This window comes from Microtus pennsylvanicus, chromosome 7 (assembly GCF_037038515.1).
Source record: "Microtus pennsylvanicus isolate mMicPen1 chromosome 7, mMicPen1.hap1, whole genome shotgun sequence".
NCBI lineage: Eukaryota > Metazoa > Chordata > Mammalia > Rodentia > Cricetidae > Microtus > Microtus pennsylvanicus.
Genome location: NC_134585.1, coordinates 15,058,738 through 15,130,274, shown reverse-complemented (window position 1 = coordinate 15,130,274; position 71,537 = coordinate 15,058,738). Strand labels below are relative to the sequence as shown.

Sequence of the window (71,537 nt, the reverse complement as noted above, 5' to 3'; positions counted from 1 at the left end):
AGAGTGGAGTCTGAAAATGAGGTAAGCTGAAGTCTTACACAACAGCCAAGACTTATAAACTCAGACAGTTTATATTCCGAGGATTAGGGTCGTATAAGTTAAGTCACAAGGGACACCTGTGCTTGGAAGTACTTTCGTGTAACAAAAGTGAGCAGCAGCGTGTCTTCCGCAGCACACTACTGACTACACCTGGGAGGGGCCCCAAAGCACATTCCAAGAACAAATCCGTGTTCTGGAGAAACAGCTTACAAAAGTTGTGTCCTGTTTACTTGGAGTCTTCGTGCAAGCCCTCAGAAATCTCCTCACACAGCTTCCTTCACGGTGAGAAATATTCCCCACAGGCTAGAGTGTTCAAAGAACTGGTCCCCAGTCGACAGTAGGACTTGAGAAGGTTCAGGAGGTGTATCTTTGCTGGTTGGAAGGATATCACTGGAGAGGGCTTCAGGAGTTTAAAGACTTGAGACATTTCTAGTTTGCTCTCTGCTTTATGGTTCCAGTTAAGGATGGGAGCTCTCAGCTCCCTACTCTGGCCACCATGCCTCCCTGACCTATCTAGCCGACACAATGGATGCTTATTTCTCTGGAATCATGAGCCAAAATAAACTTCTTCTGTAAGTGACGTTTGGATGTGGTGTCTTATCACAGCAACCGAAAAGGAGCTAATTTGCCCTCACTGACGTGCGTAACAACCTGCATTTCGGTTGATTCTGACACAGTCAAATTGACAACCTAGATTCGTCATCACAGCAGCCAAGAATGATGACAAAGGTTTGTATTGTTTTTTGGGACACCCGTGACTGAAAGCACAAGGGGGAAGCATCATTTTACCTACATCACCAACGATTAAAAACCCAGAGACAGAAATTGGGGTTCAACACGAAAACCATAAAAGCAAAGCAACCAAGCCACTAGAGAAGTCTTAGCTCTACCAAGGCTGGGCTACCATAAACTAAGCAGACTAAGCCTTTCTCTCTCCCCCCATTTTATATTCCCTCTAGTGCTGGGACCAAAGACTCCCTAGGCCTGGGACTAAAGACGTGAGCCACCACCACCTGGATTTGTTTCTGAATTGATCCTGTGTAGGCCAGGGTAGCCTTGAACTCACAGAGATCCATCTGCCTCTGTCTCCCAAATTCTGGGATTAAAGGTGTGCGTCACCATTACCTGGCCTCTAGTGGCTTTAGCTTTGCATCTGGTCTGTAGGCAAGATTTAACGTACCCTTATACTTACCCCTGGCACAGGGCTTTTTGTTAGTCAGCCTATTGGCTTTCTGCAGTAGCATTATCCCACTCCAACTAAACTCATAGATCTACACCTGAATCTATGAAGCTTCTAAAAATAGGTTTCCATACAGCTGTTTCCAACATCTCCAGTGTTAGATATCCCTTTCTCTATCCCTCTACTGTCCTACCCACCAATCGCTTTCCCCACCCCCTACTCCTATTCCTATCCCTCTCCCCATACCCCTTCTCTTCCCTCCCCTCCCATCTCTCTCCCTACCCCTTCCTCTGTCCTACCCACCAATCGCTTTCCCTACCTGCTGCCCCTACTCCCACCTCTCCCTTCCTCCCTCCCTCCCCTGCCCTCCCCTCCCATCCTTCTCCCCACCCCCTGCCCCTACTCCCATCTCTCCCTCCCCTGCCCTCCCCTCCCATCCTTTTCCCCATCCCTTACCCCTACCCCATCCCTCCCTCTCTTCTCTGCCTTCCCCTCCCATCCCTCTCCCTGCCCTCTCCCCAGCCCCTCCTCTGCCCTCCTCTCCTCACTTAAACCTCTATCCTCATTTTCTGTCTTCTCCCCTTCATATTACCAGTGTTCTGCTATCCTCTCTTCCTTAACATAAAGTCATTTTTCATGTGAAAATTGAAATACAAGTCACAGAGAAGCCTCCAATTTTATTCTCGAGCAGACTGTTTCCAAAGCCTCCAAAGATGCCCCTCTGGAACATATGCTGCTTCCTTGAGCTTAGGAATACTTCTGGGTGACCAGCACTGAGAAGCACTCAGTAACAAAGACGGTAGATGCTCTAACATTTGAGTGCCCTCTTGAAGTATACTTAAGGGCAATAAGGCAGAGAGCTGTTGCGGGAAGGGAGGACAATCCCTAGCCCCAGGGGATATGTGCTGGGGATAAAACACTTTAGTCGCTGCTGGGGGCCAGGTTTGAGGTAAAAGGTCAGTGTGGTGTGTTGGTGTGATGGCTCATACCCCAGTTATTGTTCTGGGCCATTGTTTGCGTGGCTGTTTGATGATCTTACCAGGAGCTCCTCTACCTGCTGAACAGACTGTGGGCAAGGTGCCACGTGGGCCAGCCCAAGGCCAGCTGCAAGTTCAGACTTATTTATAAACTGCAAGACAGTCCCCAAACATGCTCTACTGTGTGACCTGGGACTGAGGTTAGGGGAGATTAACATACAAGCTTCCGAAGCCCTTTGTTGCCAACTGGGTCTCCAGTGTAAGTCACTTGGGCCTCCAGCCAGGAGGTGGCTATCGCCGGAGCCTCTAAGTGTCATGCCTCAGACTCCTGTAAAGGGGAGCTCTTCCGACAAACAGGTTCACTTTTGCACCTGTGTTTATGAAATTATTTTTCTATATAGAGAGTATTTGCTCAATATATACTGTCCCCTTTCCAACCCACACTGCTAAGCCATCTTCCCAGAGAGCAGTCTTATTCTGGGCATTGAATATGAATGCTGTGATTTCATATATAGTCTTTCTTTCTGGGTGCCTTCTTTCACTTAACACAGTTTTTCAACGTTCATCATGGAACGGTATGTATGCATCAGTATGCTTTCATGGCAGAATAGTATTAACTGTGTGGATATGATATGTTCTGTTTATTTATTAGTCTGAGAATATTTGGATTGTTCCATTTTTTGGCTACTACAAATAATGCTTCTATGAACATTTGTGTACAAGTCTTTGTATGTTTCACTTCTCTTGGCTAAATCCTCCAGAGTGCAATTAGTGCATTTTATGCAAACCCAATCCCTAACCTTTGTTTTTAATGCAATCCAGACTAAATAATTGATCTTCCTTCATTTCAAAAACGGCTATAATTAGTGTGGTACTTAATAATAATTTACATCCCCTCTTCTAAAATTAGTGCCCTATTCTGAGCTTTGAAGATGACAGAGTTGATGATGATCATTATAATATTACATCCAGGGATATTTTTTCTTTGAAGGAATGTGTTGAGAGCATATCCACAAAGCAATGCCTCCAATCACTTTTCATAAGTATATGATATATAGAATTTTATATTAAAATATCCCAAACTTATAATTATTGTGGAGAAACTTCATCACATTTTTCTTCCCAAAATTCCTGTATATCTCCCATAAATTTTATGTGGAAATGATAAAGACACACATGTTCACTAAAATTTACCCTTTTAAAATGTTTTATTGATTTGAGATTTCATACATGCATGCAATGTATTTTTTATATTTACCACTTCCTGTTCTACAAGCCCTCCCCCCCAGAACTCCCTCCCACTTCATGTCTTGTTTAAATAATTCTCTGACTCTACCTTTGACCAGTGGAAGAGCTGTTGGACTTTCATAAGGTGGCTGTACCATGTTTATAGTTTTTTAAATATTCAGTCTTTATGGGAAAGGAGACATTTTTGGCTCTTAGGAGTTTGTGATGATGAATCTTGGCTGCCAACTTGACTGCATCAACAGAAACCCAAGATGCTGGGCCCTCACTCCTGAGAAAAACATATCTTAATCAGATTATTTGAAAGTGGTAAAGACCCATCCTAAATCTGGGTCTTGCCGGCTGGTGGGGGCCCAGATAAAAGAACTTCAAAGAAGAAAACTGCCCTCTGTCTGCTTGCTCTCATTCTCGCTGCTGAGTTCATCTCTCCTGTGGTTGTAGCATCACTGGCATTAAAACCAAGCTCTTTGGGATTTCAGCATAGACAGAAGACCAGCAGCTCCAGGAGTCCTCCAGGCCTCCTCCTCCTCCTCCTCCTCCTTCCTCCTCCTCCTCCTCCTCCTCCTTCCTCCTCCTCCTCCTCCTCCTCCTCCTCCTCCTCCTCCTCCTCCTCCTCCTCCTCCTCCTCCTCCTCCTCCTCTTCTTCTTCTTCTTCTTCTTCTTCTTCTTCTTCTTTGGTTTTTCAAGACAGGATTTCTCTGTGGCTTTGGAGCCTGTCCTGGAACTAGCTCTTGTAGACCAGGCTGGCCTCGAACTCACAGAGATCTGCCTGTCTCTGCCTCCCAAGTGCTGGGATTAAAGGCCTGCACCACCGCCCGGCTCCTCCAGGCCTTCTGCACTGGAGTGGGACTGAGGAGACACACAGCCTTGTGGGACGAGCAACTCCGGGGTTCTCAGTTCCTCCAATGTGAGAAGGAGATGGTTGGGCTACCTGGACTGCATCCTGTAAGTCAGTCACATAGGATACCCAAACCCCATATATTATAGTTGCATAATATGATAGATCAGTTCTCTTCCTTTGGAGAACCTTGGCTAATACATAGAAAGATCATGAAAAAAAGGATGAAGATTAAAGCTTTTTCAACTTTCATCCTATTAATTTATTTTGAATTTTTAAAAAACTTTCATTGGTTTTCTTTCAATTGTTGTTTTATAACTTTCAGAATTCATAGCTGCTTGTCAGAGTTCTTTCCTATGTTTTGACGTCCTGAAATCTCCTGCACATTGCCTTGGAGTATCTTGGGCTGGGGATCCACTAAGGCACCCTAAGAGATTTTTTTCATTAGTGATGATTAGATTCTATCTCCTAATTTGGAGCAAATGTAAACTGTATTATCTGTTAGCTTCACTTTACAAAAGCAAAGGAAAATTATAAAAATTCATACATTTACATGTATTTGTATGAAATATAAAATAAGTCTTATTACTCTATAATTTATAATATCTGCATTTGTTGAGTACTGTATTGTATATGAGTTTCATAGATTACATATTGAAAGGGCTTATTTGATTAGTTGAAGGTTAGGAAAATGTTCCAGTGGCTCATTTTTCATAAACAGAACTGTTGAGTATTGAGGTTTAGGCTTTTGGTGTTCATTAGCTATGACGTTCTTCTCACCAATTACACTGTTGGGGCTGCGTTGTTTCAAGCTGATCGCAGCTGCCAGCGTTGTTAGCTGTTTCTTTTTCTACCCCATAGCAATGTCCATTTTTTGATTTATTAACAGCATAGTATAACACTACTGGCTGGATTATCTAGTGAAGAACAGTCTTGACCTGCCAAAGAAAAGTTGAACCACAGGGCTATCCAAGAAGCACAGCTAAGTCGGAGCCCAGTTCTCTAGATCATTCGGACAGTGGACAGAAGATATATGGAGTTGTAGGTGGCTTTGGAGAGATGTGAATGAGGGCGATGCCTGAGGAGTGGTGTGGGTCAACCTAAGTCACTAATTTTTGTTGTTGTTGCTGCTGCTGTGTTTTCAAGATAGGGTTTCACTGTGTAGCGCTGGTTGGCCTCCAACTCACAGAGGCTTGCCGGAGTCTGCCTTCTGAGTGCTGGGATTAAAGGTGCATGCCACCACACCTGGTTTTTAAGACTCTATGGGTCTTTGGGCTTTGCTGATTATCCTAGCTGGTTGCCATGGCAGCTTGATAATACAGGCAGTCTTGGCTTTGGCATCCACACTTCCGCCCTCTATGCCCTCTGCCTCTTCACTCAACCTCTTGGGACTTCTGTCTCTTCACCTGAAATCATTGGCTGGTTAAATTCTGCGTGGATTGGGAGTGGTGTGTGTGCTGATGGAGTATCAATCTCCAAGTTCACCTGTACTTCTAAACGCCTGATTCAGTTCAGCACTCTCAAATAAATCAATCCAGAGACCCACTTAAAGTCAGGTGTGATGCCACACGCCTGCACTCTCTGTACTCGGGAAGCTGGAGCAGGTGGATCAAGATTGAAGGACAAGCTTGGGCTACAAAAGGAGGCCCTGGGAGAAAAAGAAGACAAAATCAAGGGGAAAAATATTCTAAGAATTAAAACACTCAGAAGCAGCCTCCTCGTTCTTCCAAGGATGTCTGGAGGACCAAGCTCAATGGGAAGAAATTGTTGTAATTTGTTTAAAGCTGTTGCGAAGAGAAGTGGCGCCTTGCGACAGGGTTCATATAGAAGGTTCACGGCAAGAGGAGAGAGAAGGGGCAAAGAAGGGGACAAGGAGGCACAGAGAGGGGTTCAGAGACTGTTCCCTGGGGCCAAGAGTGGCAGAAGAGAAAGAGAGAGAAAGAAGGAGGGAGAGAGAAAGAACGAGCTGGAAGGGGGGCAAGGCCCCATTTTTATAAGGAAACATAGCAAATGTGCACAGGAGGTGCTCTTAGTGGCTACAGCTGAGGATGAATCCTGCCAGGACCCCAAGGGCAGGCCAGTGCAGATGCCTAAATACTAACAGAAATGACTTCAATCAGCATTGCATGTGAGGTTTATGGTTCATTTGGCCTCACATTGGTGAGTACCAAAGTTTGAGTGAGAGATTCAAGCATTTTCGTGTGGTGACAACCCTCATCAGAATTGGAAACACAATAGATTTTAATATAAGAACACAATGATGGAGTTATCTGGAGTAAAATGATGTTGGCGGGCTTCTGTCTGAGCTGGCTATGTTTCTGAGTTTGAGTGATGGCTCTTTGCTTATTATTGCCCAAGAATGTCTCTCGATTTCTTCTTAAGGCTGCTTTAGCATGATCATCAACTCTTGATTTCTCTTGAAACATCCATCTGCCTTTTCAGGTACCATTCTTAACCTCCTGGGATTGAGTAACTTTTACTTTCTGGCACCTCTCCTGGCTCATCTGTGTTGGAAACCACAGATCAGGAAACTGAATCTTAGAAGATAATCTGTACTGTTTCCAGCTGCAAAAGAAATCTTGGAGATATTTCTTGATTCAGTGATGCTGAAGCTCCATAGGATTTTTATTTGTTTGTTTGAGACAGGTTTCTCTGTGTAGTTTTGGAGCCTGTCCTGGAACTAGCTCTGTAGACCAGGCTGGCCTTGAACTCACAGAGATCTACCTGCCTCTGCCTCCCGGAGTGCTGGGATTAAAGGCGTGCGCTACCACTGCCTGGCTTGGTAGGATGTTTTGTGAGCTGTTGGAACAGTGGGATGTTATGGTTTGAACCACTTCTGGACTGGTTTGCAGTTATGAGATATACTTCCACATGTTCCCAAAAGCCCAATTTGGTGAATCAATGATTTTCTTGGATTTTCTCACCCTCAAGAGTGCTGGTGAGGGGTTACTTACAGAAGCATGCATGACTCAAAGGCAGCTCAATCATGAAAACCCACACAAGCAGGGTGACGGCTCACGGCTGGAACCCTGCAGCTCCGCAGAACTTACTAGCCACTCGGCAGGTTGGAAAGTCTTCTCAGTAGGCCTTTCTACTATGTCACCTTGGGGAGGGGGTCTTGGGTGTAGTGAGATTTCATTTGTAGTTTAACAAATAAAGCTTGCCTGAAGATCAGAGAGTAAAACAGCCCCACTGATCAGCCTGGCAGTGGTGACCACACCTTAATCCCAGTAGTCATATTAGCTTGCCATAGAAACCAGGCAATAGTGGTGCCACCTTTAATCCCAGAACCAGAGAGGAATATAAAATGAGAGGAGACAGTTCTCAGTCTCAGTCTCATTCTGAGGATTCGTTGAGGCAGGATCGACGTTTCAGACTGAGGTAGAGGTAAGAGCCAATGTCTGGCTGCTTTGCTTTTCTGGTTGTTAAGTTGAACCCCAATATCTGTCTCTGGGTTTTTATTAATTGTGCTACACTTGAGAATATGACACCAGAGACTTCTGAGTTGTTTACTTTCTGAGTCTTAAAGCCCCCCTTCAGGATGAAATAATTTCAACCCAATATCTGCCTGTCTCTGTCCCTGGGAGGTGGGCTCCTGTGGGAACCAATCCCTTGACTCCCTCGGTGCCAGGCTTCTGCTTGGGTTTGTCCATTGCTGGGCACTTTCAAGAGACTGGAGAGCAGAGCCACATCCACCTGGACACTTTAGCTGTGAAACGGCATTGCTTTCGGATTTCAACTCTTTGTATCGGTCCTCTATATTAATCAGAGTTCCCTAGGGGAACAGAACTTACAGAATGAAGATATATGGGATCTATTAGAATGCCTTACAGTTAACAGTGGCTGCCTACCTACCAACAGAAGGTCCAAGAATCCAGTAGTTGTTCAGTCTGTGAGTCCGAATGTCTTAGCTGGTTTTCATTAGACACCGAAATCCCAAAATAGTAGGCTACAATGCCAGCAAAGGAATGGACTTGTTTGCAAGAGCAGCCACAAGCAAGGAAAGATAAAAAAACTTCCTCTTTCCATGTTCTTTATATAGATTGACACCAGAAGGGATGGTCCAGGTTAGATGGTGGGCCATCCACCCTCAGCAATGCAGATCAGAAGTGGGTCTTCCCACTTCAAATGCTTTAAGAAGAAAATCCATCACAGGTGTGCCCAGGCATTTGGGTTTTAGGTAATTCCAAATGGAGTCCAGTTGACAACTAAGAATAGCCATTGCATCCTCCTCGTAGGTGCTCTTCTCCTAGGCAACTGGATCTGACCTTTGGCATTTTAGACCCTTAAGCAGCTTTGTAGCTCTTGCTTGCCCTTCAACCTTCTCCGACCTGTATCAACAGGTTTTTTTTTTCTTTTAATCATTTGACTGTCTGCTATAAAATTTGTTTTCTGCCTGAATCCTGACACTATGACCAGTATTTGGTTGATAATGTAAACTATTGTTATAATATCACATCACTTGTAAGTATTAACATGAATATTGAAACAGTTCAAGAAGGAAATGCATATTAGTAATAATAACTACTATAATATGACAGCTATGGATATTGAGTTGAAGTCAGAATCATCTGCATCTTTCAAATAAGGCAGAGGCCACTTTATATCTACAAAAGGATATTTTGCCTACAACTTGGAATAACTTTCAAGCACTGTCCTTACTAGTCGTATGTCAACTTGGCAAAAGCTAGAGTCATTTTGGAGGAAGGAACCTCATTTAGAAAATGCCCCCACTAGGCTGACCTGTGAGCAAGGCTGTACTGCATTTTCTTGGTTGATGATTGATGTGGGAGGGCCCAGTGCACTGTGGGCAGTGCCACCCCTCAGCAAGCCACAAGAAACACTCCCCCATGGCTTCTGCATCAGCTCCTGCATCCAGGTCCCTGCCCTGCTTCCATTCCTGCCCTGGCTGTCTTAGAGGGTGAATGTGATATGACTTAGCTGTTATATGGCTATGTTGTGAAATAAACCCTTTCCCCCACCCGCACGTTGCTTTTGGCCATGGTGTTTCATCGAAGCAATAGTAACCCTGACTAAAAGATGGCCTGCGGCAGAGGAGTGAAAGACTTTGTATAGCACAGGGTTAGGGAGTTAGCTCAGTGGTAGAGCACTTACCTAGACTTAGAAAAAAAAATATCAGAAGAATTTCTACAATGTGGTGGGTCTTCGCGATAAAGATGAGAAAAGACTTTGATGTTTGTCATTGGGGATAGAGATGTTGTTCACCTTTGGGTCTGGGTCTCTATCATTTCAGTTTCTCATCACAGTTACAATGCAGTTTAACTTTACATCTCCCCTCTGAGTTATATTTTTTCTCTTTAACTTTTCATCTCATAAGGTAGTGGCCACCATCTGAATTGTTCCACAAGAAGTTACAATGGTTACTTTTTTTTTTTTTTTAGTAATTCCCAGCAAATCTTTACTTCCTGAAACTCCAGAGTCAAGTCTTTGAACTGGCCACAAGTGTGGGGCTGCCTGGACCCTGTCTGTGTAGAGAGTACAGGCCACGTTCTCTCTCTCTCTCTCTCTCATAAAACTTGACACTTTGAGCTGAGAAAGTACTTGGAAATCTCTCAATGTGTTATATAAGGCATGGAAGCCTGGTTCTGAGGGGGAGGCATATTTGAAGAACTTGGCACCACACTGTTGAGGAGAAAGATCCACTTCACTGGTCTAATGTTTATTTTTAAATAATATCCATCTACTCCGCTTGTATTTTCCCAAGAAGAAATTGGATCCTGTGGTACATTCGAGCCTAGCAGCTCGCCTCTGGGAGATGAGCGCTTTGCTCCGAGTCTGTTATCTAACAAAACTGTACTGTAGGGTTATGTCAGCTGAATGTATGCAGTCCATATGGGAAAGAGCCTTGACCCATCCTAGACACTTGAAGGAATTTTATCTTGCCTTCTTCAGTACACTTACCAGAATCTACTGTGTGCCAAGGAGTGGCTCCTGGAATGTTACATTAACTTCCCTGGGGAGACGCGGACAAGCATTGGCTTACCCCAGATAAGGCACCAAAGGAATGGTTCGACTCAGGTCTAGTTTGGTGACCCAGTGAGCATTTGGGCTTACTTACATGGGGCATGGCTAAGTGGTTACTTACAGAATATGCATAACCCCAGCACGATGGCATCACTGAGAAATCTGGCTCCAGTGTGATGACTTCCCACTGTAGAGATGGACATCCCTTCAGCTAACCTCTCCTCGGGACACACTAGCATTTCCCAACACCCACAGGCAGCTGGGACAGAACCACATGCAGCCTGGACAGAGTGACTGGGATTACAGAGGAGGAACTAATGGCCTCCTCTCATCCCTCTTTTATGAGGGGACATCAACAGGTCCAGTCTTGAGGGCCTCTTGCCCATGAGCACAGCTTCTCTAAGTGGCAATGGCTACGCTTACAGGGCAGCATCTTACTCCATGAGGTAAGCCATGAGTGTGTATAACATGTGAGCATGGAGGTCACATGATATATATCGCTGCATGGTCTATTTGTTTGTTGGCTCCTGTCTTTGCCACTTTGATGCCCTCTAACTCAGAGAAGTTCATTCTACTCTCTGCTGCCTTATTTTCTGTATCGGTTTCTGTGTTCATGTCTCTGTAACCAGAATACAAACAAAAACAATTGCTCAAAGTTGCAGAGAGATTTTAGCCCATCGCTGAAGGCAGGCAGGCAGGGTGGGGTGGCTCCATCAGTGGCGGGAGGAACATCAGGTAGGGGTTTGTCCATACGGCAGCAGACAAGAAGAGATGGCCGACTGGAACTAGGGACTAGTGGAACCTCAAGGTCTCCTCCGTGGGGTTGGAGAAATGGCTCAGAGGTCAAGGGCATGTGTGGCTCTTGCAAAGGCCCCTGGTTCAGGTCCCAGCACCCATCCTCAAACCATCTGTAACTCCAGCTCCAGAAGACTTGATGTCTTTCTCTGGCCTACATGGCACCAGCACGTTCATACAGGCATGCATGTATATGTGTGCACACACATAAAAATAAAATTTATTTTTTGAAAGAAGACCCATCCCTACTATAGGTGGAGTTTTCTGTCTAGACCACCAGTCAGCTCTGTACCACCAACCACTTCTCATATAACCACACAGAGACTTATTAGTAATTATAAATGCTTGGCCTATAGTTTAGGCTTATTACTAACTAGCTCTTACAACTTAAATTAACCCATATGTCTTATCTACTCTCTGCCACATGGTGGTACCTTCTTTCATTCAGCAAGGCATGTTTATCTCCTGCTTCTTCTGCATCTCTATGGTGACTCCCCAGACTCCACCCTTTTCCTTCCCAGTGTTCTCCTAGTCTGGCTCTCCTGCCCAATCTCTTTCTGCCCACCTATAGGCCAGTCAGTCAGCCCCTTATTAACCAATGAGAGCTGTGTGCTTTGGACTAAAGCCACTGAGGAGTGGGTCCTTTTGATTGGGTTTGAAATGATTCACTACGAGGAGACCTTTGCCAGCAGGGCAAGTGGTGGACCAGGGTGATTCCCATGCTGGCCCAATGTGTCCTCCATTCCTGTCCATTTGGTTTCTGCTTCTTCACTGAGATGAGAACCAAGAAGGAGCAAATGTCAGGTTAATGTTCCCACCCTATTCTCCCCAAAGTGGGGCACAAAGCCCTTCCTAAACGTTTGATGGGGATAGGAACCCTAGGCAAAGAACAAACCCTTCAGTTTGGGGCATCACCTTATGCTGGAATGCCTTTCAACACTCTGCTTCCAATTTCTTTTCTTGCCAAGGCAGGCCCTTTTACATCCAGCTTCTTTACTGGCCTGCCATTTTCTCTCCCTCTGACTGGTTAAAATGGCATTGACCTCTGGGCCCAGAGCCCCAGCTTTGTCTGCAGGCCCTGGCACTTCCTGTCCCTGGGAGGGAAAACACAGAGGTATGAAGACATGGTTTTAGTTTCCTTTCCACCAGTCTCTCTGTGCTTCCAGAGGCAGTGTTGTGGGGGAGGGGCTCCTTGGGCTTCTGTGGGTCAAGTTCTATTTGTAGATACAAGGCAGGGATGACCTGGATCACTGGGTTCTCTTGCTGGCCTCAGTGTTCCACCAGAGTGTGACTGAACAGAGAACCTCAAGCGACAGGGACAGCTTTCACATTGAATCCTGGTGGCATGCCCTTTACCCCCAGAGCTGGCCTCCAAGCACTAAAGCGGCCTTCTAGCCACCTCAGCCATTCAGCAAGCCAGGCCTTGCAACTGTTTGAGTCTAGCCCATTAGGGTCCAGCTTCACGCTAAAGCAGAAACCTTACCTTTGGGTAAGGAAACTCTTTCAGCCTGCATGGAAAAGTATGGACTAACCTGGGTAGACACAGAGGGCCCACCTGCTTATTCCTGTAAGCAACATTTGATGCCGGAGGGAACAGACTGGCCCTCAGCTGTTCACATACCTGAGGATGCAAACATCCCTTTTCCTAGGTAGGGTTTCCCAAGTGCAGTTTCACAGACAGTGATTGGTCAACAGTTGAGATCATAGATCTGTACTCTGATGGCTAGGGTCTGTGTGAACCAAGGAAAGCAATCCAAAACACCTATTATTGAAGCAGGGAGGGGAAATTTTCATAGGTTATCAGGCAGCTGGAAATACCATTGAGTGAATGTAAGGCATCCCAAAGGAGACCGCAGTACAGGGTAAACACTGAGCCTCTCTCTTCTTCTTCCCAAGTACGTTTTTATGATGTTGACAGTATGGTCTCCATTCTTTTTCCTTTCACTTTTTTTTTTGGTACTACCCCCTCCTATTGTCATCACTGTGTTGTGGCTTTTTAATCGGTAGTGTTTATTTTTGACAAGCTTTTCATAGCCCAGGCTGGCCGAACACTCACTGAACTCCTGGAGATTGGCCTTTTGAATTGGGTATGGGTGTGAGTCACCATGCTGGACTGTTGTTGCTATGAGATATTTCCCCTATTTTTCTTCTATTTAGAGATACGTGTGTGTGTGTGTGTGTGTGTGTGTGTGTGTGTTAAGAACAATCCACCTTGGTTTTGAAATCAGGGTCTCTGTGTGAGGCGGGGGCTTTCTGATTAGGTTTTAGGCTCAGTCTCTCCAGTGCTGTGGTTACAATAGCTTATTTGTAGGCTTATTTATAATAGGGTGCTGGGGATGGCAAGCTCTCTCCAGGCTCAGGCATGTTTTTGATGGGACTTCCCCATAACCTGAATAGAGAGGGGCGAAGGGCTACAGCCAACCATCTTCTCATGGTGGTAGGTGTGGTCAGGTCCCCTACCTTTTCTGAATTCTCAACTCTTGCACACTCCACGAAGCAGGCAAGATTCTGAGAATCTCACACTGATATTATAGATAAGGAGATAAGCTGGAAAAGTCTAGGCAACTTAGCTGAAACTTACTTAATGGTTGGTAGTCCTTGTATAAGTTAGAACTCAGGCTTTGCCAGGTGTAAAGGGAATGAATTCTCTAGCTGTTAGATAGACTTGTTCTCTTAAGAATCCCAACAGACAAACTGTGCACGCATGGGGCAGAGGGCGAGCACACGCCACGAGCATATCCCTGGAGCGAGTAGTGTCCGCACATTTCTTAGCCATTGGAGGCCCGGGATTGTCTGCAGTGGGCGTCTGTGACAGGGCGGAGTGCGGTGCCTGGTAGCTCCGGTGCCGGTTGTCCTGTACCACAAGTAAGAGTTAGCCTGGTACAAATGCAGGACACCTGACCATCCTCATACAGTTTCTCCGTCTTCGTCCTGCCGGGCGCCCTCCTTTCCCGAGGAGCTGTCACAAAGGAAAGCCCTTGGCGTCCTTACTTTCCACTGCCACAGAGTACCGACTTTACAAAGTTTTAGGGCGCGTTCCTCTGGGATCACTGCCCACCAGTATAACTCCGGCCAGGAGGCTCTCAAGTGGCCCCGGGAAGTCAGGGAGAGCAAGCGACCCTTATGTTCATGTTCAGACCCGGGCTACTCGCAAATGCACACGGTGCTCGGCGGGGGTACATGGGGATCCTTGGGTGGGGGTGCCCAGGGGACTCGGGTCCGGTCCTCCCGCCTCCTAGCGTGGCCTGAAGCCACCGGAGTAGACGCAGCGCCCCTACAGCCAGCTTTTCCGCCTCCATCTCCTCCTCCTCCACCTCCTCTTCCTTCCCCCAGCGGGCGTGCAGTCTCAACCGGTTTAGACTGGCCAGGGTGCCTCGGCAAAGGAGAGCGGCGAGTGGGACCACCCCGGGAGTGACTTCCCGGGGTGGGGGCTGGAAGGTGGAGCCGGCGGGGAGGGTTGCAATCCATGTGTCCCTGGGGCTGAGGGCGGCGGCGGTGGATCGCGCGCGGCGGGACCGGTCGCCCAGCGCACGGCCGGGATCAGCAACCGCGGCCCCAGCCGAGCCCGGGACTCAGGTAAAGGCCCTAGAAGCCGGGGAGGTCCCGGTCGGAGCAAATCTGTTACTCAGCAAACTGCAGCGAGAGAAGGTGGCACTGTCACCCGCGGGTGCACAGCTGGCGGCCGGCTTCTGGTCCGGCTGTCTGCCCCGGACTGAGAGTGCCCTGAGAACGCCGCAGCGTGCTCTGTACCCCTCCCCCTTTAAAAAGATCAAAAGAAAGAAAGAAAGAAAAAAGAGTGCTTGCCTTTGCATAACACTTCCAGGAATCTGAGAACTGCATTTTGCGTGGAGTAGTGGAGTAGGGGGAGCAAGGGGATGAGATCTGGGAGATATGCGGGAACCTTCTGCCATGAGTCTGCCGGGATACCTTCTGCAGGTGCTGGTGGCAGTTCAGAAAGAGGCATACGACCCAGGTGGGTCCTCACTCCTCACTTGCCAAAAGGCAGCTCCAGTAGAGGTGGGCTCAGGTGCTGGGGGGAATCCAGTTGGGGCTCAGAGTGCGTCTAACTGTAAGGACAGCAGCGCGTGGTGCGGGTGGGTCCTGCCGGGCGCCAGACAGTGTAGCCCCCGGGCTGCCCTCCAGCGTGCAGGAGCCTAGCTGCCAGGCAGCTCCTCAGCCACCTGGAAGCTCAGAGGAACAAAACTTGGAAGGATTTTGGTGCTCATGCCTCGGCTCTGGTTCGCCTAGGTAACCTGCTTTGGTTTTAGCTGTGAACCGAGGCACTGGAGAGGGCAGCAAGCCGTTGAACTTGACCATCAAAGTCCGGATAAAACCTTTCTTGGGGATGGCAGGTGTATGCAACACAAACAATTCGGAATGTTTAGGCAGCGTTTATATTACATACATTATTTACATGTTATTATTTATGTTGATATCCTAATAACCTCACTGGACCCGTCTCATGGGCTTACAGTTCAGTCGTAATATTTAGATATCTTGAATTGCCTAGATTGTCATGTTCACCTAGACCAGAGCAGAAACAGCTTAGATGTTCTCAGGTAACAGATGCTAAAGAGGGTGAAGAGGAAAGAAAGGTGTTCATGCTGGGTCCAGCCTCAGTTGGACCCTGTGTTAGTGCCAGGAGTGGCGCTGGTACCCAGAGTTTCCCTCAACAAGCAAATAGAAATTAGACAAGAAAATCGTTTCACCTGCACGCTGGCAAAAACATGTAAAGCAGCACCACTGATACATGGCCAAAAAACAGACTTCTTGGGTAAGTGGAGAGGAGCGCAGCCCTCCCGTCTCCAAGGAAGTGTCTACGGGAAGGGCAAGGGTGTGATAAGGTGATGTGGAATGGCAAGCAACCTTCACATCTCTAAGGAAGGGTCTATGGGAATGGCAAGTGTGTAATAAAGTGGTAAAGCAGACATTAGGAACTCTTGACTGGCTTCTTAATGTTTTCGTTGCTGCTCTACAATACTAGCTATGACGGTGGGCAGTGGCTAGTGTCTGAATGTCAGAAAAGGTGTCTTTGGCTTCAGATAGACCTGGACACTGTCTAAACCAGGGGTTCTCAATGGTCCTAATGCTGTGACCCTTTAACACAGTTCCTCATGTTGTAGTGACCCCCTCCTAACCTTCTAAAATAATTTCGTTGCTACTTTGTAACTGTTGTTTTGCTACTGTTATGAATCATAATGGAAATATCTGATATACAGGATGTCTGATGTGTGACCCCTGTGAAAGGGTCATTCAGCACCCCCAGGGGTTTTGATCCACAGGTTGAGAACTACTGGAATAGACCAAGAGGCTGATGTTTAAACAGATGAGATCGGATTTCTCATTTGTATTTCATCCCCTCTTTTGAACCCTCAATTTTTTGTGGTCTTTTTCTACATTGAAATGTCCCCCAATGTTTACTGAGAGACTATAGTTGTGTGGAGAATCTGTGGGGGCCGCAGTGAGAGGAATCAATGTTTTGCTTGAGGGATTGCAGCTTTCTGGAAAAGACTCCCCTAGCAATAAGTATCTCAGTTTTAATTAAAAATTGTAAAGGAAGAAAAGCAGGTATTCTAGGCCAGCTAGTGCCTATGTTTAGTTTTTCAGTAGACACTAAGTGATTTTTGTGAACGGAAGAGTTAAGCTATAATTTATTATTGAGTCTAAAATTTAAAATAGAAGGCATGCCCTCTGTTGAGTCTGGTAGCATAGACAGCATTCTTCCATGTATGTGTCGTGTGAGATGGCCCAGAAAGAGGAGTTCAAGGGCAGACGTACCAACAGTGTACTAATATTGAATAGTAAAAAAAGTGGTTCATCTGGGGTTGTGAGTGGAAAAGTTCTGTGGTGGGGGCAGGCTCTTCATTGAGACTGGAGTGAGAAGAGGATCTTCCTGGTGGGAAGGAGTCCCCACTGAACCAGAGCCTAGCACACATAGGGGCTGGTCGGCTGCATGCATAGGAACCACAGCCTCTGGAAGCAGCTGGACCCTGGAATTTATACTAGATGATGCTGGGAGGTGGATGGGGCCAAACACCATACCCGAGGCCAAGACATTGAAGTGTGGCTGAATATTGCCCTTAGCACTGGCTCCAACAATCTGGGTCCTCGCCTAAGTTTGTGTCTTTCAGTTTGGTTTTGTGAGTTACCGCTACCCTAAGCCAATGACTCAAATCTCAGTGTCTGCTTCCCATCCACGTGACTGGCGGGGAGAGCGAAGAAACAGCTAGTGTGGTTGACTCCGACAACGATGCACCTTCAGCTGTGCTTTTCCCTGGACCTGTGTTTTTATGACGTCATGGTGGAGTTGTGCTCAGCAGGAACCTATCTTTAACTTCTGGGCCGGTGGGGTAAGAGCAGTTTCTCTCGGCTTCCCTTGTTTGTAATGCTAGTAACCATGAACGCTCCTGAAGCCTGCCGTCAAGAGAGCCACGCCGTTTTTGCACTGTTTTGATTTTAGACTGAGAATTTTGATAGGTCGATCTTGGGACTGGAGAGATGGCTCGGGAGTTAGCATGTGCTCCCCTTGCACAGGACCCACGTTCAGTTTCCGGCCCCCACATCAGGTGGCGCACAACTGCCTGTAACTCCACCTCCAAAGGGACAGATAGAACTCTCTGACCTCCATGGGCACCCCCAGTCATGCATGCAGACACACACATATACACAATGGAAAACAATATCAAAAAGAAGAAACTAGTCAATCAAACATATGAACCCGATTTGCCACCTTCAGAGCCTCTCTCTTGAGTTATTGCATTGCATCGTTGGCATAGTCATAAATGTTGACTTTTATTAATACTGTTAAGTGCTGGGCCTTAACATTCCCACCCCCGTCGTTCTGACTGATGTCATTCTATACATTCACTTACATATTTCAGTGTCCTTGTTCCCTTTAAACCTGTCACACGGAAGTAGGCATGGTGACTGACACCTCTCATACCAGTATTTGGGAGATGAGGCAGGAGGATTGCACATTGGAGGCCAGCCTGGCTGTGCAGGGAAAACCTCACCTAAGCAAACCAGCAAACTCTGTTATATGACGTGCTTTAAAAGATATTCTTAAGCTTGAGCAGAAGCAGGATAAGAAAAACTGTTAGCAGACTTGGTGACCTCAGATATGAAGGTGAGAGCAGCCTGAGTCTCCCAGGAACCCTGGGTCTCCACCGCTGTCATTGTTCCCATGAGTCTCCCAGTTTCTCTCTCTTAGGTCTCCTGTGCTATTTGGCCATTTATGGTGGGGGGAAAACTATAGGACAGTAGATTGCTTTAGATTCATTCAGATAATTCACAATTACAATAGCTAGAGGATAACTAGCTAGTGCACAATGTCGAGCTCTCAAAAGGACTGTGTTCCAAGGAGAAGGCAAACATCATGCCTGCGAACCCTATCAGCAGATACCGAGGCCTGCGTGACTTAGCTTTTCTCATCACAGTGACGGCCTTTTGGTGGACTGGGGAAAGGAGGAGGATTTGTTCTGGTGCACAGGTTAGGGTCACCATCAAACGGAGCTTCCAGAGATCAGATTGGATTCTAAGTAATGACGAGTAAGTTGTAGAAAACTATGAAACAGAAGGTCATGTCAGCGACTTTAGTGTCTTCGTCACGGATGACTTCACCAGGATACTCCTGGGCCAAGCTTTTGGCTGGGAGGCATGAAATAGCTGTAGCCAAATGCTGGAAGCACAAAGCACATGGTGTGGGCAGGATGTATAGAGGTGACGTTGACAACCTGCATCTATGGAAAAGCTGGGCGTGGTGGCGGGGTGTGTGTGTGTGTGTGTGTGTGTTTATAGGCTTGATTCTGTTAAACCTTTTGACTCCAAATAGTTAACAGATCCTGTTTAATATCTTCTCTGAGGCTGGATAGGACTTAGAAGAGATGGCTTCTCATTGGCTTGGTGAGGAAGCCGATGGCCAGAGATACAGGCACCGAGTAAATAAAGGAGGCCGGGGCTGTGCCAGGGGTATCAGGGCAGGCAAGGTGAGACACTAAGTACACTTAGCCCTCATCCAGACTCCGGGACTTATCAGAGAGTGGAAGAATCTGGAGAGATGTTCAGCCAACAAAGACCAAAGTTCGTCAGGTTCAACTAATTATTACATAAAAAACAAGGGCCCAACTGTAGTGATATTTCATTTGTCTTTTAATAAATAAAGCTCGCCTAAAGATCAGAGACTAAAACAGCCACACTGGTCAGCCTTACAGACCAGGCAGTGGTGACCCACACCTTTAATCCCAGTAGCCACACTAGTTTGCCATAGAAACCGGCCAGGAGTGGTGCAAGCCTTCAATCCCAGCCCTAGAGAGGAATATAAGATGGGAGGCCAGCTCTCACATACAGACTCATTCTGAGGGTTCCAGGAGGCAGGATCGCCATTTTCAGACTGAGGTAAAGATAAGAGCTAGTGGCTGGCTGTTTTACTTTTCTGACCTTCAGGTTGAACCCTAATAACTGTCTCTGAGTTTTTATTAATTGTACTACACCCAACATTGGCAGAATTTCTGTTTTCTTTGGTGGGGGGACACTGAAATTCAGATTTTTAAGGGTAATCTTCCAGTACCGAAGCATTGGCAATTCATTCAAATTTGCCAAACCACAACAAAAGCGACCTCACTGAACAGGTCAAACAAAACAATCTCGGGACCAGATTTGGCCTTAACATCGACAATGTGTGATTCAGTGACCTTCGCCTGAATCCATTGACTCACTGCTGGCCTCTTCCTGCCTTGCTAGAATGGGTGACTCTGCTCCTTTGGTGGTGACCCGCGGCCAGCGTTAGGCTGCTATCCTGGTTTTTCCTCTCTTGTTGCTGCTGTAAAACACTGCCCAAAAGCAACTTAGAGAATGAAATGGTTTCCTTAGCTTCCATTTCCCGGTTGCAGTCCATCGCTGAGGGAAGTGAGGACAGAACTCAAGCAGGAACTTGATGATGCAGAAACCATGGAGGAACGCAGCTTTGCTGGCCTGCTGGCAGGAGCTTTCTTATACAGCCCAGAAGCACCTTTGCACAATCACCAATCAAGCAAATGCCCCCACAGACATGCCCACAGGCCAGTTTGATCTGCCTCATTTCTCTCTGAGATTCCTTGCTTGGGTGAGTCAAGACTGTGTCAAGTTGGCAAGTCATGGTGACAGATCAGTAGGTTCAACTGAGGACATCTACCAAGCCTTGAAGGTCAGAGGGCATTCTTCGCTCATGACCCCGCGGTTGATCATGTCACAGAGTTCAGTAGCTAATGGTGGCTGTTAGAGGATTCATTCCAGCGATGCTTAGTGTGGCTGAGTCCCCGGATCCAGAGGTTTTTCTCTGAACATTTTCCTTGGCTGTTCTTCCGTACTCCATCCCAGTGTGGCGTAGTAAACTGTCTTCCTCTTGGACAAGGTGTGTATTCAGAGGCCGGCTCATGGCGCTCAGAACTCTCCATTGTCTTCAGCCTGTGTGATTTGCCCAGACACTCTCTTCCTCCTGCTTTTCAGATAGGATTATACTGTGTAGCTCTAGCTGGCCTGGGACTCAAAGGGACCTGCCTACCCCTTCCTCCCAAGTTCTAGGATTAAAAGTGTGCCTTCATGATGCCCAGCCCCCTTCTTAAACAGAACAATCTGCTAATCTCCTTGAATTTTGATCAAACGAGTTAAGTTCAGGATTTTGCTCTTGTAAGTTGGATCATAAAAGCAGTTTAGATTGTTTTATAGTGCATTTACCCAGCTCCAAAAAGCGAAAGGAAAACAAAGTTATAGGTTTAACGATTCCAAGGGAAATTGTACAATGAACGTCTTTAACTGAACTGGATTTTTTAATATTTAGTTTTTGTATGTTTGTATACGTGTGTGTATGTATGTACTTTTGAGGCAGAGTCTCACTACATAGCCGCGGCTAGCCTGTCTATTTGTAGACTAGGCTGGCTTCAAACTCACAGAGCTCCACAGATCTCTGCCTCCCAAGTGCTGGGATTAAAGGCTTGTGCCTCCACACCCAGCTACATTGGGTTTTCAGAGATGGATTTTGGGATTTTCCAGGCTTGTGTGTTGTACTCCTTGCTTCATGTCAATGAACTGTTATAAACAAGCGGGCCTGGCTGTAGCTTGACTGTCAGAGCTGTCGTTGACAAAGAGAAGAACACGTTTGAATAAACAAAATGAGAACGGTGCATTCGGAGAGGCCGTGGAGCTTATGTGCCTGAGCTGGCCCCGAGAGGGTTCCCAGGAGGCTTGACATGACAGTTCAGAGCCGCGGTATGTTCTTGGTCTAGTCCCATACACTGACAAGTCATCTTGTACACTAATGACTATAGCAGGCATCTCCAAATGTTTGACTTTAAAAAAAAAAAGAAAGAAACTAGCTACAGCCTTTTAGAATTTATTGGAATCTTTTTGTTTTGTTTTTGTTTTTGAAACAGGGTTTCTCTGTAGCTTTGGAGCCTGTCTAGAACCTCTCTGTAGACCAGGCTGGCCTTGGACTCACAGAGATCTGCCTGCCTCTGCCTCCTGAGTGCTGGCATTAAAGACATGTGCCACCACTGCCTGGTTTGAATATTATTATTATTATTATTATTATTTTGGGGTTTTTTTTGAGACAGGGTTTCTCTGTAACTTTGGAGCCTGTCCTGGAACTAGCTCTTGTAGACCAGGCTGTCCTTGAACTCACAGAGATCCGCTTGCCTCTGCCTCCCGAGTGCTGGGATTAAAAACGTGCGCCACTACTGCCTGGCTGAACCTTATTTTTAATTGACATAGTATTTGTACGTATTGTGGAGTACGGAGTCATGGTTCGGGACACATGTGCAGAGTGCAGCAGTCGTATCAGGGTAATTAGCAATTCCTAGTGCTTCAAATATTTATCATTTTATGTCTGTTCCAGTTATTGTAGAATATGTAGTGAAATGGTCCTAATTGAAGTTACCTTACAATGCTAAGGAACATTAGGATGAATCCTGCTTTAACTGGATTTTGGTAGCTATTTTCAAGCCCTGTCTCCCTTCCTGTCACTTCTGCCATCTCCTGGTGTCCTCTGTCCTACAGGATACTCTGAGGCGACAAACTACCTTAGCTGCCACCTGTGAATGAGTACTTCAGTATTTGTCTCTGAGGGCCTGACTTCCCTTTGCAAAATGTCCATTTTCATCTACAGTGCTGCAGTTCACAGGGTTTTACTCTGTTTTTGTCGGAGAATGGATGTTTACATATGGCTCAGGTAATGATAGTCTAGATAGGTAGATAGATAGATAGATAGATAGATGATAGATAGATAGATGATAGATAGATAGATTAGATAGATAGGTAGATAGATAGATGATAGATAGATAGATAGATGATAGATAGATTAGATAGATAGGTAGATAGATAGATAGATGATAGATAGGTAGATAGATAGATAGATAGATAAATAGTCACGAGTCGTATTATCTGATATTATAATAGTAAAGATGTAGGTTCAAACCTTCCTTCTTCCTTCCCTCCTTCCCTCCTCCTCTTTTCCTTCCTTCTCCCAACAGTCTTACTATATAGCCCCGTCTGGCCTGGAAATTGCTGTGCAGAACCAAGCTGGTCTTGAACTCCCAGAGATCTACTTACCTGCACCACCATCTGTGATTCTTAGGTGAAGTTACAGTTGGTGTGTCAGAGACTGTGCCTTCTTCTGCAGCTTCCTAAAGCCAGTCGCTTTGGCTGTGGTCACTATTTCTACAAGAATTTATTTTTTCATTTTTCCTTGAAAGTCTGGAGGGGCTGTTTGATCAAGATTTTCAGGGTGTGGATAAGGGGCAGACCTAAAGCAACAGCCTGGCCTGGCTTTTGTGGGTGGGTGATGGGAATGGGGTGTTCTGTGACCTAAATTCTTAACGTCCTCCCTTTATCTAGAAGAAACATGGTTTATCATACTTGGATTCTAGCATGCCCGGCAAGGTTGAGGCAAGAGGGGCATGCTTTCTAGGCTAGCCTGTGCTAAACAGGAAAACTTGTCTCTGAAAACCCCCAATAACATCAAAATTTGGATCTCTAAAATAATGGATTTAGAAGTGTTAGGCATGGGGCCTTTGGGAAGAGACCAGATCCTGAGATGTGGGGAACCACAGAGTTCCACCCCCACCCTTCCCATACTGTGTGGGGACTCAATAAGAAGGCAGTTTTCTCTTGAGCAGAAAGTGACCCTCACACATAGAAGAGCGGGCTTTGAACGTGGCCTCCTGGTCCTCAGGAACTGTATGATAAACTTCTATTGTTCATAAACTACACAGTTTATAGGACTTCGTTACAGCTTCCTGGATGACTAAGCCAGGGTGGAGGGACTGACCCTAGCCCTACTCCCTCTGTTTGCCCAAAGCCTCCTCCTGTCCTCTTCCTTCCCTTCCAGTGGCCTTCCTTATTGAGGGAGCTGTGGGACAGTTGACCAGAGTGTGTTCTTCCATTCCTCGGGACAGTGACTCTTGCTTCCAGCTGCACAGTATTAGAATCCCCCAGGAAGCGGAAGCGGCAGGCTTGCCAGTAGAGAAGTCTGTAGTGAGGGCTGGCATTGGTGTGTGTAGAGAGCTTGCCAGATGAATTTCTCAGGGTCATAACCGACACGCTCTTGACTCACTAAGGCACTGAGACCTGGAACTAGAAACTCAAAAAGGAGCCACGTCCTAATACTGGTTGAAGATTCCTTACCGAAAATGCGCTAAAAATCAGAAGTGTTGGAGATTTGCTTTTAGAGTTTTGGATTGTTTTTCTTTTGGGGGAATATTTCTGGGGATTTAACCCACAATCTCACCTATGTTGGCCCGACAAGCTACCATGTGTGGTAGCTCCTGCCCTGGAATATTTATATACACAAAATGAGATCTGTTGGAGATGAGACCCAAATTTAATGATATAATTAATATATGTTTTATGTAGACCTTATGCCTGTAGCTCAGAGGATAGAGTGTTTGCCTGGCTGTGATCAATTCCCTCATAAAAATACACTAGGAGTTGTGGCCCCCATCTATGATCACAACACTGGGGGCACGGAACAAGAGGACCAGAAGTACAAGTCGTCAGATGGGTGGTGGTGGTACACGCCGTTAATCCCAGCACTCCAGAAGCAGAGGCAGGCGAATCTCTGGGAGTTCAAGGCCAGCCTGGTCTACACAGAGTTCCGTGTATAGAGAAACTCTCTCTCTCTCTCTCTCTCTCTCTCTCTCTCTCTCTCTCTCTCTCTCACACACACACACACACACACACACACACACACACACCAAGTGCAAGTCATCCTCAAACAGGGATTGGGGGGGGGCAGCCTGGACTATTATCTGAGGCCTTGTTTTAAAACAAACAAAAATTGTTTTATCAAAGTATCGTTTGCAATAGCAAAAGCAAGCAATCAGAAGAGACTGTCAATGAGCTTAGGCAAATGGAGCCAGCTGGAGTGGACATTCATTTGAGGAAAAACATTTTACATACCAGTGTATTAAGTTATATTTCACACACCACACCAGTCACCTATGTAAAATTTGCCTTTTGGTGATATTTAGCATGTCGTGATTAGAGTAGTCATCTCCACCGTCAACTCTCGAACGTTTTCACACCAGAGACATCTCAAAGCCAATCATAGTCCCCGCAAATTCCTCTCCAAAGCCTCAGTGTCCTTGGTTGGGAAGCCAGGTCTCCCGTGAGTGGTCCCGTTGCTCTTTATGTCTAAGCCACCCTCTCATGAATCCCACTTTTAAAGCCAGCCCCGCGCATACAAGAAGCCTTCTGCCTCAGCTCCTGCTTTGGCTGCCTTCACTTCCCCTCAGTCCTTGACCATGAAAACTTCCTGGCCAAGTCCCCATAGCTAGCTTAATAGGCACTTCCCTTTTCCAAGATTTGCCGTCCTAATCACTTCCTGTGAGAAAGGACGCTACTTGCCCTCTGTGTTGAAATATCACCCGGGCCCAGCCCATGGCAAGGTGGGACAAAAGTTGTTTCTGAAGAAAGGAATTGCTTAGGTTTTTGAGGGACACAGTGTTCAGCTTTACTTTCCAGAAAAGTCTAGTTTTTTCCCATGATCTGTCTCTGCCTGTCAGCCCTGTGCTTTCCTAGAGACTGATAATTTTTTTTTAATGCAGTCGGTTCTCAATTGTCTTTTCAGAGCCTGTCCGTCCTATTAGGTGTTTGATTGCTCCTGCTTTACAGCATCTAATTTGGGGAATTAAAACCGTGTTTTCCTTAAAGGGGATTCTGAACAGGAATTGTGTTTGCCACAGAAGTAAACGAGCCTTAGTTGGATCCCAGCACCCATATAATATCCCAGGCTTCATAGCACATGCCTGTAATACCATGACTGGGGTGGGGGTGGGGGCAACAAGTGACCCTGTGGGACTTACCAGCCAGCTTAGCCTTAGTGATAAGTTCGAGGCCAGTGGAAGACCGTGTTCAGAAAATCAGTTAGGGGCTAGCAACAAGGCACAGCAGGTGAAGGTGCTTGCCAAGCCTGGCGATATGAGTTCAAGCGCCGGAACACACGTTGAGAGGAAGAAACTTATTTCCCCAGGTCGTCTTCTACTAGTTACATGAGTACTGTGGCATGCGTGTGGGCGCACACGGAGACACAAATAGAAAAAAAGTAATAAAATAAAAACAGAAGCCATAGACATAAAAGAGATTGAACAGCTAGGATTTCTTTTTCAGTTTTGAGCCATTGCAATTTTGTTTTTCTAGTCCGCACAGAAATGAGTGCAGGAGTAAGCAGTAGCCATATGGTGAGCTACTGTACACTGGTTAAAAAATAATAAATAAAAAAGGAGACTAGAATTTTGTGAAACCTTAAAGGATGCTCAATGCGTGAAACAAATGTCCAAATGCTGATTTTTATCAGAAGAACAAAATAAAAAAACGCTTGCTTGGTTTTGCTTACTCGTCTGTGAGGTAGCCCTGGGAGGATACTCAGATTGCGGAAGGCTGGGATGTGCCATCAGCTCCCCTCCAGACTCCAGAAGCTAAAGCACCCTTGCTCCAGCCGCTGGAATCATAGTTGGCAAAAGGTCTTCAGCTGACAGCCCTTGGGGACAAGAATTCCTCACCCGAGCTCACCACAACTTCCTATGGTGATCACGGGTGGGCAGGGTTGATGGTGTGAAGGCCAGTCCCAGGACTGGATTGAAAACATTTCCCAAGTGCCCAGGCCTCTTGCTTCTTAAAAATCCCATTGTATCGATTCATTGTGGGGTGTGGGCATGCTCAGAGCACAGTGTGTGTTAGAGGGCAAACCATAATTTAAGCTGTCTTCTTTCCTCTTCCATCTTATGGGTTTCAGGGAGATTGTTTTTAGGGAGATGGCTCAGCAGGTTAGGGCCCCTGCCTCCAAGCCTGGTGAGCTGATTCAATCTTTTTCCCGTTAACCCCTCTCTTCCTCCCTCTGCTTTGTTCCCCTGCATAGGTTCTGACCCAAGAACATCCTAATTAAGTCTCTTTCTTTCTAATGCTCCACTTCCTGGAGAGTCTCAGAAATAAAAGTGAGGAGGCTAAAATCGGTGGTTTTTTGGGAAAAGAAGGGAGCCCGGTGAAGGAGGTCAAGGATAGGAAAGATAGTTCACAATCTGCCTTTTTATAATTAAAAGGCATGTACCAGTGAGTGCATGAAATTTTATAAGTTATAGATGAAAATGTAAACTTGATATGGCAGCCATATTTTAAAATCATCCACGTATATGTTTAGGTAGTCTTTTTTTAATTAAGGAAAAGATACTTAATTTTTATCTATATTAAGAATTTATTTTACTTTTAATTATTTGTGTGTGTGTATGCGTGCACGTGTGTGTGTGTGTGTGTGTGTGAGTGCAGTACCTACAGAGTCCAGAAGAGGGTGTTAGAGCTCCTAAAGCCGTAAAAGTTATCAGTAGTTGTGAGCCACTCAACATGGGTTCTAGGAAACAAACTCCGGTTTTCTACAAGAACAGCCAGTGTTCTTAACTATTGGCCCATCTCATCCTCCATCCCAGGAAGAGGTATTTTAATCCCAAACCCTGTGCTGGTCACATTCTAAATGTTCTTTTTCTTTTTCTTTTTTTTTTTTAGTACCTACAGAGAAGCACCGCATTGACTCGCCATGGAGTTTCCGAAGTCACCTGATGGCGGGTGGGGCTGGGTGATTGTGGCCGTCTCCTTCTTCACTCAGTTCCTCTGTTACGGATCCCCGTTGGCCGTCGGGGTCTTGTACATAGAGTGGTTGGATGCCTTCGGTGAAGGAAAAGGAAAAACAGCCTGGGTGGGATCCCTGGCGAGTGGCGTCGGCTTGCTTGCAAGTAAGTGGATCTGTTTGTGTGTTTTCTTACACTTTAATCTTTTAGTTGCATTTGTCACATCATCAACATTGCACAGGGCACGGAGGGCTTTTCCACATTCGAAGCCTAATGTGTATTTCCCTGCTCGTCACCGTCGAGATGTAGCGGCTGTTCCTTGACTGTAATGAGTCTGTGTGAAAGTATGGAATTCCACAGGCCTACAATTCATCTTATGATCAGCTTCCTCGCCAAAGTGACAGGTGGCATGTCAGAGGATGGAAACGAAAAGGCGAAGCGCTAGAGAGATGGTTCTGTGGTTAAGAAGGCACACTGCTTTTGCTCCAGGAGTTCAGACACTGCCTTCTGTCCTCTGTGGCATCCTCACACACAGGTGAACACACACACAGAGATGGAGGGAAAGAGAGATAGAGAGACACGCATATACAGATAATGAACTGAAATAAAATCTTAAGAAACAAAAAGTTGTGCTGCAAACATAGGTTTCCTGCCTCTAAAGAGGCTCGCAAGGCATAGGGGCTGGAGAGACAGCTCAGATATAAAGTGCACATTGGGACATTGGGCACGAGGATGTCAGTTTGATCCCGAGTACTCCACAGGAAAGCTGGCTGCTTTAGCGCATACTTATAATCCCAGAGCTGGCGAGGTAGAGACAAGTGGATCCCTGGGGTTCACTGACCAGCCAGCCTACTTAGCTTGGATTAACTCTGGGTTCATTAGAGACTCTGTCTTGAAAAATAGGGGAGACTTAACATCTAAGAACATGAGCAATAGTGTTGTCTTCCGGCTTCCACATGCACACACACACACACACACACACACACACACACACACACACACACACGGCTCACCATAACAAGGAGCACACATTGTCCCAGGGATCTAATAATTCAGAGGATGTATGCAGTGGGCTGGCATGGTCACGGTATGCAGGCGATCTCCGTGTCTTCCAAGCTCTGACTTGTCTGGGATTCCTCACTAGGTTCTGTTCACGTGCCCATCAATTACAAAGACCTTCTCAGAAAAGTATCACACAGCAAGGGCAGTCGTATCTCCCGTAGTGATGTTCTTTAGGCTTTTCACAGGGCTTATGTGTAGATCTATTTTGGTAAACAGTAGTTTGCAGTGTAATGGTGATTTCCGTGCTTAAAGCAAACAGCAAAGATTTTTTAAAATTTATCTTTTTGAATATCATTTATCATTTCGGTGCCTGGAGTCACAATTTGAATTCTGCAGTAATTCTTAATGACTGTCTCTCTACCTTATCTGGCATTATTTAAATACCAATGGACTGATGATACAGGCAGAGGTGGGTAAGTACCCCTGGAGCCCCTTCCTGTGTGCTGAGACAGGCAGAGACGGGATGGTGCCCATGGAGTCTTCCTGTGTGCTACAAACTTACCATGATTCCAGGAACAAAACCTAGTCTCCAAACTGGGAAGAAACTGGGAACATTGGGTGTGGTGGCTCATAAGGGTGTTTAAGTTTTGAAATGGATTTATGAAAGTCTGCTTAAAACAAGCCTGCATTAGTCATCCTTTTAAGATATGTCTGTCTCTTGGCTATTAAGGGGGTTGCTGTGGGAAAAAAAAACCCCAATGGCATCCAGTTTTTAATACCGAAACAAGATGCATAGTCTTGGGGACAACCCCGCAGTCTCCTCTGGCCCTCTCAGATAAAATAACTAAACACGATTAAACAAATGGAGAAAATTGTGATGTTCCAGAATCAAGAGAAACAGGAATTTGTCCAGGATTTGTTTGAAAATGTTTTTAAAAAAGTAAAGATTGCAAGGCTGGAGAGATAGCTCAGTGGTTGAGAGCACACTGTTCTTATAGAGGACCCGGTCTGTTTAATAACCATATGAGGTGGCTCACCACTGCCTGGAATATTAGTTCCAGCGGAATCCAATGTCCTCTGGGCTCCTTTGACACCTGCACACACATAGGGCACACACATACACATAGGCACGCATTCATACATGTGCAGTTGTAAAATTAAAAGAAAGACTGCTTACAAAATTGTCAAAACACAAGAGGCTAAGCCGGGCGGTGGTGGCGCACGCCTGTAATCCCAGCACTTGGGAGGCAGAGACAGGCGGATCTCTGTGAGTTCAAGGCCAGCCTGGTCTACCAAGGGAGTTCCAGGATGGGCTCCAAAGCTACAGAGAAACCCTGTCTCGAAAAACCAAAAAAAAAAAAAAAAAAAAACACAAGAGGCTAGTACATTCATAGAGAGATTTGAACACATGGCCTTCTAGAAAACAACCTGGTGTGGATAGATCTTACAGAGTTTTCTTATATTTCGTCGTTTCTATTAGCAAATTCTTCAACCAGAACTGTAATTATCGGGGCTTGCAGAAAAGAATCAAAGGATAATTCCAACTATATTTCCCTTAGCATGTGGTAAGAGGGCCAGGCTTGTTCTGGAGTTGGTTCAGGAGGAAGAAGAGAGGGATGTGGAGTGTGTACATTGATGTAAAAGCTGAAGTTGACGGCAGCTGGGATGTGGAACGTGGACACTGGTGTAGAAGCTGAAGTTGGTCTCCCTTAAAAACTGACCTGTAAAACCAGGTGGTGGTGATGCATGCCCTTAATCCCAGCACTCGGGAGGCAGAGGCAGGCGGATCTCTGTGAGTTCGAGGCCAGCCTGGTCTACAAGAGCTAGTTCCAGGACAGGCTCCAAAGCTACAAAGAAACCTTGTCTCGAAAAACAAAATAAGACATAAAAACAAAAACCAAAGAACCAAAACTAACCTGTAGCTCCACAACATCTCCGTGTCCCTGGGTCAACATCTCCGTGTCCCAGGGTCAACATTTCCGTGTCCCTGGATCAATATCTCCAAGTTCCTAGGTCAACATCTCCAAGTTTCTAGGTCGACCACATTTGTCTCAATGTCCATAAATCTTCAATTTAATAGGACTGTCTACAGAATTTATAAGCCCAAGAGAGATATGAAAACAGAGACTTCTTGCTTAAGTATTCCTAAGAATTTCATGGCAGTGACAGCTGATCATAGCCCTAGAAGCTGGGCCTCATCTAGTCTAAAAAGCCAGCTTGGCAATTCATCTTAATGTTTGCCCTTTGGAGCCATTAGGTTGCTTTGACACAGAATCAAGCCAGTCTTGTACCCACTCTTGAGCCACTCAAGAGCCCCAGTACTGCCTCTTGCCCTAACTTAGAGTCCAGTCCTTCAGGTCTAGGCTTCTGTGATGCTGAACCTGCCCTTCCAAGTCTCTTAAGATGTTTAGGAATGCCAAGAATTCTGGCTGTGTTTTGAATGCAGCAGTTGATAATCTGTGCGCCTGCTCACATCTTCCTAGAACAACACAGACAAGGAAGAGCACTCTATGCTGGTCTTTTGGAAGAGTTAAGTTCCCAATCTAATAAGTATTAGCTGCCTGATCTGATTTCTGATTTTTCTCTTAAATGATTGTATTTCTCAGGCATGAGCCCATTTAAAAATACACAGAGACCGTTGCAAACTTCATTTTGTACAGGCAAATTTTTGGCTGCCAACTCTGTCATCTGTGTGGCACAAATTATCTTTCATGGGGCATCCAGGAAATGCCAAGTGTATCGGGAAATCACTTGGGCAGCGTGAACTCATTTTCTTACACAGCTCTCTAACCTCCTGATGCTCTCAAGAACATCAATAGTAAATTATCTCATTGATCTCGAAGCGTATGTCAATGGGCTGCTAATATATATATATATGTGGGACTATTAAAGTAAAAGTGAATATATTCTAAATGAGGCAGAGCCAAATTGCTGGCTTTTTAGAAAAATGAACTTTTCACTTCCTTCAAGCAAAAAAAAAATTCTAAAATGTATGGAATTTGAAACATAAACAAAATCAGGAAGAGAACCAGTACTCCAAAGGATCTAAGGTGAAGTCAGAGTCGATCTCAAGTCCTGGCTCAATCACCTTTTAGTCCGGTGATTTTGGGCAGGCCATTCACCTTCTTTGGGCCTGACGCCAGCTACAAGATGAGGAGGTATTTGGACTTTTCAACATAAAGCTTTTGAGGATGAACATAGAAAAGAGAAACTCTGAGAGCTCAAGGAAGAACTTGTTTAAAATAAGTGGTAGAAGAGCAAACACATCTGGAAGTGTGTGTGTGTGTGTGTGTGTGTGTGTGTGTGTATGGGTTGAGACTTCTTAAATACCAAGGTGACTAGCAAGAGTGGTTCCATCTCTTGAGTTTCTTGACTAAGGATAAAGTTAACCTACATAAGACGCCAGAAAATCGTGTTTATTTGGAGGCTGATTGAGATCGGAACCCAAGCGAGCAGGCTTAAAGAGCCTTGACAATGTGCTCTGGAGTTTCCCAGATTGCAGCCCTAGTCGTAGCCAAGCGCTTGAAAGTTGCCTGACCTGTGAGTCACGACTTCTGATTGGCGCTGAGGGCAGTTGGGCTGTTTTGAGTGAAAGACGAAGTCCGGGTCCTTTGTGGGGAGGAGATTCTTGTTCTGAAGGTCAGCGGAACTTAACAGTGCTTCGAAGGTCCAGTGTGCCCAAGGTGGGTGTGTCTGGGCCTTGGTCAGAAGTTCAGCTGTGGACAGTGTTCTCTGTAGTGTGATTGACTGCTTCAACTATGATTTCAGTGTCCTGCCTCAGGGCTGGTGTGTGTGTGTGTGTGTGTGTGTGTGTGTTGGTACATGATCTTCTGGATGCATATAGAGACTGCAGATCAACTTTAAATTCTTCCCCAGGTGTTAGCCAGCTTCAATTCTCAGATTCTTCGAGGTGGTTGGTCAATGAGTTTTTGGGAACTTCCTGTCCTTCCTCTCCCAGCACTTGGATTACAGCATAAAGCACCAAACCCTTCTTTCTAGAAGGTTCTGGAGAGGAGCTCAGGTTTTCATGCATAGCAAACACTTTATCAACCGAGTGACCTCTTCAGTCCTCATTTTCATATGTGTGTATGTGTGTGTGTGTGTATATATATATATATATATATATACACACACATATATATACATATATATGTATATGCACACTATGTCTATCTATTTATATGTTTGTTTGTTTTTTTTCCAAAACAGTTTCTCTGCTTTGGCTGTCCTAGAACTTGTGCAGTAGGCTAGGCTGGCCTCGAACTCACAGAGCCCCACTTTGCCTTTGCCCCCCAACTGAGTAAAAACATGTACCACCACTACCTGACCCTCTTTTTGTTTTCTTGACTAGTGTGGAGATTGTCTGAGGTGGGTGGGCTGCCAGAGGATGGATCATCATGAGTAGCCAGGTAGGGAAGCCAGCAGGCCTTGCCGAATCCTTGGGTGCTAAGACCTGGGGTCTGTGCTGTTCTCAACACATTGTGGTGAGATGAATTTGGCTGAAGAGGAGGGCTTATGCCGGGAGACGAGATGGTTGGTTTTCTGGTTACATTCATCCTCTGGTTACTCAAGTCCTAAAGCTGGCATTGCTGGGAAGGTTTTTTTGTTTTTGTTTTAAGACTCAATTGGCTTTCAGAGAGAGAGTTTATCCTAGATAATCAGGGTGGACTCCAGAAGAGAATGGAGCTTTCCCAGAAAACAACAGTTCTGCCTGAGGCCTGCAGCTTCAGCCTATACCCGAGAATCCCAGCTGGCCTCTCCTGGTGGCTTGCCCTTACAGATCTCACTTAGACTTGCCTAGTATCGCCTGGCCCTTAGCCCACAGATCTCTCACAATAAATCTAGTAGTATCTGTTTCCTGTTGGTGTTGTTTCTGTGGGTGATCTGGATGAGCACAGAAGGAGTGTCAGGTCACTGAAGCAGAGGACAGCAATGGCTTTGCCATATTCTGAGAGGTGCTAAAGCACCCCCCCCAAACACACACACACACACACACACACACACACACACACACACACACACACACAGTCCCCATGTCATTCTCCAAGTTCAAGGAGAAGAATGGAGTCAACCTCATTGCTGAAACAACGGAAGGACGCTTTTCATCCTTTAGTGTGAGGGTCAAGGCAGAGTTGGCAGCCCCCTTCTCCCAGTTTTGGTTCTTAATTCCTCCAGCCTGTGAAGCACCTGCCAGCGTGAGTCAGAAGACTAAGCCAGCGCAGGCAGGCACACCGTCTCAGAGTGCTGTGAGGGCTGTCGGGGCTGCCTATGAGGACTAGCCCTGAGCTGCCAAGGACCCCCTTAACTCCTTCAAGGACTGACTTCCACCCTCTGTGGGAGTCTGTGGCAGAGGCTAGTCTCCATGTACCAGGCATTTCTGGGCCAGTGGCTAAGTGAGTTTTGGTTACTTTTTTTGGGCACCAATTTGTACAAATATCAGCAGGCCAACAGAGTCAGTCAATGTATATGTGATCCAAGATTATCTTTCTGAGGGTGCATCTGAAATTCACGATGTCAGTGGGGTGAAGAGTCTGCCACCCTGGGCTCCTTGTGGTGGAGGAAGACTTAAGGCACTCATGTGCCCCGGATCATTCTGTCAGAAAACCCTTGTTGTACACCAGGTCCACAGCTGTTTGCCGCTGTATTTTATCTCTCGTTGTATGCTGGCTAACTTATGGTTTTGACACAGCAGTCCTGGTTGGCCTTTGATTTTCTGGGTCCTCGGAAACTTTTTAGGGGAGATAAATACAAGGAGAGAAATGTAATGACTGTCTCCCCCCACAAAAAGCATAATTTCTTTCTTAGAACTACATATTCTGTCTTTTTGTTTGTTTGTTTTTAGTTTGCTTTGGTTGTTTGTTTGAGATAGAGTCTCACTTTGCAGTCTTGGCTGGTCTGGAACTTGTTAATGGAGAGACCAGGCTGGTCTAAGAACTCATAGAGATCCGCCTGCCTCTGCCTCTTGAGTGCTGGGATTAAAGGTGTGCACCACCATGCCCGGCTTCATTCCCTGTCTTAATGAGACTTCCTTCCAGGTTTTAAAGAGAAGCCTCCCCTCCCCTTTAAGGCCCTGTCACATTAGACCTCCACTTATTGCAGTGGCTCTCTACCTTCCTAACGCTACGACATTTTAATACAGTGCCTCATACCGTGGTGACTCCCAGCCATAAAATTATTTTATTCGTTGCTTAATAGCTGTAATTTTGCTACTGTTATAAAGCATAATGTAAACACCTGTACTTTCTGATGGTCTTAGGCGACCTCTGTGAAAGGGTCCTTCAACCCCCAAAGGGGGTCGTGACTCGCAGGTTGAGAATCTCTGATTTATTTATTCTATTATCTCTGTCTGATATTCCCTCACATTTAATCATGGTCTGGAGGCCTCTCATGCAAACAAACCTCATTCCCAAAGGCAATGATCTCTGTGTTAGCTTCCCCTTTCTTCCTTTCTCATTACAACGCTACTTCTGAAGCTATGAGACTCTTTCCTTTGTGTTTGCTTTTGCATCCCGTTTGTGACTGGGAACATGCTTCACTGCCTTCTCAAGGCTCAGGTTCTCTTCCAAAATCCCCCAAACACCCTGTAACCTGCCCTTTTTTCAGGCGATGGAAATATTCTAAAGAGATTCTCCTGTCCCTTTCTTTGAGGATCAGACTTTGGAAACAATGGACTCTCAGAAATTAGAGTTTCCTCAGGAACCTCCTCCTGAGAACAGACAGGGCTGAACCTGGGGGAATCCAGAGGAGGAATAGTCTCCAGAGAAGCATTTACATCCTGTGACGTGACCTTTCTGGAGAGACTTGGAGCTGAGGCCGGGGTGGGCAGAGATCACTGCTGCTGGACTGCATGTAACTCTGGCTTTCTATTTAACCCGCCACCCTCACGTCAGGACCCCAGTCCCCGGCGGGGTTGGGAAGGTCACTGGATCTCTTTGTCTCTCTTTCCACTCTGGTCACATTAATAAATCCCCCCTTTCTGCCTTTCCCTATTAATTTGGCTCATTTAATTGGCTTATTGAGGACAGGTGACCAGAACAGGCTCTGCGGCTCTGCCTCTCTCTCATGGTCCTCTTACTGGCTTGTATTTTGAAGTGGTATCCTCACGACTATTACCATTTCCTTACTAGAAGAATCTTTACTCCCCACTGGAGCAGCACTGATCATTGGTTACTCTGTTTGACATATCTCAAACTGAACTACCAGCAAGCCTCTCTTTTCATCTTCATCATTTTCCATGGTTCATAATTTGGCAAACCGCTTTTATTACAAAGGTCTTTTCTATGAAGTGGAAGACTCAAAGCCACATAAGAAATCTCCCTGGAGAACCCTGATTGCTCTTCGGGCTGATGAGGGAGGGGGACTTGGTCGGGGGAGGGAAATGGGAGGCGGTGGCGGAGGCAGAAATCTTAACTAAATAAATAAAGATAAATAAAGAAACACACACACACACACACACAGAGAGAGAGAGAGAGAGAGAGAGAGAGAGAGAGAGAGAGAGAGAGAGAGAGAGAGAGAGAGAGAAATCTCCCTGGAGAACAGTTCTTTGATTTGTTTGATTGAAATCTGGGACTGGCCTGGTGCTGAGGAACAATACTTGGTTATTGTAGTTGAGATCTTGTTTGTTAAGATAGAGACTCGTAGGTGTGTCCTGTTCCGTAGAGGTGGACTTGACCAAGTCTGGTTACACTTCACTGGTTTGGGTACATTCTGTGAAGATCATTACCCATCGTTCCCACCTTTGTATCCCACCCGCTGTTTCCTTGTGGCCTTCGCACACATGAATTAGACCATGGTCCCATTTGGAGAACACAGAGTGAGCCAGCCAAGGGCACTGTTGTGCCTGCTACGGGTTTTGTCAGCTTGACGCAAGTTAGGGGTATCTAGGAAGAGGAAAACTCCGATTGAGAAAAGGCTTGCATCAGATTGGCCTTTGGGCAAGGCCGTGAACATCTTCTTGATTAATGATTGATGTGATAGGCTCCAGGCCACCTCTGTGCATGGGGCTGCCCCTGAGCACCGTTCTGGGTGGTTCAAGGAAGCAGGCTGAGTGAGCCATGGGAAGCAAGCTAGTAAGCAGCATTTCTCCCTATCTCTGCTTCAGCTGCTGCCTCCAGGTGCCTGCCCGGACTTCCCTTCATCCTGGACTGCAAGCTTTGAGGTTCTTTGTCCTGCCATGCAGTAGAAAGGCACCTTCCTGGGATTTCTCTTTCCTTCCACATGAAACGAGCTTATTGGGCCGACTCTTCAACACCCTTCATTTCCAGTCTGCTTGGTGCTATGATTCTAAGTGTTTCTTCTGGCACAGCGCCAGAGAGACACAATCTGTCTCAAGACCTGTTTCACACATGGTGGTTTTCCTTTACACTGAACAAATTCAGGCATGGATAACTTCTGACCATCGGTCAGCCACGCACAGAACTGCAGGAGGTGACAACTGTTGGTCTCAATTTGCAGATGAGGAAACTAAGCCTCGGGGAGTGTGAATCTGTTGCCTGAGATACAACAACTTGACAAGAGGGAAAGCCAATCCCTAGCTCAAATCTGACTCCAGTAATCACCTTTCTCCACAGTGAACTCACCATCCTTTTATTTAAAAAAAAAAAAAGGGAATAGCAACAGTATCTACTTTCCAGGGCTGCAATAAGGCTAATTGTGGAGTGTAACTCATGTATTGTCTCTCATATAGCAGCATCTAGCATGCAATAACGTCCAGCAGCATCTAGCATGCAGAAATGTCTAGTGTGCCGCAGCATCTAGCATGCAGCAGCGTCTAGAGTGCTCAGAACTGTAGGTGTTGCTTTCCTGGGTTGCATTGTGATGGAGCCGTTTTGAACTGACAGTGGATGGATCATGTGGTCGTAAGAAAGGGGTCACTGCTCCATAAGTGAAGGTCTCAATTTCTTTTAGGTCCCGTCTGCAGTCTCTGTGTGTCATCTTTCGGAGCGAGATCCGTCACCATCTTCAGTGGCTTCCTGGTGGCTGGAGGCCTGATGCTGAGCAGTCTTGCCCCCAATATCTACTTTCTGTTTTTTTCCTATGGCATCGTCGTAGGTAAGGAACCTGGCCCCCATAAGACTTCCAGCTCCGCACCATTTCACTGGTGTGTTCTTTTTATTAAGTTAATCTGAGGAGGGAACACCTCACGTTCACTGACTACCTCTAAAAGTTGTTACTTTGGGAACTATCTGCCCATTGAACCCAAGCGCTGGCAGAGTTAACCACATTAAATTTTGTTGTTGTTGTTGTTCTTTTAGGATTTTATGTGTATCAATGTTTTTTTTTTTTTTGCCTGCATGGATGTCTGTGTGCCATGCATATGCCTTGGTGACCAGGGAAGTCAGAAGGGAGCAAAGGAACACCTGGAACTGGAGTTACAGTTATGAGCTGCCATGAGGGTGCTGGGAAATGAACCTAGGTCTTCTGGAAGAGCAGCCGGGGAGAGAGATGGCTCTTACTGCTGAGCCATCTCTCTAGCCCTAGGATAAACACATTTAACAGTCCCCCCATGCCCCACTGCAGGGAACAGGGAGAGATTTCAAGCTTTCCTCTCTATATTTCTGCAAGGAAAAGTGAGACAGGAGGAACATAAGCTCAGATGTTCCTGATGTTGGTCACTTCTCTCTGTTTGCTGCTGGGACTTCAGCACCAGTGGGCAGCGGAGTTTCAGTTTGTGGCCAGTACCCAATCCAGAAGTTCCGGTTGACATCTAAGATGGGATTTTTAAAGATGAGGTGTGAGAGTGAAGAGGATGGCAGAGTGGGGTTGCTTGATGAAGACTTACTTAGTAACAGATGACTAACGAGCCTGGACCATGCAACAGTTCGTGAAAATCCCCTTGTAATATACTGTATTTAAAGGTGTTTGATGTTGAAAACCGCTAGGCCATGGCCATAGGAGTTCCAACCTGGTTCTGTTATTTTAATTATGCAAATGAGATGATGCCCTTTTCTTGTATATTCACCTTAGCAAACGTAGTACCCTTAGCTTCTCCCCCAGTCCTCACTTAAATGGTTTTATCATCAAAGTCAATTATATTTTTTTCTTCTTTTTCGTTTTCTTTAGTCAGGGTTTCTCTGTGTAGCTTTGGAGCCTGTCCTGGAACTCGCTCTGTAGACCAGGGTGGCCTCGATCTCACAGAGGTCCGCCTGCCTCTGCCTCCCGAGTGCTGGGATTAAAGGAATGCGCCACCACCGCCTGGTTGTTTTTCTTCTCTTTGTGAGACAGGGTCTCACTATGCAGCGTTGGGTGGTCTGCCTCCTGAGCGCTGGGATTAAAGGTGTGTGCCACCAATTCTAGCCGAAGATGGAACTGGTTCTCCTGGCTGTGCAGTTGTGTCGAGCGACTGTGATGTTGGGTGGGTTGCGTTTGTTTTGTTTCGAAGCGGGATCTCCTTATGTGACCCAGTCTGCTCTGAGTTCTAGATCTTCCTGGCTCAGTTTCCCTGGTTTTGAGATTCCATGTTTGCGCCACCATGTCTGGCTACTAATTATGATTTTTAGTATTGCCTGAGGCTTTTTCTTTACGGATACAGTCTATGACTGTATATGCCATAGACTCTATTGAAAAGGACAAGCGAATACCAAGACAATGGCCGCTTTCAGTGCTATATTCTAGGTACGGATGATGCATGTTTACATTTTCAATGTCCTTTAATCCCATGTGATTGTGCTAAGTGTCAGAAGCGAGAATCCAAGAGTCGTGGCGCTGGTCATCCAGGTAGAAGGATGGACTTCTCTGTGCGTAACTGGCCCCACAGCAGAAGCAAGGGCACCGACAATGTGAAGCCAGTGTCTGGTGCTGGCGTACTGTGTGTCTGTGCAGAGAAAGGATGCAGGGGTGGCCATGTGATCCAAGTCTCTAGGGAAAGGTAGGATGTGGTCAGTGGATGGTCACTGGAAGAGAATTGAGGGTAGTGGAAGACACCTAGAGCCTAACATTCAGACTGGGATGCGGTGGGTACAAACAGCAACCTTTTAAAGAGTCAATGTGTGTGTGTGCAGTGCCTGCAGAGGCCAGAAGGGGGCATCATATCCCCAACAGCCAGAGTTCCAGGTGGTTTTGAGATGCCTGGGAACCAAACTCAGAATCTCTGGCAGAGCTGCTAGTGTCCCAGCCCCCAACAGCTGCCTTTCCTACATGTTTTTGTTGTTGTTTTGTTTTAAGGAATGCATATGTCACCTAGGAAGTTGCAGATATGTCAAAGCATCTGTTAGAACCCCAGTGGGGACACAGTGCGTCTTCTGTCATTTTTATTGCAGAAGCATAGAGTGATGTGTGCCACTAGGCAGCAGCTTATTGTGCTGAACGCTCAGGGAGCTAGGGGGAGGTCAGAGTTCAGACGAGAGGTGCTGGGATGAACTGGCAGCAGGTGGTGGATTCTTTGAGCTGTGGGTGTGATAAGGGGCTTAGACTCTGGCTGACTCATACATCCCGCTGCATAGCTGCAGGAGAGTCTTCCAGGATCATCTGGGTTTATGCAAGGATTGAAGAGCGTGGCAATGGGAATGCATACAGCTTCGGCAATGATGAGTGTGCTTCAGGAAGTCTATAAAGGGGAGAGAAAGAGAATTATTGAAGTTGTTCCCAAGCAAAAATCCTTGGCTATGGGAATCTGTCCTAAGGTGGCCATGGTCCAGAATGAAAGTCTTGCTGGGCAGAAGTCCTTGTTGGCAGTGCTTTTTGTGTGTGGGTTGCAGGGTCATTTGTGAACGGCTTGGCAGCTCTTTCTCTCAGGGGTACGTGTCCCAGATCCCGGTCTTCATACTCTTCTTGTTTGTTTGTTTATTTATTTATTTATGTTTTATGGCTTGATAAGAATGACTCCATTTTGATTCCATTTTCTCAGAGTGGGGTGATACAGAGAGAGAGAGAGAAAGAGAGAGAGAGAGAGAGAGAGAGAGAGAGATTCTGGAGTTGATGTCTCATCCAGATGTAGATGATCAAGCACATTCTAAGTGGAATAAACACTCATTAGGCCACAGAATTACATTTTATGTTCACTTGTTTAAGCAAAAGGAACAGTGACATGCCACTTGTGAGTTCGAGTGTTTATGCCTTGAATACTCAGCAGTACAGGCCTTAAAAAATTCATCTGTCTCTTCATTGTACATGGGACTGCGTCACATAAGAACAAGTTCATATTGTATTTTACACGTTCCCTTCAGCCTCCTCTTCTTCCTCTTCCCTTCCTACCAGCCCCCCTCTCCTCCCTCTCCCATCAGTCCCCTAGACAGTTGCCCTAAACTCTAGAAGCCACGGAGGAGAGAAAACATGATGTTTCTGACACTGGCTGAATTTGCCTAAAGGTGGTTATTTGATTTTGAAATTATTATGCTTCTCAGGAGTTTGCTTCCTGCTAGAATTTGATCGGAGGTGCCCGGCTACCAGAGAAGGCTTTAAGACAACAGTTTGGAAACTTTAGCGTCTTGGAACTTTTAAATTTTCTTCCTCGGGACTCTAAGGAACTTCAGATGATGTGGAGCGCACATTTATTTAGTGTATTATGTTTTAACATATTACATATAAAATATAATACATTTGCGGCTTGGGAGATGCTTTTTGGTTTTTCGAGGCAGGGTTTCTCTGTGTAACATCCCTAAGTTGTCTTAGAACTCATTCTGTAGACCAGGTTGGCCTCGAACTCACAGAGATCTACCTACCTCTACTTCTCAAGTGTTGGGATTAAAGATGTGCGCCACCACTGTCCAGCAGCCCTTAGATGCTTCTTACTCCGATCAAGTTGAGTCAGGATTTTCCACCTCACTCTGGCTTTCTAGGAGACAATGTTCTCTGTGTCTATTTGCTCAGCCTGCTGCAATGACTGGTTTTTGACTGAAGTTACGTGAGAAAAATACAGACCTTCATGCACCAAAAAAGTATTTGGAAAAGGAAAGCATTTTCCTTTAAGATTTATTTTATTTTAAATTCCATGCATCTGTCCTAAGTGGCTATGTGCTCATGCATGCAGGTGCACACAGTGGCCAGCAGAGGGAGACAGATCCCCCATAGCCTGAGTTGGGCAGTTGTAGTTTGTCTGATGTGGGTGCTGGGAATTGAACTCAGGTCCTATGCAAGAGCAGTGTACCCTCTGAACAGCTGAGCCATCTCCCCAGCCCCAGAGAAGGGCTTTGTTGGTTTTTTATTCAAGTAACTATAGATATTTTTTTTTTCTTGATACCATTGCAAAACGGTAAAAAGCAAATTCATAGAAGCCAAATGAGACAGACGCTGCTGGAAAACCAGCAACTGGTACCAGATTTCACCGGTACTCACAGAGACTGAAAGATAAAACCAAAGAGCTAGAGACCTGAGATATAGGCATGATTAAGTATTTGTTTGTTTGTTTGTTTGTTTTTCAAGACAGGATTTCTTTGTAGCTTTGGAACTTGTCCTGGAACTAGCTCTTGTAGACCAGTCTGGCCTGCCTGCCTCTGCCTCCTGAGTGCTGGGATTAAAGGTGTGAGCTACCACCACCCTACATGTTTCTTCTTCTTCTTTTTTTTTAATTATTCTTTTGTACCTCAGAAATTGGGCAATTTCTATTTTTGCTTGACTCTGGTGTTAAGGCGGGTGAAGAAAAATGCTGCTTCTCAGATATCCATTGAATCCCCAACACTGACAGAGGAGTCTGGGGACTCTGATGTCTAGGCAACAGGTTCCACAGCTTCTGGGTGGGGACCCTTCATTTTCTTCTTCTGCATTGAAGCTGTGCACCTGTCTAAACTCCTGCTGTCTTCTTACATGCAGGTCTCGGATGTGGCTTGTTATACACTGCGACAGTGACCATCACATGCCAGTATTTTGACAGCCGCCGGGGCCTTGCGCTTGGCCTGATTTCAACAGGTACCTTTTCAAAATTAAGTACAGTATAGTCACAAGTTAACATTTTAAATAGAGCAAAGAGGTGTGAAACATGTGTGTGCAACCAGCCTCTCCCCAGCGGCCAGTCAGTCAGAAAGCAAAGTGGTTCTTTTTTTTTTTTAAATAGCACTCCTAGAAGGAAAGTTTATTTTCTACCATAAATATAGGAATAGCTCTCAAAAACCCCGAAACCCAAGCCAGGCAGGGGTGGCACATGCCTTTAATCCAAGCACTTATGTAGCACAAATAATAAAGGAAAAAATGGTAACTCTCCACAGCAGCAGAGCCTTTGAGAGGTCAGGTGGTAGAGCATGGGACTCTTAATCCCAGGGTCATGGGTTCAAGCCCCACGTTGGGCACCAAAAGTAGAATGATAATAAAACCCAGAGACAGATATTGAGGTTCTGTCTGAAAACCAGAAAAGCAGAGCAGCCAAGCCATTAGAGAAGTCTTACCTCTACCAGGGCTGGGCAACTGCAGACTATACAGACTAAGCTTTTTCCCTTCCTATTTTATATTCCCTCTAGTGCTGGGATTAAAGGTCTGAGCCACCATCACCTGGATTTGTTTCTGCATTGATCTTGTGTATGTAGTTCAGGGTGGCCTTGAACTCACAGAGACCGGCCTGTCCCCCAAATCCTGGGATTAAAGGTGTGTACCACCACTGCCTGACCTCTAGTGGTTTAGCTTTGCCCTTCTGATCTTTAGGCAAGCTTTATTTATTTAAAAAAAAATTCACTATACACTTGGAAGGCAGAGGCAGATGGATCTCTCTGAGTTTATGGTCAGGCCAGCCTGGTCTACAGAACAAGTTTTAGGACAGCCAGAGCTACACAGAGAGACCCTGTCTCAAACAACAACAACAAAATAATCACCACAAAACTCAAACAAACAAACAAACAAGAAAACCCCCAGATCCATAAATGACGGACCTGAGTACTAGACCTCAGAGTGATGGCTGCTGAAGAAGCTTCTAGTTGTTCCCCGGTTGTCTGCAGCTCTCTGCAGAAGAGCGGTCGGATGAAAGCGTCTGCTCTGGGAAGAAGGAAGGACGGGCAGGAAACAAGAGCTGCAGCCACTGTCAGAGTCCGAGGTCAGCCTTACCACGTAGTGAAGCACAGAATCCCGCCTAAAGCCCTGCTCTCTGAGCACGTCTCACTCACCTGGCTACACATCCAAGCCATACACACTCTAATAATTAACACATGATAGCTGAAGGCGTAAAATAGCATATAAAAATATATAGATTTTAAGCCCTGTGTGGGAGCCTATATTTTTAATTACAAAGGTCTGGGCCAGAAGATTTGTGACCATGGATTCAGCCTTGGCTATATGTAGTGAGAACCCTGTCTCAGACAAACAAAGAAAAACATATGTAAGTTTTATATATAATTTATGACCTCCTCCAGGTATGTTGGGGGTTCATGTTTTAGATGGATTTAAAAAAACTTCTAAGGTAGTATCAGTCTCTGTGACTGATATTATAGCAGTCTATTTAGGGCAGTGGTTCTCAACCTGCAGGTCTTGATCCTTCTGATGGGTTGAAGGACCCTTTCACTGGCTTACATATCAGATATATTTGCATTATGATTCATAACAGTAGCAAAATTACAGTTATGAAGTAGCAATGAAAATTATTTTGTGGCAGGGGGTCACCACAATTTGAGGAACTTATTCCACAAGAGAAGGAAGTGTTTTTATTTTAAATGGAAAATGGATTTTTTTTCATATGATATATTCTGTTTATAGCTCTCCCTCCCCCTGGTCATCCCAGATCCTCCCTACCCACCCAGATCCACATCCCTTCTTGTTCTCTCCACCCAAGAAAAAAAAATAAAAAATCATAAAACAAGACAAAATAAAACAAACCTGAATATGACAAAATAAGCAAACAGAAAAACAAAGCGCCAAACAAAAGCACGAGAAGCTCTTGTAGGCACAGAGACAGACTTGTGTGCACAGAAATTCCCTAAAACACAAAATCAGAAGTCATAACATAGAACCAAGAGGCCTGTAGGGTAAAAAAAAAAACCCAAAAAACAAACAAAAAACCAAGTAAGCCCAGGCAAAGCATTAGGAGACAAATAAACATAAAAACAGAAAGAAAACACCTCCGAAAACATCACTGGGTTCGTTTTCTGTTGGGCATCTACTAGAGAAAACCAACTTTCCATTTGGAGATAGCTTCCGGATTAGGGAAGGGGGCTTGTGTCCACGCTCATCCCTGGAGACGTGTTCCTAACGGCCATCTTTCCAGCATCCCGGAGCTAGAGTTTGGTCACTCACTTGCGGGTTGGTGTCGGACTAGGTACTTCACTGCTCAGTGTTTCTCTTTTCTGCACCGTAAGACGGGAACAGTGATATCAGACATGACACTCGGTTATTGGCGCTGTTGAGGCACGCGTGGTCTGTAGGATGGTTAGGGATTGTGTCCGTGACCAGAATATCCTGCTGTGTCCAAATTTACTGATGCCAAAGACACTGGACATTTCCTGCTGTTGTGTGGCTCTGGCTTGGCACTCAGTCTGGAGGGCAGAGAAGAGGGGGTGCACTGTAGCCCAGCAAATCAAAACTGCAATACCCATGGGCAGTTCATCTGAAGGGTCTCTATTACCAGTTTACTAATGTAGAGCCAGGCATGAAACACCCTTCATCTCAGGAGATCACAGAGAAGCAAAATCTTAGTAGTTTTTCCAAAAGAAACCATGAGTCAATGCCTTGACACATAACCCCCTAGTAGAAAGGGGTAAAACGTAGAAACATAAGCATATTATAAAGGTTTTAGCCTGACCTGGTGGTGCCACGGCTGCGGGCCCAGCACTTAGGAGGCTGAGGCCGGGTAGCTGAGTTCAAGGTCAACTCTGAATCCTTGGGGAAGGGGGGGGGGGACAACACCTGTTTCAAAACTAACAGCAACAAACCCCTGAAGGTTGTGGACTGTGATCTTTTCGGTGGTGAGTTGGGATTAGAAAACAGCCCTCTCCTCCAACCTGCCTCACGCTCTGCTTTTGTACACTGCATGGTTTTTCTATTTTTAGCCCATTTTTAAAAGTGAAAAGAACATTTCATAATGTGTGAACATTTGGGGAAACTGAGTGTCCATAAATAGCCATGCTGTCTCATGTCTGGTGTTTCTGTGTTTCCTAGGGAGAGCTGAATACCGGGGACAGATGGGCATTGTATGCTTACGGTGTCTTAGATGCTTGCCTTCTGTCCTCTTAGGGAAAAGCCTGAAACAATGGGTATTGATGAGCGAATTAGTGCTCGTGCGTGTCTCTTACTGTTTAGGTTCCCTAAACAGTAATTATTTTTCCTCTCCGTAGTAGTTCAAAATCTAGACTGGGATGAGAGCTTAATTAGTGTTTTTTTCTCACTTTGCTCTGTATGTTGACTATTTTTTCAATTAAGATGTTCTTGTAGACGATTAAAAATTAGAGCTTTGCATTTTCAAAAAAAAAAAAAAACGCTGCGAGGAAACTCTGAAATCGGTTCCCATGACCCTGGAGAATCGTCACCTCTTTCTAAGTCATGGCCACGTGCTCATGGGACACAGGCAGAGATTCAGGGTTTGCCTTGCCCCGTCACACGGCATATTGTAGCTGTTAATAATTTCTGCTGAAGTAATTGGATGTATTTCAGGGTAGGACAGATGAACTCTGTTGGTGAGCAAAGGCGATTTTCAAGATCAAGGCAGAATGCAGTACCTTAAATTGCATTTTGTGTGTGTGTGTGTGTGTGTGTGTGTGTGTGCATGTGTGTGTGTGTGTGTGTGTACATGCGTGTATGAATGTGAGCATGTGCAGCCACTTGCCCCAGCTCAGGCAGAGGTCATGGAAAACTTGCTGAAGTTGGTACACCTCTGCCAGCCAGCATGTGAGTCAGAGACACTGAGCTCAGGCTTTCAGGTGTGGTGGCAGGTGTCTTTCTCTGCCGATCCAGCTCTCTGCCAGGAAAACAGAACTTTTAAAATACCAAGAACGTGTTCAAGGTTCTAGAGACTAGCGGTCAAAGAGCATGACCACTTTTCAGAGAATCCAGGTTTTGGTTCCCAGCATCCACATGGCAGGATGTAACTATCGCTATGGCAGTTCCAGGGGATCCAATGCCCTCTCTGACCTCCTTAGGCACCAGGCACACACATGTGTGCACATGCACACATGTGTATTCAAGCAAAACATCCGTAGACACTAAATCTAAATCTTTTTAAAAGTACACGTTTAGGGTCTAATGGTGTGACGTCTTATGAGAATTTTTGTCGCATGGCACACTAGGTAGAAGTCACAAACAAAGCGTTCATGGTGAAGACACAGGACAACAGTCTTGAGGTTGCCCATTCTGCTCCCTTCTTTGTTTTCTGAACCGGGTTTAGCTGTTGGAGCACACACCACTTTTCAAAGATAGGGGAGAAATTTGTCTATTATTTTTATCTTGCATATATGGGTGTTTTGCCTGCATGTATGTCTGTGTATTGCATTCCTACAGTGCCTGAGGGGACCAAAGGGACCTCGATCCCCCTGGAACTGGAGTTACAGGTGGTTGTGAGCTGTCACCGAACCCAGGTTCTCTGCAAGAGCAACCAGTGTTCTTAACCGCTACATCATCTCTTTGCTCCTGGTTATAATATTTTTTGATGAGATGAGTTTTTAGAGTATGGATGTTATGATCATCCAACTCAGAATTTTAAAAAATTAGCCTGTTTACATTTTCCTGCTGTTTCATATGTCGTTTCGCAGGGATACTTAAATTTTTTAAATGCTCAATTTTTAAAAAAAATGAAATAAGAACCCAACAAGAACAGCATAAATTAAACAGCATCGCGGTGTGCTTAGGGAAATAGATGCTGAAGAGGAGGCATTTGTCCCTGTGTGGTTTATAAGCCAGCATACTATAATTGAAACACTCCATCAAATCCCATGTCAGCCTCTTCCCATACCAATGCACTAAGAATATGAATCACAATGATTCAGCAATAAATTTAAATGATCAAACCAGTATTAATATCCTAAAATTAATCTACAGCAGTCATCTTTAAAATGGAATGTAAAGATTTGCTTTCACGAAGACAATAAGACATAGTACAGAGCACAGAACATAATAAATGTAAAAGGTAGTCAAAGATAGTGTTCGGTAGGACTAGAAGGGCCAGCGAGATGACTCAGTGGGGAAAGCCTATGCTGCCAAGCCAGATGACCTGAATTCAAGTCCTGAGACCCACGTTATAGAATGAGAGAAGTGACTCCCAAAAGTTGTCTTCTGATCTACACACGCTTGCGTGCACACACACGCATGCACACACACATATACACACATGCACACACATGCACGCACACACCCACATGCACACACACATACACACACATGCACACACATGCACGCTGTGGAAAGTGGATGGCTGTATAAAATACACACTAAACAAACAAACAAAACTGTAATTAAAAAAATTTTGAAATAACTAAATTCCATGGGTTCCTGGAGTCAGGCTGACTGAATTATATTGGTTTACGACTTTGAGAACTGTGGTAAATTTCTCAAGCTCTCCAGCCCTTATTCACACCACCTGTAGATTGGGGGTTATAGTAGGATATACTCAATGGAACCATTAAAAGTAATAAATGAGACCACATATCCAAAGTATGCAACAGGGAGCTGGAGAGATGGCTCAGAAGATAAAGGTATTTACGGCTCTCACGGAGGACCCAAGTTCAGTTCCCAGTACCCACATCAGGCAACTCACAGCCACCTGTGATCGCAGCTACAGGGGATCTGGCCTTTGTGGGTGCCCACTCCACACAGAGACACATACATATAACTTAAAAATCAGATAAATCCTGGCAGGACTGGAGAGATGGCTCAGTGGTTAAGAGCACTGGCTGTGCTTACAGAGGACTGGGCTTTGGTTCCCAGCACCCACGTGGCGGCTAACAATGTTCTGTAACTCGAGTTGCAGCAGATCCAATGCCCTCTACTGGCCTCATGGGCACTACACGTATGTGGTGCACATATAATCCTGCCACAAAAACGTGCGTAGGCATAAAATTAAATTTTTAAAAAAAACTTTAAAATAAAATAATTCCTGAATACAAACAGGGTCTTTGGATGTTGATTCTGAAGATGGATGGCTTGTGAGTACTGCTGTCCTGCAATCTCCGTGTTCTCATGGCTTTAATTCTAAGGAACCATGGGTACCAGTGTAAATAGTAAGTGTGCTTGTGACGCCACCAGTGCGTGTCCTCAGGCAATAGAAACGACCAGACTAAGACTGAGAGCTTCTTGCTCTCTTGCAGGTTCGAGCGTGGGCCTCTTCATCTACGCTGCTCTGCAGAGGATGCTGATAGAGTTCTACGGCCTGGATGGGTGCCTACTTATTGTGGGCGCACTGGCTTTAAACATACTCGCCTGTGGCAGTCTGATGAGGCCCTTGCAGTCTCCCGCCTGCCCTTTTCCTGAAAAAATAGCTCCGGAGAACGTTCTAGAGAGATACTCCACGTACAGTGAGAAAGAGAAGAGCCTGGAAGAAAATCTGAACATCTTGGACAAGGGCTATAGTACCGAAGATAAATGCACCAACACCTTGCCCAACGGTGACTGGGCACGGGACAACCCCCAAAACCCCGCAGCCGCAGCGCACAAAAAGAAGGTTGTGGAGCAGACTTATTTTTGCAAGCAGCTTGCCAAGAGGAAATGGCAGTCATATAGGAACTACTGCGGCGAGACCGTGTCTCTTTTTAAAAACAAAGTCTTTGCGGCGCTTTTCATCGCCATCTTGCTTTTTGACATCGGAGGGTTTCCGCCATCGCTGCTCATGGAGGACGTCGCGAGAAGTTCCAACGTGAGGGAAGAGGACCTCACCATGCCGCTCATCTCCATCATCGGCATCATGACAGCCGTGGGCAAGCTTCTTTTAGGCATCATGGCTGACTTCAAGTGGGTCAACACCTTGTATCTCTATGTAGCCACCCTTATCATCACGGGCCTGGCCTTGTGTGCAATCCCCCTTGCCAAGAGTTATATCACCCTGGCGATACTTTCTGGGATCTTGGGTTTTCTTACTGGTAATTGGTCCATCTTCCCGTATGTGACCACAAAGACTGTAGGGATTGACAAGTTAGCCCACGCCTATGGGATCCTCATGTTCTTCGCTGGACTTGGGAACAGCCTCGGGCCACCGATTGTTGGTAAGATGCCCATCTTCAAGTCAGCTCAGTTTCTAGTTCCTCACGGATGTAACCGGGCTGGAAGGGGGTTTGCCTAGCGTGCCGGAAGCTCTAGGTTTATTCTCCAGCTCTGTCTAAAGCCAGGTGTGAGAGCCGCCCACACCTGTAACCCTAGCCCTTGGGAGTGGGAAGTTTAAGCTCATCTTTGGTATATGGTGTTGGCTACATGAGACCCTGACTCAGTACACACACACACACACACACACACACACCCCTGAGATATACTTGAGAAAGCTGATACATTTCCTCTGCTTTGTACCCGCTCTTTATTTGGAAGAAACTAAAAATGCCTGCCTTGAATCTCAAGTTTTTAGAAGATTCCCTGTTTGAGCACAGCCAGCTGTGTTGGAAGCAGGTGGGAGCAGACATATGTAACCACACATAGGCACACATAACGGCACACAAGCACATGTAACCACACATAGGCACATGTAACCACACACAGGCACACGTAACCACACATAGGCACATGTAACCACACACAGGCACATATAACCACACATAGGCACATGTAACCACACATAGGCACATGTAACCACACACAGGCACATGTAACCACACACAGGCAAACCTAACTATACACAGGCACACACTACCACAAATAGGCACACACAACCGTACATAGGCACACGTAATCACATACAAACACTGCTTCTGTGAAAGTCACACTCTTCCTCTCTGTCTTCTCAGGTTGGTTCTACGACTGGACGCAGACCTATGACATCGCTTTCTATTTCAGTGGCTTCTGCGTCCTGCTGGGGGGCTTCATCCTGCTGCTTGCCGCCTTGCCCTGTTGGGACGTGTGCAACAGGAAGCTCCCTAAGCCAGCACCAACAGCCTTTTTCTACAAAGTTGCCTCTAATGTTTAGAGGGATATTAAAGGGCATTATTTTCTCTATTTTTCTACTTTATACTATATGTATACACACACACATATATATAGTATATATGAGTATGTGTATATATATAATTTAACAAATTGTTAGGCAGGTTCCTCAGAGTCAAGAGCTTAGAGCAACACTTCGGCTGACTCTGAAGGAGACCGTACTTCCACATAGCCTGTTTTTATGTACTGCGTGTGTAACCTTTACCCCTGGTACGCCCCTCCCAGAAGAAGTGGGACTGTTCTCTTTTACTACTGTTGTTCGTGAGTTCAGGGTGTAAAGCTGTTGGCTCGCCTCGCCAAATTTTCTCTGGGTGAAGAAGTTTTGTGTCTCTCTGCTTTCCCCGGGAGCTCTACCACACACAAGGTCTTAAACCACGCACGTTCCTGTCTTAAACCACGCACGTTCCTGTCTTAAACCACGCAAGTTCCTGTCTTAAACCACGCACACCTCATGTCGGGATATTTGTGAAGACCCCTAAGGAATAATTGTCGTCTCCTCTATATCAGACCCGCAAGTCCAGAGAAGACACTAAGCCATCTCACTTCCAGCAATGAAAGCGGCAGTTACAATGTCACTAAGACTTCGAAGACTTTAGACAAGATTTTTTTTAAATCGCAGCTGCCTATCGTCGGTTTTCTGTTTTATTGTCCTTGTTGAAGCACTGTGGGACATTCGGTGTTCACTGTGTGTGAACTTGTTCAATTCCTCCAGCAGTCTTTCTGCATGGCCGGCTCCCTAGGACCTCGCTCTCTGGTATGTTGGTCAGCATCCTCTCTCTGATGTCTCCTAAGAGCTGCTGACTTGCTGGTTTCCGGCTTGGAAATACACCTCTGAACCATTCCGTTGGGCAAGTGGGAAGCATCCCTAGCTTCCGTTTGCTTTGAGTGCCGTGGGAATGGGTTGCAAGGCCCTGCATGTCTTCCAAATGAAGCCGTGGTGCTTTCTCTTGGGCCTTTCCACTACTGCATCTTAGTTTATGGACAGTGCTTTAAAAAAACAACAACAACAAAAAACAAAAAAACCCCAAAAAGATAGCAACAACAAAAAAAACCCCAATGCTCTATGTGTTTGTTAGACGTGGGGAAAGCCAGGGTGAAGAGAAATTGATATACTCATCCAACCTTCATTAATCCCAAGAATGTTGGAGGGCAAAAATAATGTTTAATAAATAGAAATGGGTTCAAGTTTGAGTTCAAACTTGAGAGAAACAAACGGGTTTCCTCTACAGAAATGGGTTTCACCTTCGCCAAGCTTCAGAATCCCCTACAGACCCTTCAGAAACTGAAATGCTTGGCACTATACTTTTAATTTTAATTCTGCATGTTGACCCAATGATCCATATTTTAGCGAACTCTGCAGGGATTCGGGTAACAGGGTCCCAGGACAGCTGGAGACTGGTAAGAGTGGGGGGCTGTGCTGAAGATCTGGGGAGCAGTGAGGGCACAGCACCATAGGGGAAGGAAAAAAAGAAACAAAACAGATTGGCAATAGACAAACATTTCCTTTTCTTAAATAAAAGCAGAAAAAAAAAGATACATCATGCAGTCAGGTATTTTAAAACAGATAGCCAAGGGTTTTTAAAGTAAGGGCTTCCTTCCTATTGTGCCCAAATTGTCTTTTCATTTTTTAAAAAACCGTGAGAGATTATTTTGTACAGCTATCTTGCCTTCTTTTGCAGGCACCTGAAGCGTTTTGTTACCCCAGCCCCCACAGCGCCTCCCTGAGGTCAGTGACCAGCTGGGTCCGGTGTCATCAACCAAGGAGAAAGATCTCCTAGTGTAGTCGGTTCTGTTCCGTGATGCAATAATGGGGCTCAAAGCATGTTAGACTTGTGCGCCACACTCAGACTTCTGGAAAGTTCTCTGTACCTCATTCTTCTATCAAAGTTAGTAAATAAAAAAAAAAAAACTCCATCTCTAGGGAATCCGACACCCTCTTCTGTCTCCCACAGGTACCTGTGTACCAGTGGCATACATACACACACATAAATAAATATAAAAAAACTTTAAAATGTATAGCTATGATTTTTTTAAAGCAATAAATAAAATAAACCTTATATGAGTTCATAGTCAAGGTCACGTTTTGGTCAATATTGTGTTCAGGACATTCATTGGCCTGAAAGGTTTGACTTGACTGGTGTCTGCACCCATCAATGGTGACAATTGCCCTGATGTGTCCCTCCCATCAATATCACCCGTGTATGCACTAGTCACGGTCTAAGGAATGAATTTCAAGATATGGTGAAATATTTTGGCTTGTTTTTTCTCAGCGCGATGCAGTGACCCGCCATGGGAACGCACGTATATAGATTTAATTATGGATCTAGTTTCCCTCTAGACTGGGCCAGAGTGACTCAAACCCAGTGTACTGAACTACTTTGACTCCTGAGTCGGAGGAGCTTATGTGTCAGCCCTGCAAGATCCTTCTTAGCACTGAGGAAAGGAGACTTATGACCTCACCAATTATACAGAACTTTCTTCTTGAGTGAGGGTCTCCCACTGCTCAGGCTGGTCTGGGCTCCAAGGCTCCAATGCAGTCTTGCCGGGGCCTCTCCACTAGCTGAGATGCTAGACATGTAGGTACCACTGTGTCCTGCTTCCTCGGTTCGCCAATGTGTTCCTGGCTTATGCTGTTTCTCTCTTGCAACAACCCTGCGATGTGGTAACTGGCTTTCCTGTTATAATACAAAATGGAACTATCCTGATACGATCGCTCTAACGCAGAAGCACAAGGAAAGTAATTTCCAAGAGCAAAACGAGCCTGGATCTCTTTGTGGAGACTAAAGCTGTCCCTTTGATGCCTAAAGTGGGTGGGAAACGGTGTGCAGCCAAACCCGATGTTCCAAGAACGAGCATTTAAAATGAACGTCATACATTTATTCTGATCCGAAGCGAGTCTCCTGTGAATAGAAATATTTCCGGACATTGGAAATGCTGTGGACTGAGTGTGAGAAGGGTGTGGACCAGGGGGACTTGTCTGTGATGCCCTGCCTACCAGTGTTTAGCAGTCAGCCCCCACCTATCCTTTCTCTGAAGAGCCGGGTGCTGGTCTAATTCTCCCCAGGGAGTCGTGATATCACGAGGGGATAAAGTCAGTGTTTAAAGTCCCCATGAAGAACAATCCCTAAGAGTCAGCACTGGTAGGTCATGACCCTCTCCCTCTGCCTCTCCCTCTGCCTCTCTCTCTCTCTCTCTCTCTCTCTCTCTCTCTCTCTCTCTCTCTCTCTCTCTCTCTGTGTGTGTGTGTGTGTGTGTGTGTGTGTGTGTGAGAGAGAGAGAGAGAGAGACAGACAGACAGAGAGAGAGAGAGAGAGAGAGAGAGAGAGACAGAGAGAGAGAGAGAGAGAGAGAGAGAGAGAGAGAGAGAAGCGTTGATGGAGAAGGTCTATGGCCTCAGAAAGTCTCAGCTGCTCCCAATCAACACAGGATTATCCTTACACTGGAGGCTCCAAAAATGAAGAAAAGAGCATTTTGGAGAGTGCCTCCCTTTTACTTAGATGGAGCATTGCCCCCAGTTAACACAGGCAGTGCATTTTCTCCTCCTTAATCACCGTCTTGGTCCCTTGGTTACATGGTCAGCTGGGTCTGATGGATGCCAGCTCTGACACCCATCTTTGAGGAAGGAGTAACCCACAGCCAATGGCAGTGATTGGAGCTGTGTGGACCACGTGGAAACATTTGGGATGCTACATCTACGTCCTCATCATCCATGACCAGATGGCCCAGGCTCCGTCTAGCTCAGCCCCTGTGTCTGGGTGACTATGAGCATCTTGTTGGCTTCTCAAGATGCTGCTTTCCTCTTTTATAAACAGCACCATCTAGCTATCCTGAGAATTAGGTAAGATGACACACGGAGGTGACTGGATTATTTTTATTCTGCCTCTGTTCTCAAGAGCATGGCTTGTCCCGTGGGAGGCAGCGTGTGTCCCTGGGCACAGGTGGGTAATGTTTGCCCTGCAGAGTTTCTCTTAGAAAAGGATTAAGGAACCTTCTGTTGTCCTCTACTTGTAGGGATGCCTCAGCTCTTGCCCTCCCTCCAAACAGGCTCTTGTCAAAATCCTCCGGGGAAGGGAACCCTGACTCAGCACATTTTCCTGGCTTTGCCATTCAGAAGCTCTGACACAAAACAAAGCAAACAGAACCAAACACAGGCTGTTCCTCCACAAACCAAGTAGAATCCACTGTGTAAATTGAATTGCTACGGGAGCGTGGACTTCTATTTATTTTTCTTCAAAAGCCTTCATGCCAGCTGCTCAGAAGGTGGGCCTGGAACCGGACAGCGAGCAAACCGAGCTGATGTGTTTACTGAGCGCTAATTGCCTTCAGCTCTGAGTCCCCATCCCGCCCCTTTCCAGGATGCCCTTGTGATTTACTGTTGAACGCCAGGACTTTTGGGATCTGGCTCCTCAGAGATTTCTCAGCTGCCTGTTTGCTTCCTACCACATAGCTTGGTGGTCAGACTCATTTATCTTACATGTTCTCCTTTTAAGAAGAAAGATGGGGGCGGAGAGATGGCTTAGCGCTTAGGAGCACTTGCTGTTCTTGCAGAGGACTTGGATTTGGTTCCCAGTCCAATTGCCTATAACTCCAGTGCCAAGGGATCTATTACCCTTGTCTGGTCTCTGCCGTCATCTGCATCCACATGGTGCTGCTCATAGACTCACCTACACTACACATAAAAATTTTAATAAATACATAAATAGGAGGAAAATGATACATCTCTAAAAACACTTTAACTTTATTGTTCTTCTTTCTTTTTTCTGTTTTTTTCTAAGTGGCATTTTGGGTTTTTTTTAAAGATTTATTTATTTATTGTGTATACAGTATTCTGTCTACATGCATGCCTGTAGGCCAGAAGAAGGCACCAGATCTCATTACTGATGGTTGTAAGCCACCACGTGGTTGCTGGGAACTGAACTCAGGACCTTTAGACAAGTAGGCGGTGCTCTTAATCATTGAGCCATCATCTCTCCAGCCCTCTAAGTGGTATTCTGAAAGCTTTACTAAGCAATCTGACTAAAATATAGCACAGTACCATCTGGCTGTAAGGACCCTTAGCGCTCCATAGTCAAGGGGGATAGGTAGACTTCTCATGGGAATGTTTTGGATTATAATAAGACAGGTTATTTTCAGGGCAGAGCTCAGAAAAATCCGGAAAATCTGAAACCTTGCTAGGATGCTGTCCACAGGTCATAAAGAGAAAGGCACTTTTCTTCTTGTGTGCAAACAGTTTCATGGTTCATTTCTCACCAGAAAGCCTCACTGAAGATAGACGCAATCCAGCTCAGGGCTGTAGCGTGGAAACAGTGTTCTCAGAACACCGTGGTAGGGTGAATCTGGGCCTGTGTTTGTTCAGGAGGACCTAGGTATTTCGCAAATGATATTTTGTCCTGATTAAGCTCCAAAGGCATTCACAAGGCTATGAGCTGACTACCAAGAGGTCTCCAAGGACATTTGGGGCCTGCCTCCCTCCCGGCAGGTCTGGGTGGTTCACTCCAATTCATCCACTTAGGACACGTGCAGGCTCAGACTATAACTGTGAGCCAGGCAAAGCTCAGAGGGCGAAGGAAACAAGACAGTGTGTGGTCTTCTCCAGAAATCTGGTCGTCTCTGAGAGTGACGCATGCCTCTGCTTGCTCCACGGTGTGTGTAACCTTTGAAAGAATAATATTACCCGTATTCCTGGCAGCGCGATACCAAACACTTCTTTGTGGCCCATGTATCCTTGCATGACCTGCTCACATTCGTTCTGCATCCTTGAAAATAGCCCGTCTGAGTGACAAGGGCACCCATTGCCTGCCACTCAGGTTTGTTTGTGCGTCGTAGTTTCTGGTAGGATATTTCTTCTGTTATAGTTGAGTGCTGAACATCTTTTTTCTCATACGTAGTTAGGGGTAATCGAGCCGATTCTTATTTTATTTACTTATTATTTTGTATATGCATGATGTGTATGTGTTTGTGTGCGCACATGCATGTGTGTGTGCGTGTGTGCACGTGTGCAAATATGAACATGCCAAGAAACACGTTTAGGAATTAGTTCTCTTCCACTGTGGGCTCTGGGAAGTGAACTCGGGTTGGCCAGGCTTTCATGGTAAAGGCTTTTACTTTTTGACCCCCTTTTCATTCATTCATTCATTCATTTAACTTTTATGGGTATCTTGTCTTCCTATCTTGTATATCTGTGCACTGTGTGAATGCCTGCAGAAGCCAGAAGAGAGTGTCAGATCCCCTGGGTCTAGAATTAAAGTCGGTTGTGAGTTAAAGGTGAGTTTAACCAGGATTGAACCTGGGTCCTCTGTGAGAACATACAGTGCTCTTAATCACTGCACTGTCTCTCCGGCCCCTGGGTTTCTATTTTTAGAGACACTTTGTTACATGAGTTAAGTCCAAAGTGATTTCCCCCACTTTTTCATTTATCCTTTCATTTCATTTATGATCTTTGACCTTGTTAGAGCTTTATACATTTTTTTATATTTCAATCATTTTTGTCATAGATTTCTTTCCAAATATATTTTGAATGCTTATAAGCATGTTTTAAATTTTATTTATCTACTGATTTCCAGTGTTGCTTTTTTTTTTATGGCTAAGGACCTTATTTCAAACAAAAATTTAAAAAACGAGCCTTTGTGTGAGCATGTGCCTACTTCACACACATGTATGCACATGCAAATACCTAAAAAGATATTTAAATCTGATTTAAGTTTAACTGGGCATTAGAGTTTGGGGTGAGGGAGATGGTCACGAATAAAGTGTGTCTGGAAGCATGAGAGCCGGACTTCAGCTCACCAGCACCCCCAAAAAATCTGCCTGGGGGCCTTGTAACCCCAGCACTTGGGAGGCAGAGACAGGGATCACTGTGGCAAACTGGCTGCTTAGACTAGTTGGAACTGATATGCTCCATTATGGCAAGAGACCTGCTCTAAGATTGGCTTTGGGCAGCCAGGCTCCACCATATAGTTGTTTCCTACGGTAAATGCTTTCCTCGCTGATAAATCTTGAGATTTATTTTTTAAATAATTATTTATTTTTATTTTATGTACATTGGTGTTTTGCCTGCATGTATGTCTGTGTAAGGGTGTTGAATCCCCTAAAACTGGAGTTACAAGACAGTTGTGAGCTGCCATGTGGGTGCTGGGACTTGAACCTGGGTCCTCTGGAAGAGCAGCCAACACTCTTAACCGCTGAGCCACCTCTCCAGCCCCAAATCTTAAGATTTAAATATGGGTCCAATTTACTTGTTTGTCTTCTACCAAAAGTGAACTCCTGACATTGGTCATCCCGGGTACCCACTGCTGGGGTTGAACTGGGAGAGTATAGACAGATGGTTACACAACAAAGTTAAGATTGACTAGGTGGGGGTCATTGACCTTATCCTCTTGTGCGTGGAGTCACGTGAGGTAAGGCATTAAGGATGGACCTGTTTGGTGGCCGCTGCAGACGTGAGAGTGTAGAATAATAGCCCCTTTGATTCTGCAGCATTGTCTGGTTTGGGAAGTACTTCCTTATCCATTTTCCTCATCTGGTCCCCATAGCAACCATGACAGGGGCTAAGCAAATGATGCTATCATCCCCTTTACTCAGGAGGAAGCACAGAAGGAAACTAAAGATTCCTGTGGCTAAGGAACTGCCTCTGGTCTCCGGTCTCCTGTGGAGCACGCTGGTCAGATCTGAGGCTGGCGCAGCCCTTAGCTCCGGAATTTGAGGGAAAAGAGGATGGCTTCCACCTTGGTAGTCAACAGCCCGGGGCAGCTTCACCCTGTCCCAGTGTGGGGCCGTCGTTTGCTGTGGTCTGAGTGCTCTCTCTTCCTTTGTATCTCTTCAGATGGTCTGTTTTCCACAGGCTATCCCTTGAATTGGCCTATGAGTTAACTGCAACTCTTACCAGATGGTACGAGATCCCATCTAGTCTCTTAGAATTAAATGTAGCTACAGTGCCCTCCCACTGGGAATTGTCTTAGGTTACCTCAGGGCTAGCACATTCAGGCTCAGAGCATTGGAGCCATTAAATGACCCCGAAGTGACAGCAGGGGAACTCACTGAATTGCTCCTCAGGTCAGCTTCTACTGAGCAACCAGCTTTCCCACTTGTCTTGCAGTCTGTCTCCCAGAAATCTATCTCCACACACTTCTTGTCTCTCCATGCTTCCTAGAAATCTAACGGCTGGTCTGTGATGCTGGAGCCAAGAGCCCGAAGGTGTTGGCACCTGGACAAAGAGGCTGCGCACTGGAAATTAGCTGGGGAAGTATCAACTCCCACAGGGACTCCTGGCCAATATTGAAAAATAGAAGGTCACCAAATCTCTGTTTCTGGTCCCTTTCCAGGGTCTGCCACATAAATGGCATTCTGGGTAATGAGATATGTAGGGGTAACTTCTAGGAGGAAAAATAAAGCATATAATGGACTGGAATAGGGTGGGACAAATGAAGTGACAGTGTTTCCTACTGACATAAACCGGAAGAATATAGAAATATAGAAAGATGTATTCCTATTTACATAAATTGGAACAATATAGAAATATAGACAGACACGTTCCTATTTACATAAATTGGAAGACTATAGAAATATAGAAAGATGTATTCCTATTTACATAAATTGGAAGAATATAGAAATATAGACAGACACGTTCCTATTTACATAAATTGGAAGAATATAGAAATATAGACAGACACGTTCCTATTTACATAAATTGGAAGAATATAGAAATATAGAGAGATGCATTCCTATTGGCATAAACTGTAAAAATATAGAAATATAGACAGATGTGTTCCTATTTAAATACATTGGAAGAATATAGAAAGACATACATTGTTGTACAGGACAATCCTCTAAGCCAACGACCATCATCTTCAGGAACTCAGTTGGGCTTGCTGACTCTCTATTTCCCCCACCCTCCATAGAAAGAGGGGATGAGAGGAGGTCATGGGACCTTCACATCTCAACCAGCTGCATCCAACTCTGCCCTAATTGCACAGGTCTTGGGAGACAGAGGGGAGGACATAGGTGGGAAAAGATGGGAGGAGGGGTTCATCTATGCAGCCTTTGCTGGGTACATGGTAGCATGGCTATTTTAAGGTCACCTATGTTCATGCCTATAACCCCTTACCCACTGCTTCGTGTGGTGATTTAGAAGAAAATGGCCCCCATAGGCTCCCAGGGAGTTGGTACTATTAGGTGTGGCCTTGTTGGAGTAGGTGTGGCTTGCTGGAGGATATGTGTGTGCCTTGGGTAGGGTGGAGTGGGTGGGGTGGGGTGGCAGAGGGCTGAGGTCTCGGATGCTCAGGCCAGGCCCAGTGTGGCATTCTTCCTACTGCCTGCTGATCTGGATATAGAAGTCTGCTCCTTCTCCAGCATCATGTCTGCCTGCATGCCACCATGCTTCCCTCTGAAACTGTAAGCCACCCCCAATTAAATGTTTCCCTTTGTAAGAGTTGCTGTGGCCGTGGTGACTCTTCACAGCAATAGAAACCCTAACTAAGATCTTCTGTGAGTCCAGTAAGCTCATTATTTTTCCCAGGGGAACTTGGGTGAGACTGTACCTCAGTTTGTCCTCAGGACCTTAGGAGAAGCGGTAGTCAGTGTTTGAGAGACAGAAAAGGAAAGGGCTCAGACTGGAGTGGGAAGATCAGCTTGCCTCCACAGACAGGGGAGGGAGTGGGCGGGGCTTGTCTCTTAAAGGGACAGGACAGACCATTACACTAAGGACTATATTTTCCCCCACTGGACCAGAAACACTTCAGTATTTCTCAAGTGATACCGAATAGCAATACTCAAAGAGGGTAACAAAACACTTTTTTAAGAAGCCAAAAAAGAAAAGAAACAAGTAAAATTAATTTTACTATTTATTTCATTTTTGTGCAAGAGACCCAGCATGTTAAACATGTAATCAGTATACATGGTGATTAATGAGAGAATGAGCCTATCTCAATCGACCCCAGGTCACATGATCCCTCCCCACAGGCCTGTGGGGAAAACTGCTGTGTTTCTTCATTTCTTTTTTCTTCAGCCTTCTCGATTTGGGGAGCAGCAGCCACCATCTTTTCTGGAAATTTCCTGTAGGATCTGCTTGTGGGTGTTCCTGTCCCGCCCCACTCACCTGTTAAGACTCCCAGCCCTTAACAGGTGCAGTTTGTGACTAAGTTACATTGGCTGTCAGCTCTGGGTGCAATTCTGTTAGTTACCTGGGCCTGTTACACAGTTCTGCCTTGACCATGGAAACCGAGCCTTGTCCTCCTTAATACTTGCACCCCGAGCTCCTGAATGCAGGCTCCATTGAGTTCCTGAGGATAACTGGAGATCTGTGGTGGACTGAGGTCTTACCCAGTCCCTTCTCCTCCTTTAAATCTGAACCACCTGAGATGAGGCGGGTTTTTTCCTTCTGTCTTCTCCAGGCAGGTGAGACCTGCACGCTGAAGAGCTATTTTCCTGTACTTTAGCGCCGCCCTGTGGTGCAGGAGAAAAGTCCGGAAATGGCCTCCTCCATCTTAAACTGAGCAGCCTCGAAGGGCTTTTGTTATCGCCTTCAGTCTGAAGGGAAATGAGGTTTGTTGCTGAATAAGCAATGTCTCCGGGCAGGTTGAGCAGCCTGCTGAGAATTCGGACGCCGTGGTGACTGCAGTGCGAAGAAGCACAGAGCGAGGCTGCCCCTCTCCGTTGCGTAGGTTGAATCCTGTCTACACCATCCAGAAGACTGAGCCTAAAGGTAGTTTCTGTAAAATGAAGCCTCTTGCTCCTAGTTAGCTCTGGCCATGACCTCAGGTGGCCAAGTTAAAAACAAACGAAAATACCAAACAAATAAATAAAGATAATAAAGTCCGGAGGGGGCTGGTGGGGAAGGCTGATTGCAAGTTTGCTTGACTAATGAGTGGAAATCCCAGATACCAAGGTAGATTCGTAAGGGCTGGGGAGATGGCTCAGTCAATAAAGCACTTTCCTTGATTGGTGGGGAGCCTGAGTTTGAACCCCAGAACCCACCACCCGGGATTGGTGACGTTCTTGTAACCCCATCTTGGTTGTTTTAGACAAGCGGATTCCACCCAGGCTAGCCTACTTGGTGAGTTCCAGGTCAGGGAGAGAGAGACCCTGTCTCTGAGAACAAGGTGGATGAATGGAGCCTGAGTAATGGCGCCCGAAGTGGCCCTCTGCTTTCCACGTGTGTGTGTGCACACATGAACACACGGAAAGGCACACGAGCCAGCAGGTTCTTCAGGCATGTTCCAACAAGGGAAAAGAGGAGCGGTTTTAATCAGCAGGGCGGAACATATATGTTCCTTCCCTCTCTCTTTATAATAATTTTCTGTTTGTTACAGTTCCCTCCCACCAGCCGTCAGTCACCTGCAATTTCAGGTTGGAAATAAAACCAGCCCCAGACCCTGGCTTTGTAGTGCCTTGGAGGGGAGACGACCCGGTGAAGTCGGTTCTGCCCCTTGCTTCAAGTTCTTGCAGAGGCTTACGGCTGTGCTGCCTGTGCATCAGGTCCCCCTGGCCGCCGTGGCTTTGGGAGGGAGGGCAGTGGCCTTGCCAAAGGACTTCAGAAATAAAAAGTCCTTCCCACCTGGTGGCCCCAGCACTTAAGAGTTCTTGAGTGCGTCTCTCTTTACTTTTAAGGCATCGAAGGCCTTAAAAGGGCAATTTTGCTAGGAAAGCAATTTAAGCTTTTACGTGACACCCTAACCTTAGTGTAAAAGTCCACATTGTGTGGGTTCTGTGGGAGATGTGTGGTAATGGAAGCGAGTGAGGGAATGCAGTCATTTTCCCACAAGGGTATGTCAGCATGGGGCACGTCAGGAGGCGGGATGTCTGTAGGCCATCTCTAGCTTTATGCATCTATATGTCTACACATCTATGTCTGAGGGATAGAGGTCTATGGGCGCCAAGTATTGCTGCGTGAATGCCACAATGAAGACCTGGGGATTTACCCAGCCTTGGTATTTTCTTTCGCTTGGGCTTCCAGACAGAATCCAGGGGCTTCTGTTAGTCTTAACTCAGGAGAGGAGTTGGTGGCTGAGATGTCTAACTCGGGTCCTCAGTGCAAGCTCAAATCTTGATGTAGGAGCAGCCTGGGAGGCAGCATCGGCTGGTACATCACAGAAGTAAGGCCTATTCAGGAAGGGAGCTGGACCAGGTGGAGATGGGGCAGTGTGGATGGCTCAGCAGTTAAGGGCACTTGCTGCTCTTCTAGAGGACCCAGGCTTTGTTCCCAATGTCAATGTGACAGCTCACGGCTATCTGTAACTCCAGCTCCAGGGGATTGGAAACCCTCGTCTGACCTCTGAGGGAACCAAGTGTCTGGGGTCAGTTATGAGACTCAAAGGGGGATGGAGACGTTTAAGAAAGAGATAGGAAAACACACGGCTTTGGAAACCACAACAACAGTGTTGATTCAGTCCTGCATGGGCCAATTTGTGATTAAAGATTTTTTGCTGCTAAATCTCAGACTCCCATAAGAAATGAGAGCGTGTGGACATGTCACCCATGACAAATAAAAGGCTGCACACCTCTGGATGTGGTACAGCTTGAACCCATGAAGAACTGAACTTACACTTTTCATTTTTTAAAAATATTTATTTATTTATTATGTATACAATATTCTGTCTGTGTGTATGCCAGCAGACCAGAAGAGGGCACCAGACCCCATTACAGATGGTTGTGAGCCATGATGTGGTTGCTGGGAAATTGAACTCAGGACCTTTGGAAGAGCAGGCTATGCTCTTAACCTCTGAGCCATCTCTCCAGCCCCAACTTTTCATTTCTTTTGAGATAGAAATTTTCTATGTAGCCTCCCAGGTTGGCCTTGAACTCTCAATCCTCCTGCCTCAGCCTTCTGAGTGCTGGAGTTGCATGATCCACACATCTGGATAGACTGAACATCTGCTGCAGCAGAATGTTTAAACATGGTGTACCGCAGAGCAGCAAAGACAATTCCAGCATAGGGTAGCATTCTCCAGGGTTGCTAAGGCTGTCGACTTCACACACCCTGGGGGCCGAGCTAGATTTAAAAAGGAAGAGAAAAAAATCGATAAAAAGATAGCATCATTTTTCTGTGGCGAGATGCTGCTTAAAACATACCAGCTCAAGGATGTTTTGAGGTCACATGGGGAATCTGGGCTGTTGTCTGGAAGTTGGTTGAAATAATGATGGGAAGACCATTGACGGAGGAAAAAGAAAAGTAAGAAGAGAGTGTGTGTGTGCTCATTGAATTTATGCAAATGGAAAAAGCTGCAGGAGAGTAGGCGGCTTCAACAAAAGAAGCTATTTCTTTTCTTTCTTTCTTTCTTTTTTAAGATTTATTTATTTATTATGTATACAGTGTTCTGGTGCCAGCAGGCCAGAAGAGGGCACCAGACCTCATTACAGATGGTTGGGAGCCACCATGTGGTTGCTGGGAATTGAACTCAGGACCTCTGGAAGAGCAGGCAGTGCTCTTAACCACTGAGCCATCTCACCAGCCCAAGAAGCTATTTCTTATAGATCTTATAGATCTAGAGGCAGGAAATTGGAACTTAGGAAAGGCACTGTGACCGGGTTATGGAGAAGCCTGCTCTTAGTTATACGCTCACACTGGGGAGAGGAGGGAGAGGGAGACAGCTTGCCCAAACATACACAACGCACACAACGCCCCTGCGCCTTTTTCTGTAGACAGGAACTCATTATGTTGCTCTGGCTGGCCTGTATGTAACTCACTATGCAGGCCAGGTTGTTCCTGGAACTCACAGAGATCCACCTGCCTCTCCTTCCCAAGTGCTGGGATTAAAGGTGTGTGCCGCCACGTTCAGCTCCACTCTATTTTTAACCAAGACATTAATCCCAGTTTAAAGACCTATCTTACAACAAAATGATGCAAGGATTGATCAGAGGTGGAGACAAGATGAAGCAGGGTCAACTTCTCTTCAAGTGTGGGGAAGTAGTACCATCGCGGGGCCACATGGGGGCAGAGGTCAGATCCTGACTGGCCATTAACCAGCTGTGTTTGTGGACCAGGTGGGTTAACTTTCTAAAGGCCAGCTGTTTTTGTTTGTAAGATGAAAGGTGTACCAGACAGAGTTGTACCCTCAATACACAAGAAATCAGCGGTTCTCGACCTGAAAACACATATCTCCGATGGTCTTAGGAACTGAGACATGGCTCAGTAGCAAAAATACAGTTATGCAGTAGCAACGAAAATAAATTTATGGCTGAGGGTTCCCAAAACCGCCGGAAACGCGTGTGTTCTGATGGTCATGACCCATGGGTTGAGAACTGCTCCCTGGCTGTGTTAGGGAACTGTGACTTCCTTCTACACTAGGAACGGATCCATAGCCTTCGCTGCTGTGTCTGGGGATGTACCATGCTGCTCATGACTTGGGAAACATCTGTACCGCAGGCCACCGACCCTCCCCTAGAGAAGCTGCCCCTGCCTCAGCCGCCTCCCACTCCAGTCTCTACCTCTGTGCCTGGGGTAGACTGGGACCCTCCCCTCCTTTATTCCTATCTGAGCATAGGCTAGACCCTTCTCCCTTCCGGTTAGCCTGAGCTCATAGGATATGCTTTCCATCAGACCTCAGAGGCTGTATCTTTCTCAAACCCAAGTTAAAGACTTTCTCCTTCATCGCTTTTTTAAAAGTCACGAGGTGATATTCCCTAGATGAGGGGAAACTGGCTCCTATCCTGTGGCCTCGCAGGCAGCCGCACCATCAGGACCATCTCTAGATGGCATTAGCTTTCCTTAGTTTTTCTCTTCGTTCTTTTTAAACCGCAAGCATCTTAGGCGACGCGGTCCTTCTTTTACCCTGTGAGGACGGGGACTGTATTACGCTCTGCTTCCCCTCAGAGACTGCCTGCAGCAGCTCTCTCTGCATCCCCTCGACTTGTCCTTTGTCCATCTTGAAACTCATTTAAAAGCAGTCAGGCTCCAGTTCACAATCTCTTTATCTAGTTGTGATTTCAATTCTCTCTTCGCAATCTCCCGTTTCACCTTTTCCAGTAGCGTAGCAACAAGGCTTTGAGCCAGGGCAGGCAGAAGCAAAACAGCAGCAGAAAGAGCGCATCTGTTCTGGTGGTCCCTTAGCATTGCTCCTGTGTCTCTAGAAGACGCGAAGCTGTGGTTATTCTGACCTAGAACAAACAGGGACCAAATAATAAAATGTTATCTCTCTGTCTACCTACAAACTTCCCATTTTTTAAACGTCATTTCATCATGGTTCTTTTCTGGCTTGTGGGTTACAGTTATTTATTAATAAGCCACCCCCAAATGGTACTTTCCATTTTGCCGAAGAGCCCCGAGCCATCTTTATTTTTAAAACATCTTCAAGGCCAGCCAATGGCCCATTCATTTTGAATGATGATTGGTGAATTGAAATTAAAAAATGATTATGACGCTGTCACTTTAAATGTGGGCTTTGGAATCTAAAGACTTTCTCTTCTGCGTTCAGATACTTGGGTAGTCTTCACAAACGAAACTGATGTCTTTGAGTTTGAGCACGGTCCTCTTTAGATGGGCATCGGGACTGACAAAATGCCACGTGTGAAAAGGTCTGAAGAGAGTCCCCGGAAGGAAGTCCCTACAGGTTCCTTCTGATTGCACTGAAGCAGTTAATTTTGAGTTAATTCACAGGATGTTAATTTTTGTAGATTTATTTGTGAAATTATGACAACAAAAGGCAAATTTGTCAATTGGGCTCGTATATATTTTGCATATATAATATATGAATTCAAGACTATTTTTTCCAGTTTTTATAACAGTTTCCTAACAAAGCTCATTTTTCAGTTGTTAGAATTTTTTTTTTCAAGACACGGTTTCTCTGAGTAGCCCTTACTATCTTGGAACTTGCTCAAACTCAGAGATCTGCCTGCCTCTGCCTCCCGAATGCTGGGATTAAAAGCATGTGCCCCTACTGCTCAGCTCTCTTTCTTTTTAAGATTTATTTTCTTTTGCGTGTTTGAGTGTTTTACCTGCGTATATGTCTGTGTACCATCTGCATGCTTGGTGCCTGAGGAAGTGGTGAACTGCCAGGTGGGTGCTGGGACTTGAACCCACGTCCTCTATAAGAACAACGAGTGCTCTTAGTCACTAAGCCAACTTTCCAGCCCCCACTTAAAATTTTTAGATTTAAATTATTATTTTATGTGTTTGAGTATTTCTGCATGTATGTCTGTGCAGAGGCCAGAAGGGGGCACCAGATCCCAGGGAATAGAATTAGAGATGGTTATGAGCTTCCATGTGGATGCTGAGAATCAACGTAGGTTCTTCTGGAAGAACAGCCAGTGCTCCTAACCACGGAGCCATCTCTGCCTCTTTCAGAGGTTATAATTTATGAACATTACTGCTGAACTATTTGCCTGAGGACTATTCCATCAACGTGCACTTTGTTGTAACCAATTGTGTTTGGAATGTAAAATGACTGCTTCCTATCATCACAAGACATTGCCTCTGACCACATGACATTACCCCTGACTAAGGAACTCACTCCACAAAGCCCCAAGTAAAACAGGAACCCTAAAATAATAATAGTTAACTGACTTGTAGGCCAACTAGTATTCAAATAGCTTTTAGGGTCACCTGCCTATGGATGGCATCCCACACTGTGGGTGAGGTGTCCTACTTCAATTAACAACCCAAACTCCACCTCACTGCCATGCCTACAGGCCAATCTGATCTAGACAATTCTTTAGTTCCGCAGTCTCTCCTCTCAGAACTGTAGACCATGTCAAATGAACAGTTAAAGCTATGAACCAGGGGGAGAATATGATGAGGGGGTCTCTGATAAGGACTTAGGGTTTCCTCTACTTGTAGGGACTTGATTCAACAGAAAGGGCTTTGAACAGAAGAGTTCCCTGTCTTGTGAACAGTTAAAGAGTTTCTCTGGTTTCTTGGAGGAGCCAAGGGTGGGCATAGGCAGCCAGTCAGGTGGTTGCAGGAAAGCTGGCTAGAGACAGCTGTGCTAGGGAGAAGTGGGCAGGCTATGGAGGCATTGCAAGCCGTGCCAACAAAGCCTGCTGTGGGCAGTGGTCAGGGCTCATGAGGTAGTGTTGGTGAGGTCCAAGCTCCAGGGCTAGGAATGGAGGAAGGCTATAAGGAGAGAAACCAGGAGGCACATAAGACACACTCAATTTGCAGGTATATAGGCACCCCTGGCACACACGGGACACACATGCAGGGCAGCACACAGCTGTGTGGGTAAAGACACTCCCATCTGACCTCAAGGTGATATTTCTGGAGAATCACGGGAAAGCAGCATTCTATCAGGAACTGTTATGAACAAGTCACATCTCCATTTACTTCTGGGTTTCCTAGATGTCTGGTGTCGGTCATTTTCTCAGAAGCCCAGCAATAGCCACTGTTACCCATTTAGGAGACCCATAGCAGTGCCATGATGTCTGAAAATGGCCCTGCCTGCCTTGCCAGTATCTGGTGTTTTAGGTACATCATCAACCTTTGTTGATGATGATCGGTGGGTTCTCAAGGTTCTTGTTATAACTAGACTTTGAATTAATTTCAAGTTTATTATAGCAATAAAACCAAAATTGCTTCCCACCTTGGAAAGCAGAGTTATGATTCAGATGAATAACCCCCAAAGAAATCAGAAGTGGCTCCCTTTCTTTCCTGGTTTTTTGAGATTTTGAGTAACTATATACCCGGCATCAGAAGCTTGCTAACACCATGCTGCTGACTGCTCCATGCTTCCACAGGATCAACAAACATATAGTTTTTAAGTTCTCTCATGGGTTTTGGGCTTCTCCTTTCCCTCAGCTGCAGAAGACAGAGGATTTAATGCCTGCCCCCCATCTTTCCCCGATTTTTCAGGATAAATGCTGAGAAGGAGTTGGCAGCGATGGATTTCTACACTCACCCAAGGTGTGTTATTAAAAGTTAATGTATTTCCCTCGCCAGGTTTGGGACTAATGTAGCAATAAATTGAATGAAGATGGCTCAGACAGTCTACATAATGAGAAACCAGCCAACACGGAACTAGAGAGCTTCTGCATTTTCTCAGGGGAAGAACAGTAAGGAACTCAGTAAGTCTTCGGTTTTCAACGCAGGCCTTGTGTTCCACCCTCCAAGCCAGGATTGCCTCCTTCACCTCCGTGGGTGGTCCTGACGGAAGTCGGATTGTCAGTTTTCCAAGGAGGCAAACTCTTAAGACAGAGCAACTATGGCGTTGTGACCCTTTAAATCGTACCTCACGGGTGGGTACCAGGGGCTGCTGTCACATTTTAGTTACCAGCGGTGTGATCAGGTAATATGTGGACTTGTAGAGGCTTCAGCTACTGGGGACCAAACCGGGTTCGGAGCACAAAGGGAGGGTATGAGACAGTAACTCCTTGAAGCAGCTCAGAAAGGCCAGTGCAGAGGAGCCCAGCCAGAAAGATGTCCCTCCCTATGTTCCCTAAGGAGAACTGATAGTCCAAACACATACAGCGTGTTCTCTGTGGGCCCAGGAAAAGCATCTTCAAGTTTTATGAGAACATTCCGGCACTTCGGCTGATATTAAAAATTTATTGCCCACGCCTTGCTCAACTCAGAGTATTCTTTTAGAAACAGAACTAGCTAGATACCACCTCATCCTTCCTGGGCATCCGCCAGTCTGGAGCCCTTGCAATCAATGCCCTTAGTCCTTGCCCTGAGCTTGTCTCTGGCTCCTGGGGGTGGGCACTCATTGGTCACGTGAGTTATGCTTTGGTCACGTGACTTCCTTCACTTGCGGCCGGACACTGGGAAGTTCTTTACAAAGGTCGATTGTGGGGTAAGTTCTTGGTCCCTTCTTCCTTCTTGGTGTCTCAATGAAGCTGCCAGTCCTGCGGCTGTAGTTTCAACTGGTCACAGCCGGACTGGGTGAAGATAATGGCCTTCAGGTTAATAAGATCAGGTGACACAAGAAGGGGAGGTCTACTGCCTGTCCGTCTGCCCCCCCATATCCTCCCTTACAGCCCACAAGCTCCACGGCTCATAGCACTTTTGAAGCGTGTAGTTCTGTCTCTATGTATGGAACAGGTGGATTTTTTTTTTTTGTTTTTCGAGACAGGGTTTCTCTGTGGCTTTGGAGCCTGTCCTGGAACTCGCTCTTGTAGACCAGGCTGATCTCGAACTCACAGAGATCCGCCTGCCTCTGCCTCCAGAGAGCTGGGATTAAAGGCGTGCGCCACCATCGCCCGGCCCAGGTGGATTTTTTAAAATTGTGTTTTTATGTGTATAGTGTGCATGTGTTTGTGCTCACACACATGTAAGTGTGTGTGCACGCATGTGGAGGCCAGGGGCATACCAGGTGTCTTCCTCCATCACTCTCAACCTGTATTCGTTTAAGACAGGGTCTCTCCCTGAACCTGAAGCTCGCGCGTTTGGCTGGGCTCGCTGTCCTAGCTTTAGGTATCCTTCAGGTTTTCTCACACGGTGGAAGGTGAAAGGCAAGGAGTCAGCCAACTTCATCACCAGGTCATTTTATAATGGAATGAATCCCATTGATAATGCAAACATTTCCGAAGGGCCCATCCGCCAACAGTGCTGCGGAGAGATTAAGTTCCCAATATTTGAATTATGGGAACACCATTCTGACCCGAAAGCCTCTGCAGAGGTTCCCATCTCAAATACTCCTGAAATACATCCCAAAGACTTCCCCGAGCCAATCTGTACCCCAAAATAAGAGAGGCATTCATTTTGAATTGAAGATGCACCCTTCAATCCTAAAGTCAAAGGTGGGCAACACCATGCCATTGCTAGTGATGCTGGGGTCAGAGTGTGAGTCCCGACAGGCCTAACAATGTTATGATCATGTGGATGAATCTGAGCGACTGTTTCCTGCAGTTACTCCAACTCTGGCTGTGACGGGGTAGATGAGGCCACAGCTATGGCTAAGAGTGTGAAGAAGGAAGGCCTTCCGCACTTGTCACTGACCTGGATTCCGGCTGCTGCCTTACCACATGAGTGATCACTTTAATAACCAGACGAACATTGAGGCGGTAATGAGCATATCGTGGCTTTCCAAATGAAAAGCCGTGATGTAATGCATTTCCCCTTGAGAACGTTAATTTGAAAATCAAGTCCTAGTTAATTTAAATGGAGTTAAGTACAAGGAGCAATGAGGAATTGGTAGCAAAGGCTGCTTTTCCATGGATGCAAGCGAGTCTCCGTAGCCCATCATTTATTTCCTAGGAAACCAGGGATGGTTGGCGAGAGATCTGGTGCAAACAAATGCTTTCAAGTGATTATAAAATGCACCTAAATAGAAAGAGATGAGAATATTTTAAGTAGGGATGTTGATAATAGGCAAGATTATTTGAAGAGGCCAGACCAGAATTGGGGTTTCAAGATGATTGGAGAACTGGGGAGGAGGGGGGCGGACTTTTCAAAGGCCCTGACATCTGCCCTTGCTGATACTCTGTCCTCCTCATGCCCACTCTGGACCACTGGCTTGGTAACAGACTCGGTTTCCCTACCCGTCATCCTCTACTTCAAAGCCTTGATCTTAGAAGATAGGGACTGTGTGACCCCCGCAGCACCCACACCCCCACATCTGCGTCTCCCCTACTGCTGCTCCCCATCCCTTCTTGGCCACCTAAATGTGTTCACCTACTGTTGTGGCTGACACGTTCAGTGTCGTGGTACAAGACGTAGAGTGACCTCACAGATAGGGACTCTGGGTTTCGTGCAGCAGCCCCACATCTGAGTTTCCCCCCATTGCTGCTCGGACTCAGAGGTTATACAGCATCACAACACTGTAAGCTCATCAGCCACAACAGTAAGTGAACACATTCAGACGGCCAAGAAGTGATGGGAGCTTGATCAGAGAGGGCTTGAGCTTCCGGGACGTGCGTTTTATTTTAGGGACACGGTTCCACCTGAGTTTTCAGCATCTAAACCCAGAAAAGAGTTGCAAGATTTTGAGTCAAAAACTTTCTTTAGAATATTTTGGCAGAAGCGTTTAGGGTGTTTATCACCTCTTTAAGCTAAAGGCAATGAATCTCACTCAGGTGCGTTGTTTGTAAGACATACTTTGGTGGCCCTGTGGGATGCTGAGGTGAGAGCAGGCACCCGTCATCAGCCAGCCCTAGCTGTATCAGGCTCATTAAAGATAATGAAGGAAACGGAAGGGCTTTGTTCCCGTAGCCTGCTGGACTCTCACCTCTTTGGGGAACACAGAAGATAAAATTACATTTCCTGCCACTTGGGGTCAGTGTTGTGTTCCCGATTACTGCTGGCCGGCTTCGTTTTTATTTTTATACTGTAAAAAACAAACGTTAATTCAGGACTGGGTGGAAATACCTGTGTTGGGATCACAGTCAGGAGCTTGAGTGAGTCTGATGGCTCCTCTCCCCAGCGGCTAGCTGAGAACTCACTTGGTGGCCAATCCATTATCACTCCCTTGAACACCTTCTGGACTTTTTCTTCCTCATAAATGTCTCAGGGACGTGACCAGCAGGTGCAGTTTAGCGTGCAAGCATTTGGGACTGAGCATCCCTAT

General features: G+C 45.9%; 1 protein-coding gene across 3 annotated transcripts; it reads left to right on the top strand.

Moving 5' to 3' along the window:
• Positions 1–14,416: 14,416 nt before the first annotated feature.
• On the top strand, positions 14,417–52,168 carry Slc16a9 (solute carrier family 16 member 9). 3 transcript variants are annotated; one of them, XM_075980014.1, is made up of 6 exons: positions 14,417–14,635; positions 27,083–27,309; positions 37,054–37,197; positions 41,893–41,988; positions 48,291–49,181; positions 49,911–52,168. In XM_075980014.1, exons 2-6 carry the CDS (start codon positions 27,114–27,116, stop codon positions 50,087–50,089), a joined length of 1,506 nt encoding a protein of 501 aa, XP_075836129.1. In that variant the 5' UTR covers positions 14,417–14,635; positions 27,083–27,113; the 3' UTR covers positions 50,090–52,168. The 3 variants fall into 3 exon arrangements, with proteins under 3 accessions (XP_075836129.1, XP_075836130.1, XP_075836131.1); XM_075980015.1 differs by lacking the exon at positions 37,054–37,197 and having other exon boundaries at positions 14,486–14,635; positions 49,911–50,118; XM_075980016.1 differs by lacking the exons at positions 37,054–37,197; positions 41,893–41,988 and having other exon boundaries at positions 14,503–14,635; positions 49,911–50,118.
• The last annotated feature ends 19,369 nt before the right edge of the window (positions 52,169–71,537 follow it).

Bases quoted from the DNA above. Each gene is read 5' to 3' on its own strand.
- Slc16a9 (XM_075980014.1), top strand. From the start codon at position 27,114: ATGGAGTTTCCGAAGTCACCTGATGGCGGGTGGGGCTGGGTGATTGTG. The intron at 37,198-41,892 runs GTAAGGAACCTG...TCTTACATGCAG, and splicing joins TTCCTATGGCATCGTCGTAG to GTCTCGGATGTGGCTTGTTA. The intron at 49,182-49,910 runs GTAAGATGCCCA...CTGTCTTCTCAG, and splicing joins CCTCGGGCCACCGATTGTTG to GTTGGTTCTACGACTGGACG.